Source organism: Crinia signifera, chromosome 1 (assembly GCF_055691185.1).
Source record: "Crinia signifera chromosome 1, ASM5569118v1, whole genome shotgun sequence".
Classification (NCBI taxonomy): Eukaryota; Metazoa; Chordata; class Amphibia; order Anura; family Myobatrachidae; genus Crinia; species Crinia signifera.
Genome location: NC_139217.1, coordinates 232460245 through 232532333, shown reverse-complemented (window position 1 = coordinate 232532333; position 72089 = coordinate 232460245). Strand labels below are relative to the sequence as shown.

The 72089-nt window shown below is 43.1% G+C and overlaps 1 protein-coding gene across 4 annotated transcripts; it reads left to right on the top strand.

Moving 5' to 3' along the window:
- The first annotated feature begins 15555 nt into the window (after positions 1-15555).
- Positions 15556-58858, top strand: CSNK1G2 (casein kinase 1 gamma 2). Of its 4 annotated transcripts, none has more exons than XR_014472983.1 (13): positions 15556-15788; positions 24246-24729; positions 34892-34932; positions 35021-35090; positions 37703-37851; positions 37963-38197; positions 38535-38620; positions 42202-42286; positions 43550-43698; positions 43807-43884; positions 43960-44066; positions 46705-46886; positions 55827-58858. XR_014472983.1 is itself a non-coding variant. In XM_083179425.1 (13 exons), the coding sequence occupies exons 3-13, from the start codon at positions 24549-24551 to the stop codon at positions 55876-55878; spliced, it is 1233 nt and encodes a 410-aa protein (XP_083035551.1). In that variant the 5' UTR covers positions 15556-15788; positions 22364-22409; positions 24246-24548; the 3' UTR covers positions 55879-58858. The 4 variants fall into 4 exon arrangements, 2 of the variants coding, with proteins under 2 accessions (XP_083035551.1, XP_083035550.1); XR_014472982.1 differs by lacking the exon at positions 55827-58858 and adding an exon at positions 48797-50781; XM_083179425.1 differs by lacking the exon at positions 46705-46886 and adding an exon at positions 22364-22409.
- Positions 58859-72089: the final 13231 nt, after the last annotated feature.

Genomic DNA, 72089 nt, shown 5'->3' with positions numbered 1-72089 from the left:
ATTCTTTGATAGATATATCTGTCACCAAAGTAGTGCGTACACACTGATCTATTTTCCCAAAAGAGCAAGAGATGTTCAGGAGGTGAAAGACTTTGCTGAAAATCTTTCATGTAAAAGGCTATTTACATAATGGGCTGGGTTTGATTTCCAAGGGTGGGAGAAGGGGCCATATTATTCTGTGCATTTCTGTTTTTGGGTCCTGTTTCAGAATTGATCGCTGGGTGGAGTATATTCGGAGAAATGCGATTTTGCATGCGATATCAAACGCAATTTAATACCTCTTTATTTCCCGACTATCCACTACGGCGTGGAGCTGAATTTATATAGTGTGGCGAGCGCAGCGAGCCACTGAGCCCGAAGCGTGGCGAGCGGACACGGAATATGGTACTTGTGTCGTTTGACGGCGACACCTGATATCGCATTCCGTGTCCCCTTGCGGCGCTCGCTACGCTCGCCACGCTTCGGGCTCGGTGTCTCGCTGGGCTTGCCACACTATATAAAATCAACTCCACGCCACAGCGGATAGTGGGGATATGAACAGGTATTAAATCGCATGCGATATCGCATGTGATATCGCATGCGATTTAGTGGCGCCGTGAAACTACACAAGTACCCGCCGGTCTATTGGATTATGTGTGTACGCAGCACGGGCTGAAAGATTAGCCACTTTCAGCCCGCGTGCCGCCCCGCCGCCTCCCCCTGCTCCCTCCCCCCTCCCCCAGCATGCACCTAAATTCCGGCTACAGTACCCCTCCGAATGGCCGCAATTTCGTCAGGGTGCTGGGCACCCCTCCGCCCGCAGGTCCTTCTGGCCACACGCCCACCTGACATGTCTGCCTGGCTGCCCCCGCACCCCCGCAGCAGCTTCCAGGGTCCCCAGCTGCCTCCTCATATGTTAAAAAAAAAAGCAGTTGTTAAAACTTTTATAAAATGAGACCACTGCCACCAATGTGAGATTGCCCACAAGTGTATTTATATTATATATATATATATATATATATAATATCTATATAGATATATATATATATATATAGATATATCTATATATAATATATCTATATATATATATTTATTATCTATAAATATAATATATATATTATATTTATAGATAATAAATATATATAGATATATAGATATATATATAGATATATATATATATATATATATATATACATATATAGATATATTATATATAGATATATATATATATATCTATATATATCTATATATATATATCTATAATATAAATACACTTGTGGGCAATCTCACATTGGGCAGCTGGGGACCTTGGAAGCTGCTGCGGGGGTGCGGGGGCAGCCAGGCAGACATGACCGTGGAAGAATGGGAGGAGCTGCCGGCGGAGGGGTGCCCAGCAGCTAGACGAAATTGCGGGCATTAGGAGGAGTACTGTAGCCGCCCGGAATACAGGTGCGTGCTGGGGGAGGAAGCAGGGGGAGGCGGCGGGGCGGTACGCAGGCTCAAAGTGGCTAATCTTTAGCCCGGCAGCCCGGCGTACACACACAGAGATGATGGCTGAATAAATCAGCCATCATCTCTGGCATGCTGGTAAAACCAGCAGATTAGAGACTTTGACAGCGATGATGCGGGAGCGCGCATCATCGCTAGTCTGCAATCTGGGAGGCATACACACTAGGCGATTTTCAGCGGAAAATCGCTCAAAACTGCTGTTTTGACCGATTTTCAGGTGAAAATCGTCAAGTGTGTATGGACCTTTAGCGATGATGGCTAAAAAAGCAGCCATCATCGCTAGATGTGCTGGTAAAACCAGCAGACTGCCCACCTCGGTAGCGATGATGCAGGAACGCGCATCATCGCTAGTCGGGGATCTCTGGCCCATACACACTAGGAGATTTTGAGCTGAAAGTCGGTCAAAACACCCGTTTTGAACGATTTTCAGCTCAAATTCGTCAAGTGTGTATGGGCCTTAAGAAGGAATTTGTCAGAAAGAGTGAACCAAAATAACCCCCTATTTATTAACAGTTTCTTATATAGCGCATACATATTCCGCAGCGCTTTACAGAGGATATTTGAACATTCACATTAGTCCCTGCCCCAGTGGAGCTTACAATCTATATTCCCTACCACATGTACACGGACACACAGACATTCTAGGGTTAATTTGTTGGGAGCCAATTAGCCTTCCAGTATATTTTTGGATTGTGGGAGGAAACCGGAGTACCCGGAGGAAACCCACGCAAGTACAGGGAGAATAAACTCTGCACAGTTAGAGCCATGGTAGGAATCGAACCCATGACCTCAGTACTGTGAGGCAGTAATGCTAACCATTACACCATCCGTACTGCCCTATGTGTGTGGGCATTATGGGCCAGATGTATCAAGCTTCAAAAAGTGATAAAATGTAGAATGATAAACAACCAGCCAGGACGAGATCTATGGCAGCTTGGAGGCTAGATATACCTACACTCCCGGGCTGTGGGGAGGTCTTGAAGCACTGCCAACAGTCTATGACATACCTTCATTCAGTGGCCCTCCAGGAGGTACACTGGAAGGTCTTAAACAGAGCATATGTAGCTCCGATACAAAGGGTGCACATGATTCCCGGGGAAGATGACTCCTGCATTAAATGTGGACAAAAAAGAGCCACCTTTTTTCATAACTTATGGCGGTGCGGCAAGATCGCCACATACTGGAACAAGCTGTTTGTATTTATAAACGATACCTTCCACCTGACACTAACAAAAAATCCCACGGCCTGTTTGCTACTAGAAATGGAGGGATGGGACTGGGGGGGAAAAAAGAAAACATTGCTGCCAGTAGTGACAACAATACTAGGCATAGCAAAGAAGTTAGTGATGAAGCACTGGATAAAAAAAACATCCCCGTCCATAGTGGAGACAAAAAATACTATATTAAACAACCTCTATATGGAAAGACAAGCCACAGTACCAGATATTGAATCGGGGGTGCTGAGATTTTACAAAAAATGGGGGCCATATATCGAAACCTTGCCTAGTGATTCTCAATCACAGATATTACGTCTATACGAAAACACCTCTTGGTTCCTGATCCGCCAACTGAGCTGATATTGCATGCCCCTTGGAAGAAGCTCTAGAATAACATAAATCTGATTTCACAAGACCACAAATCACAGCCGATACCATGCCTCTCAGGAAGTTCAGATACAGTGGCCCCATTACCTACCCTTCCCCATGCTTTCCCCTTGTCTCGTATAATATTTTATGTTTATGTATGTATTTAACTATTGTTTACTGTGATATTGAAAATGTTGAAAATATTGGTCACCCTGCGTGGTAAATTGTTGTCAAACAAGGAATGTGTTATCGCCTTGATATTAATATGTACTACTGTGACCTTTACAATAAAACGTGTTTAAAAAAAAAAAAAAAAAAAAAAACAACCAGCCAATCAGCTCCTACCTGCCATGTCACAGGCTGGGTTTGAAAAATGACAGGTAGCAGCTGATTGGCTGATTGTTTATCACTCTTCAATTTACCACTTTTGAAGCTTGATACATCTGGCCCTTAATGTGTAAGCATAGCTACTACTGTGGGCATTATGTGTATAAGGAGCGCTACTACTAATGTGCACATTTTGTGTATATGGGGTGCTACTACTGTGAGCATTATGTATGTACGGAGCACTTGTATTCTGGGCATTGTGTATAAGAGTAACTACTGTGACACATAAGCCCATACTTGCCTACCTGACCCTCCATGCGAGAGAAAATGCTCTGCTCCTGGGCTTCCCTGGTAATGTATGATTGCCATCACATACCACCCAACATTACCCTCTCCAGGAGGGACACATTGCTCTGCTCCTGCACTTCCCTCCTAATGTATGATTGCAATCACTTGTGTTGAAGCACCTTTCTTAGAAATTAACTAGCTCACCACAGGTGATGGCAATCCTACATTACCAAGGAAGTCCAGGAACAGAGCATTTTCTCCTGCATGGAGAGGGTCAGGTATGCAAGTATGCATAAGCCTTATTCAGATCTGATCGTAATACATATTTGGGTACTCTTTACCTAGCACGGCGGCCATCGCATGCACTAAAAAAACGGGTGCGACGCGATGCCCGCGATTTCCCATAGGGATCAATGTTAAAAGTGTCAATGGACGCGATTTTTGTGTTCAATGCCTCAATGCACGCGATTTTTCCATAGGAAACAATGTTAAATGGGCCACAGAGCCCTAATAGTCCCCCTGAAGTCTGAAATGTCCCCCACAATTCTTAACGCCACCCCACGATCAACGTGAACCCGAAGCGTGGCGAGCGCAGCGAGCCCGCGAGGGTCGGCGGTACGCGTCCTCCGACCTTTTCATACCCCCACTATCCACGTCGGCGTGGAGTTGAGAATAGAATAGTGTGGCGAGCGCAGCGAGCCACCGAGCCCGAAGCGTGGCGAGCACACGCGGATACCTTCACAGGTAAACGCGTCCCTTCGCGGGCTTCACAGGTATCCGCGTCCCCTCGCGGGGCGCGCTGCGCTCGCCACGCTTCGGGCTCAGTGGCTCGCTGCGCTCGCCACACTATTCTATTCTCAACTCCACGCCGACGTGGATAGTGGGGGTATGAAAAGGTCGGAGGACGCGTACCGCCGCCCCTCGCGGGCTCGCTGCGCTCGCCACGCTTCGGGTTCACGTTGATCGTGGGGTGGCATTAAGAATTGTGGGGGACATTTCAGACTTCAGGGGGACTATTAGGGCTCTGTGGCCCATTTAACATTGTTTCCTATGGAAAAATCGCGGGCATTGAGGCATTGAACACAAAAATCGCCACCATTGACACTTTTAACATTGATCCCTATGGGAAATCGCAGGCATCGCGTCGCACCCGTTTTTTTAGTGCATGCGATGGCCGCAATTTTTTACCCCCGATGACCGATCGCGGGCGCCGTGCTAGGTAAAGAGTACCCATATTTGTCCTCAAAATGGGCAAAACCATGTGCACTGCAGGTGGGGCAGATGTAACATGTGCAGATAAATAGGAGAACACTGTGGATTCGAAATCATTTAACTAATTATTAGCACATCAATAAATTGTAAATGATGTATATTATTTATCAAATAAAGCAATGTTGTACCATGCATAGTATTCCATTATAATAACTCTTAATTTGCTTTCTCATTTCCTTTGATTAAAATAAAATAGTCGCATAGAAACAGTATCGCGCTTCTTTCTATGTCGCTATATAAGTTTTTAATTATTGTAACTTTAAGTAGTAGTAGTTTTACTGTATAAAAAAATGACGCCAATTGGGAACAGTAGCTGTTCCTGGCGGATACTTAATGCCCATCCCGGGGGTGCACTGCGCATGTACAGCACAGCGGCGTAGCCAAAGGAACTCTCTCCACAGAAAGGAAAGAAGGATTCACGGACGGAGTTTACGTATAACACATGGCACCCGGACGCCGGATATAGGGAGGTTACGTAGAATGCGTAGTGAGCACTAAGGAGATTGAGCTGCTGGAAATGAGACGTGAGGCGGCATGAGGTTGCCGGAGAGTCCGGGGTTGCTCGGAGTTACAGGCCTGGTACCCGATTAGGTGAGAAGGGGCTGTTCTATTTCGTGACAGATACCGTGAAATGGAAAATATAGGGGACTTCTCACAATACATGGAGTGTGTACATCATTCCAGTGTTTATTAGGAGACACTTAAGCGTCTAGCCATAATGCATGGGGCTATAGTATACACAAGTTTGTAACGCAGTCTCTATGTCGCTACAAAAGATACACACAGAAATGCAAATTTTTACAGTCAGAAATAGTATATAACTTCCATAACCCCTCAGAGACTGTCAGACGCAAAACGCCAGAATAAGGAGATTATATAGCCTGTTACTCATTGCTGTGGTTTGTCACAGTGCGTTAATGGAGATACAATGCAGCCATAAACACTGTACACAACAACACTACATTAAGCTGTGCTACCCAGCTATGCTGCTACAGGGTATAAGACAATTATGAGTTGTTCCCTTTCTAGTCGTGAGTACAGACATGCATTGGATTTCTGCATTGCCAATAGTTGGGGTCTCTCTAGTTTAGAACTTAAGGGAAAAAGCAACAAATCATAAAACTTGTATTTATTATGGTTTCATATTTCATTGTATTTTAAATGTTTTAGCTATAAATAATACCCATTCCAGACCGCAAAATGCAGGGTCGCATCGGGACTTTGAAATGGTTCAGTCCCGGTGTGACCCTGCATTTTGGTCTGTTCAGACCTTCTCAGTAAACTGGCAGTATTGCTGGTTCGCTGATGTCATCTGGGGGCACGGCGGAGCATCATTGGGGGTGGGGGAGGAGGCAGCGCTTTCTCCAGGCACTGCCTCCTCCATTTATGTAAATGGGAAACGGGTCGCTCGACCCGATTATCCCGTTCACACATAGCAACGAACTGGTAAGAACCCCTTTTTTTACCAGTTCGTATTGCCATGTTACCGGTTTACGGGATCCGGTAGCCCCTTTCACATCGCATTATTTACCAAGCCGAACCGGTATGAACCCAGTAATTAGGTGCGATGTGAAAGGGGTATAAGATTCCACTTCCTGCCAGTGAATATGCTCTAGTGTTTAATAGGTAAAAGCCCAGTATTCTGGTAAAATGGGTGTTAGCAGGGTCATCTTTGCAAATTAAAATTGAACAATTTAGCAAACCTATTACAGTTCATTAATGAAATTTACATATTACTGTTTTACAAATCAGCTATATCAAGGTGTGACTAGATAATAGATTTCAGTATATTTTCCCTGATGTGTATCAATGTTTACAGGTACAGTGCTTTCGATAAGATGCTGTTTCTGTGAATTATTTCCCAGATTATTGGAGGAATCTTTAACATTTTCCTCACCTTTTGTTGCACAGTACTATAGCTTAGGGCCTACAGAACTTCAGACCTGGTCACTGCTGTGAGAATTGGCAGCGGCCAGTGATTAGATAGGTGGTCGCCCTACTAGAGTAATGGTGTGTACACACAGTCGACATGCTGCCGTGCGATGCGAGTCCCGATGCGATCTTATGGCAGTGTAAGACCTGACTTAAAGTCGACATGGGCCAAGGTCGACATTACTTAAGGTCGAATTTGCATAAAGGTCAACATGAGGAAGGTCGACTGGTCATAAGGTCGACATGGGTTTTTTCACTGTTTTTTGAGCCGACATGTGCCGACAGGCGGTATTTCATGCCCTACCATCCACTAGGGCGTGGTGGGAGAATAAAATAGTGTGCCGAGCGCAGCGAGGCACCGTGCCCGAAGCATTGCGAGCGATGCGAGGGTCCGATTCTCATTGCCAACTGTGTCCATGTCGACTGTGTCGACATTCGGATCAAAAAACAGTGAAAAACCCATGTCGACCTTATGACCAGTCGACCTTCCTCATGTCGACCTTTATGCAAATTCGACCTTAAATCATGTCGACCTTGGCCCATGTCGACCTTAAGTCAGGTCGACCTTCCTGCCAGTCGACCTAGTGGGGTCGACCTAATGACTGTAGACCTAAGTTCATTCTGACAGATGTACCGCTTCCGTAGGAGTGTGCAAACCAGGGGTGTCCTGGGGTCAGGGGCGAAGTGGGGATGTGCGTGTACACAGGTTCCAAAACAATGATTGTGAAAGTTGCAAATGTGTATTTTTATTATACTACAGTTTTGGAATGCATAATGTGTTCTTAACAATTTATGGAGCAGTAATTGCACAAAACCAGCATTTATTACATTAGTAAAGACGTTCCTTTACAGTAAAATGTGTCTGTGGTTATTCTCCATCGTAATGATTTGGGTAATTCAACTTAAATGGTGTAATCCACTATGGTACTGCGCAGTTAGGATGTTAAAATATATTGGTGTTTTAGGTCATTTTTTAAATTGCCATACGGTATTGTAAAAATGTACTTACCAGCATGTCATCACCAAGGGATACCTCAAGTTAAGCAGGTTCTTTCATTGGGCTCTGACTACTCCCCTAAATATTGGTGATAATGTATGGTAAATGGTTTATGGTATGTAAACACACTTACACCAAAGGTACATGGTATGATGGTTTAGAAATGCAATTACCTGAGAAATACTGTAGCGCATTATGATCTCGCTACGCATCAGATCCCCCCTCCGCGTACCCCTAACTACCGTAGGTTGGGTGGTTTCACCTTCCTGCATGACTGCTGCATTGCCATCCTCCACATAATGTGGTTGTAACATGCAGCAAGCCTGGACAATCAGCACTACTTTTGCTGGGTGGTAAAGCAGTATACCAGATGATCTGTCCAAACACCTGAAACGACTTTTCAGCACCCCGAAGGTGCGTTCCACAACATTGCAGGTGGCAACATGTGAGTTATAGAGGTGCAAGTGCAGGGCCTTCTGGGTATCACAGAGGTGTCATGAGCCAGGGGAGACACCCATATCCTGAGTCGCCTTTACAGAAAAAATGAGGTCAGTACAGTATATGGTAACATATGTCCATTTGTTTTAAATGACCAATGGCCAAAACACCGATATTTAAGTATGGTAAAAGAGAGGGACTGATTACACCTATATATTGGACAAATCAGAAGACACAACACACTAAAGTGCCACTTCAGAGTTAAAAAAAACCTGCACTATAGTAAAGGGTACACTTACTGTTGGTAATTAGTGGTTTTAAAAACAAGCATACCCATATTTTAGCCAGACTGACAGGGTCAGATACATTTCTGGGTAAACTTTACACACTATTCACACACTACACAGGAGTGCAATAAATGTTTAGTATGTAAATGAACACAGTAGCACTATACATAGTGGCCAATCATTTACAAAAATTAAAATGTACTTACCAAGTAGCCAGCCCTCCGGCATTTGGTGGTCCTGGAATCGGTCCCAGAGGGCCGAGTGACGCAGAATATAGGCACCATGGCAGTTCCCTGGGTAACCTGCAACCATACTGAGTATTTTGAGGTTGGTATCACATACCACCTGCACGTTAAGAGACATAGATGTGTCCCCTCACGTGCGATGCCTGAAGCCCAATGTGGCTGCAATCTATGGCCCCCCAGCACATTTGAGCATGCTGAGAGCCGATAGAAAGCCACCTTAAGGTCCTGCCACTCGGACTCACAACGTGGGAATCTGATTTACGTGCAACACAACTTCTTAAAGCAAGTAACACTTGAGTTAAATGCTTAGAGAAAGTGGCTTGTGAGACCCTCAACGACCATGAGGTCACAGTCTGAGTGGAGCCTGTGGCCAAGTAGAGGGCACACATTAATTTCTGCAGCCCAGACACTGCATAGTTTGCACCCCCATAAGGGTCCAAATCATCTCTCACCTGCTCATATAAGTTCAAAAGGTTAGTGAGGTTCAGCCTAAACATCCCCACAACCTGTTGATCAGAGAGGGAGTCCAGATCCGGCCTAGCATGATAACTACGTGAAGCACGCATTAGTCGGGGTACCTGGATCTGGCGCGCAGCAGCCTCCCTCCTCCTGCACAGCTCCTCCAAACAACCAAAGTCACAAACAGCCAGCTAGACAATACTCTGCACAATCTCCTTCTCTCAAACCCTCACAGGTTTTCTTTAATGATGTTTGGGTATATGTAGGTATATGTATTTTATGAATAAAATTGTGGACACCTGTGTGAAAATTAACCATTTCTGCATTTGTACAGAAATGCGAATTCCGTTAGCACATTCCATTCAATAAGTGATTTGTATACTTTTAAATGCAAATCTAGATGCGAAAAAAATGTGAATTGAAAGCGTCAAGTGAAAAAGTGTGATTTATTGCACAAAATGTGCGATTTACATGACTATTAAGTAAGCGGTTTTGCCAAAATGTGCAAAAACGCCATTTTATTGCCAAAATATCGCACAAATTCAACTAGCACATCCTATTAAATGTCACCCACATGTGTATAAGGAGCGCAACTACTGTGGGCATTGTGGGGGTTATTTTGGTTCACTTTTTCTGACAAATTCCTTCTTAGATGGACAAAACCATGTGCACTGCAGAGGGACAGATGTAAAATTTGCAGAGAGAATTAGATTTGGATGAGTTATTTTGTTTCTGTCCAGGGAAAATAGGCACTGCTTTATTTTTACACTGCATTATAGATCTCAATTTGAAGTAAAACCCCACCCAAATCTAACTCTCCCTGCACAAGTAACATCTGCCCCACCTGCAGTGCACAGGGTTTTGTCCATCTAGGCCCATACGCACTTGAAGATTTTCATTTCAAAAGACTTTGCCAAATTCTTTGATAGATATATCTGTCACCAAAGTAGTGCGTACACACTGATCTATTTTCCCAAAAGAGCAAGAGATGTTCAGGAGGTGAAAGACTTTGCTGAAAATCTTTCATGTAAAAGGCTATTTACATAATGGGCTGGGTTTGATTTCCAAGGGTGGGAGAAGGGGCCATATTATTCTGTGCATTTCTGTTTTTGGGTCCTGTTTCAGAATTGATCGCTGGGTGGAGTATATTCGGAGAAATGCGATTTTGCATGCGATATCAAACGCAATTTAATACCTCTTTATTTCCCGACTATCCACTACGGCGTGGAGCTGAATTTATATAGTGTGGCGAGCGCAGCGAGCCACTGAGCCCGAAGCGTGGCGAGCGGACACGGAATATGGTACTTGTGTCGTTTGACGGCGACACCTGATATCGCATTCCGTGTCCCCTTGCGGCGCTCGCTACGCTCGCCACGCTTCGGGCTCGGTGTCTCGCTGGGCTTGCCACACTATATAAAATCAACTCCACGCCACAGCGGATAGTGGGGATATGAACAGGTATTAAATCGCATGCGATATCGCATGTGATATCGCATGCGATTTAGTGGCGCCGTGAAACTACACAAGTACCCGCCGGTCTATTGGATTATGTGTGTACGCAGCACGGGCTGAAAGATTAGCCACTTTCAGCCCGCGTGCCGCCCCGCCGCCTCCCCCTGCTCCCTCCCCCCTCCCCCAGCATGCACCTAAATTCCGGCTACAGTACCCCTCCGAATGGCCGCAATTTCGTCAGGGTGCTGGGCACCCCTCCGCCCGCAGGTCCTTCTGGCCACACGCCCACCTGACATGTCTGCCTGGCTGCCCCCGCACCCCCGCAGCAGCTTCCAGGGTCCCCAGCTGCCTCCTCATATGTTAAAAAAAAAAGCAGTTGTTAAAACTTTTATAAAATGAGACCACTGCCACCAATGTGAGATTGCCCACAAGTGTATTTATATTATATATATATATATATATATATAATATCTATATAGATATATATATATATATATAGATATATCTATATATAATATATCTATATATATATATTTATTATCTATAAATATAATATATATATTATATTTATAGATAATAAATATATATAGATATATAGATATATATATAGATATATATATATATATATATATATATACATATATAGATATATTATATATAGATATATATATATATATCTATATATATCTATATATATATATCTATAATATAAATACACTTGTGGGCAATCTCACATTGGGCAGCTGGGGACCTTGGAAGCTGCTGCGGGGGTGCGGGGGCAGCCAGGCAGACATGACCGTGGAAGAATGGGAGGAGCTGCCGGCGGAGGGGTGCCCAGCAGCTAGACGAAATTGCGGGCATTAGGAGGAGTACTGTAGCCGCCCGGAATACAGGTGCGTGCTGGGGGAGGAAGCAGGGGGAGGCGGCGGGGCGGTACGCAGGCTCAAAGTGGCTAATCTTTAGCCCGGCAGCCCGGCGTACACACACAGAGATGATGGCTGAATAAATCAGCCATCATCTCTGGCATGCTGGTAAAACCAGCAGATTAGAGACTTTGACAGCGATGATGCGGGAGCGCGCATCATCGCTAGTCTGCAATCTGGGAGGCATACACACTAGGCGATTTTCAGCGGAAAATCGCTCAAAACTGCTGTTTTGACCGATTTTCAGGTGAAAATCGTCAAGTGTGTATGGACCTTTAGCGATGATGGCTAAAAAAGCAGCCATCATCGCTAGATGTGCTGGTAAAACCAGCAGACTGCCCACCTCGGTAGCGATGATGCAGGAACGCGCATCATCGCTAGTCGGGGATCTCTGGCCCATACACACTAGGAGATTTTGAGCTGAAAGTCGGTCAAAACACCCGTTTTGAACGATTTTCAGCTCAAATTCGTCAAGTGTGTATGGGCCTTAAGAAGGAATTTGTCAGAAAGAGTGAACCAAAATAACCCCCTATTTATTAACAGTTTCTTATATAGCGCATACATATTCCGCAGCGCTTTACAGAGGATATTTGAACATTCACATTAGTCCCTGCCCCAGTGGAGCTTACAATCTATATTCCCTACCACATGTACACGGACACACAGACATTCTAGGGTTAATTTGTTGGGAGCCAATTAGCCTTCCAGTATATTTTTGGATTGTGGGAGGAAACCGGAGTACCCGGAGGAAACCCACGCAAGTACAGGGAGAATAAACTCTGCACAGTTAGAGCCATGGTAGGAATCGAACCCATGACCTCAGTACTGTGAGGCAGTAATGCTAACCATTACACCATCCGTACTGCCCTATGTGTGTGGGCATTATGGGCCAGATGTATCAAGCTTCAAAAAGTGATAAAATGTAGAATGATAAACAACCAGCCAGGACGAGATCTATGGCAGCTTGGAGGCTAGATATACCTACACTCCCGGGCTGTGGGGAGGTCTTGAAGCACTGCCAACAGTCTATGACATACCTTCATTCAGTGGCCCTCCAGGAGGTACACTGGAAGGTCTTAAACAGAGCATATGTAGCTCCGATACAAAGGGTGCACATGATTCCCGGGGAAGATGACTCCTGCATTAAATGTGGACAAAAAAGAGCCACCTTTTTTCATAACTTATGGCGGTGCGGCAAGATCGCCACATACTGGAACAAGCTGTTTGTATTTATAAACGATACCTTCCACCTGACACTAACAAAAAATCCCACGGCCTGTTTGCTACTAGAAATGGAGGGATGGGACTGGGGGGGAAAAAAGAAAACATTGCTGCCAGTAGTGACAACAATACTAGGCATAGCAAAGAAGTTAGTGATGAAGCACTGGATAAAAAAAACATCCCCGTCCATAGTGGAGACAAAAAATACTATATTAAACAACCTCTATATGGAAAGACAAGCCACAGTACCAGATATTGAATCGGGGGTGCTGAGATTTTACAAAAAATGGGGGCCATATATCGAAACCTTGCCTAGTGATTCTCAATCACAGATATTACGTCTATACGAAAACACCTCTTGGTTCCTGATCCGCCAACTGAGCTGATATTGCATGCCCCTTGGAAGAAGCTCTAGAATAACATAAATCTGATTTCACAAGACCACAAATCACAGCCGATACCATGCCTCTCAGGAAGTTCAGATACAGTGGCCCCATTACCTACCCTTCCCCATGCTTTCCCCTTGTCTCGTATAATATTTTATGTTTATGTATGTATTTAACTATTGTTTACTGTGATATTGAAAATGTTGAAAATATTGGTCACCCTGCGTGGTAAATTGTTGTCAAACAAGGAATGTGTTATCGCCTTGATATTAATATGTACTACTGTGACCTTTACAATAAAACGTGTTTAAAAAAAAAAAAAAAAAAAAAAACAACCAGCCAATCAGCTCCTACCTGCCATGTCACAGGCTGGGTTTGAAAAATGACAGGTAGCAGCTGATTGGCTGATTGTTTATCACTCTTCAATTTACCACTTTTGAAGCTTGATACATCTGGCCCTTAATGTGTAAGCATAGCTACTACTGTGGGCATTATGTGTATAAGGAGCGCTACTACTAATGTGCACATTTTGTGTATATGGGGTGCTACTACTGTGAGCATTATGTATGTACGGAGCACTTGTATTCTGGGCATTGTGTATAAGAGTAACTACTGTGACACATAAGCCCATACTTGCCTACCTGACCCTCCATGCGAGAGAAAATGCTCTGCTCCTGGGCTTCCCTGGTAATGTATGATTGCCATCACATACCACCCAACATTACCCTCTCCAGGAGGGACACATTGCTCTGCTCCTGCACTTCCCTCCTAATGTATGATTGCAATCACTTGTGTTGAAGCACCTTTCTTAGAAATTAACTAGCTCACCACAGGTGATGGCAATCCTACATTACCAAGGAAGTCCAGGAACAGAGCATTTTCTCCTGCATGGAGAGGGTCAGGTATGCAAGTATGCATAAGCCTTATTCAGATCTGATCGTAATACATATTTGGGTACTCTTTACCTAGCACGGCGGCCATCGCATGCACTAAAAAAACGGGTGCGACGCGATGCCCGCGATTTCCCATAGGGATCAATGTTAAAAGTGTCAATGGACGCGATTTTTGTGTTCAATGCCTCAATGCACGCGATTTTTCCATAGGAAACAATGTTAAATGGGCCACAGAGCCCTAATAGTCCCCCTGAAGTCTGAAATGTCCCCCACAATTCTTAACGCCACCCCACGATCAACGTGAACCCGAAGCGTGGCGAGCGCAGCGAGCCCGCGAGGGTCGGCGGTACGCGTCCTCCGACCTTTTCATACCCCCACTATCCACGTCGGCGTGGAGTTGAGAATAGAATAGTGTGGCGAGCGCAGCGAGCCACCGAGCCCGAAGCGTGGCGAGCACACGCGGATACCTTCACAGGTAAACGCGTCCCTTCGCGGGCTTCACAGGTATCCGCGTCCCCTCGCGGGGCGCGCTGCGCTCGCCATGCTTCGGGCTCAGTGGCTCGCTGCGCTCGCCACACTATTCTATTCTCAACTCCACGCCGACGTGGATAGTGGGGGTATGAAAAGGTCGGAGGACGCGTACCGCCGCCCCTCGCGGGCTCGCTGCGCTCGCCACGCTTCGGGTTCACGTTGATCGTGGGGTGGCATTAAGAATTGTGGGGGACATTTCAGACTTCAGGGGGACTATTAGGGCTCTGTGGCCCATTTAACATTGTTTCCTATGGAAAAATCGCGGGCATTGAGGCATTGAACACAAAAATCGCCACCATTGACACTTTTAACATTGATCCCTATGGGAAATCGCAGGCATCGCGTCGCACCCGTTTTTTTAGTGCATGCGATGGCCGCAATTTTTTACCCCCGATGACCGATCGCGGGCGCCGTGCTAGGTAAAGAGTACCCATATTTGTCCTCAAAATGGGCAAAACCATGTGCACTGCAGGTGGGGCAGATGTAACATGTGCAGATAAATAGGAGAACACTGTGGATTCGAAATCATTTAACTAATTATTAGCACATCAATAAATTGTAAATGATGTATATTATTTATCAAATAAAGCAATGTTGTACCATGCATAGTATTCCATTATAATAACTCTTAATTTGCTTTCTCATTTCCTTTGATTAAAATAAAATAGTCGCATAGAAACAGTATCGCGCTTCTTTCTATGTCGCTATATAAGTTTTTAATTATTGTAACTTTAAGTAGTAGTAGTTTTACTGTATAAAAAAATGACGCCAATTGGGAACAGTAGCTGTTCCTGGCGGATACTTAATGCCCATCCCGGGGGTGCACTGCGCATGTACAGCACAGCGGCGTAGCCAAAGGAACTCTCTCCACAGAAAGGAAAGAAGGATTCACGGACGGAGTTTACGTATAACACATGGCACCCGGACGCCGGATATAGGGAGGTTACGTAGAATGCGTAGTGAGCACTAAGGAGATTGAGCTGCTGGAAATGAGACGTGAGGCGGCATGAGGTTGCCGGAGAGTCCGGGGTTGCTCGGAGTTACAGGCCTGGTACCCGATTAGGTGAGAAGGGGCTGTTCTATTTCGTGACAGATACCGTGAAATGGAAAATATAGGGGACTTCTCACAATACATGGAGTGTGTACATCATTCCAGTGTTTATTAGGAGACACTTAAGCGTCTAGCCATAATGCATGGGGCTATAGTATACACAAGTTTGTAACGCAGTCTCTATGTCGCTACAAAAGATACACACAGAAATGCAAATTTTTACAGTCAGAAATAGTATATAACTTCCATAACCCCTCAGAGACTGTCAGACGCAAAACGCCAGAATAAGGAGATTATATAGCCTGTTACTCATTGCTGTGGTTTGTCACAGTGCGTTAATGGAGATACAATGCAGCCATAAACACTGTACACAACAACACTACATTAAGCTGTGCTACCCAGCTATGCTGCTACAGGGTATAAGACAATTATGAGTTGTTCCCTTTCTAGTCGTGAGTACAGACATGCATTGGATTTCTGCATTGCCAATAGTTGGGGTCTCTCTAGTTTAGAACTTAAGGGAAAAAGCAACAAATCATAAAACTTGTATTTATTATGGTTTCATATTTCATTGTATTTTAAATGTTTTAGCTATAAATAATACCCATTCCAGACCGCAAAATGCAGGGTCGCATCGGGACTTTGAAATGGTTCAGTCCCGGTGTGACCCTGCATTTTGGTCTGTTCAGACCTTCTCAGTAAACTGGCAGTATTGCTGGTTCGCTGATGTCATCTGGGGGCACGGCGGAGCATCATTGGGGGTGGGGGAGGAGGCAGCGCTTTCTCCAGGCACTGCCTCCTCCATTTATGTAAATGGGAAACGGGTCGCTCGACCCGATTATCCCGTTCACACATAGCAACGAACTGGTAAGAACCCCTTTTTTTACCAGTTCGTATTGCCATGTTACCGGTTTACGGGATCCGGTAGCCCCTTTCACATCGCATTATTTACCAAGCCGAACCGGTATGAACCCAGTAATTAGGTGCGATGTGAAAGGGGTATAAGATTCCACTTCCTGCCAGTGAATATGCTCTAGTGTTTAATAGGTAAAAGCCCAGTATTCTGGTAAAATGGGTGTTAGCAGGGTCATCTTTGCAAATTAAAATTGAACAATTTAGCAAACCTATTACAGTTCATTAATGAAATTTACATATTACTGTTTTACAAATCAGCTATATCAAGGTGTGACTAGATAATAGATTTCAGTATATTTTCCCTGATGTGTATCAATGTTTACAGGTACAGTGCTTTCGATAAGATGCTGTTTCTGTGAATTATTTCCCAGATTATTGGAGGAATCTTTAACATTTTCCTCACCTTTTGTTGCACAGTACTATAGCTTAGGGCCTACAGAACTTCAGACCTGGTCACTGCTGTGAGAATTGGCAGCGGCCAGTGATTAGATAGGTGGTCGCCCTACTAGAGTAATGGTGTGTACACACAGTCGACATGCTGCCGTGCGATGCGAGTCCCGATGCGATCTTATGGCAGTGTAAGAACATGAAGGAGAGCAGAGGACAGTACCCGTCACCAGGATGTCAGCGTGCTGCGACACCCGGGGCCGCGGCACATCAAACAGCTCCCTCCCCCCCGCCGTGCAGACATCAGGCCACACCCCCCGCCCTCCTCTTTAGGCGGACTTCTTCTGGGTCATCAGCCCTGCAGCGCAGCCCCAGGAGAAGCCCCTCTCCCTCTGGCCGCCGGAGCTATAGTGAGTATTCAGGCACAAAGACTATATAGTGCAGATCTGCACTATATAGTCTTGCCTGCCCTCACTATGTCGCTGCCGATTTGCGCTCACTCGGGAGCGCGCATCGGCAGCGCATCGGGCTCGCAAGCCCTGAAAAGTACACAATTGGTATACGATATGGCTTCCGATGTGCACTATATCGTCAACATCGGAAGCCATATCGCACCCGTGTGTACACACCTTAAGATGTAGCCTTGCAAATTAATATGCTCGCTGTGTGCCTAGATGTGTAAGACTAGCAATTCATTCACAGCTGAGTGACTATGTCCAAAACCATTCGTAAGGCGTTCCACATCAATTTATATTTTTTTCTCACTGATCACCATAGATCGCAAGCGTTGCGTAGCTCTAGACTTGGCGGCTGCGATGAATACAGGCTTATCATGGCCGGAGCTGAGGTCACACACCCTACCTGAAAATGCTTGGGCATGCCTGCGTTTTCCTGGGCACGCTTATCATTTTTTTATAGCAACGGCTGGTTAACACCCCCAGATGCCTGCTTCCTGTCAATCATCTTGCGAATAGATTGTGAAGGAAAAACATAGCAGGATTTCATCATTGGCTAGCATCTCGCAGGGGCATTGTGGCCCAGATGTTTGCACAGTTCGTCGATAATCGGCCACTGTGGGAATTTGCCCAGCAGTGATCAGGTCTGAATTCGGCCATTTGTACAAATGCCGGAGGCCATGGGAGCTCGATTGCAAGAGATCCCTTTCCTTTTGAAAATGACTCCAGAGATATAAAGTGGCTACCTTTTTAAAATGAGTCTTCAGGACCATGCTTGGAAAATGTACACACAATGGAAGCTTTGTAGGATTTGGGTATTATTACATAACCTCAACACTTAATATCATGTGGAAATAATGCTGCAATCTGCCCTGTTTATTCTGCATGGTTCTCTCTAAAATAAGATTATTATTTTTTTTATATTAATCCTGTAACTGCCGAGATATTGCAGATCTGGGATACGGTTATTAGGTCAAACCTATTAAGGTCGACATGCATTGGGTGGACCACTGAAGGTCAACAGGCCTTAGGATGATGCCTGAAATAGGTCAGAATGGTTAAGGTCTACAGGGTTGGAAGATTGACACAAGCATTAGTTCGACAATGGCAAGGTCGACAGTCAAACGATTGACATGAGTGTTTCACTGTTTTTTTTTTTTGAGCTGACAGGCGTATTCATGCCCTATCATCCACTAGGACGTGAAGGGAGAATAGAATACTGTGCCAGGCGCACAACGCACAGTGCATGAAGCATGGAGAGTGCAGAGAGTCATGCGAGCGGACGCAGCACACTTTGATGGTGTCTATGTCAATATTCCGGATGAAAACACGTGAAAAACTCATGTCGACCTTTGACTGTTAACCTTACCATTATTGGCTTCATGTTCTGTTGATTGTAGCCATGTCAACCCAATGACTCATACCCACAGATCTTGCCTTCAATAACCGCAGAACCGAAGCACAATCATGTCCCCATTTTATATATATATATATATAATCTCTATCCAGGGGTGAGAATCACACTCGCCTCCATAATGCAGCAACTGCCGGGGTGTCAGCTCAGGAGTCCCAGACAAAGTCCAGTCCACCAGTAACAGCCAAAAGAAGATGAGGACACTCACCCGCCTTCTTGAACATAAAGATTTTTTATTCCATCTCACCACATCAAATAAAGTGCATGACAGTTGGCCAAGGGCCAAAGTTTCGGTCTGCCCCCAGACCTTTTTCAATGCTCCCACTATCTCCTTTTCTAAAGTGCATCACTGTGTGTAAGTGTGTGTGTGTGTGTATATATATGTATATATATATATATATATATATATATATATATATATATATATATATATATATATATATATATATATAATCCCCAATACTTCTCTCGCGCTTATATGCACAATACAAATTGGAACAACTTTAAATGACTTTAAATTCCAATTGCGGCTGCTTAACCACCAGGTTTCCTGAGGGCTAGGAAACAATACCCACAATATACTTCCCAGATGGTGGTATAGCGCCTAGATCAAATGTCCATGTGTCACATCAGTGTTCATAAAACCATAATAGTTGGATTTCCAAGAGGTTCTTTATTCAACTCTTATAAAGTTCAAACAATGTCCCAACGCGTTTCGTCTAACATAGACTTCATCAGGGGAAATAGTTCAAATTCTTCTTATGAATAACCAGACGTGTTGTGTCTCGTCCTTAGAAGGTTAAGATAGATTACCTGGAATTGGATCTGCTAACCGCCCTAATTCACTAAGGAGATCCCGAAGTAGCTCTCCTCAGTGGGGATTAGAGTTATAGTGTGTTAACCCAATTTTCTGAAAAAATATATATGTATCTCCTATGATTTCAGTGCAGGACCAATTTTTATAAGTGAAGACTTATACTGTATTATCATCCAATATAGATAGCACCAGATGAGTCCTCCTAAATGAGCTCCTTCTCCTACAGGAAAATCCACCAATGTGGTGGATTTTCCTGTAGGAGAAGGAGCTCATTTAGGAGGACTCATCTGGTGCTATCTATATTGGATGATAATACAGTATAAGTCTTCACTTATAAAAATTGGTCCTGCACTGAAATCATAGGAGATACATATATATTTTTTCAGAAAATTGGGTTAACACACTATAACTCTAATCCCCACTGAGGAGAGCTACTTCGGGATCTCCTTAGTGAATTAGGGCGGTTAGCAGATCCAATTCCAGGTAATCTATCTTAACCTTCTAAGGACGAGACACAACACGTCTGGTTATTCATAAGAAGAATTTGAACTATTTCCCCTGATGAAGTCTATGTTAGACGAAACGCGTTGGGACATTGTTTGAACTTTATAAGAGTTGAATAAAGAACCTCTTGGAAATCCAACTATTATGGTTTTATGAACACTGATGTGACACATGGACATTTGATCTAGGCGCTATACCACCATCTGGGAAGTATATATATATATATATATATATATATATATATATATATATATATTACAACAAAATTGTGGGTACTTGTGTACTAGCACGGCGCCCATCGCATCGCAAACCATATCGCATGCGATGCGATATCAGCCGATGTTCTACAATGTCATACAATTTTAAAATTGTATGGCATGCAATGCCATACAATGCAATGGGATGCGATTATAAACTGTACAAGCACCCTAACGGGTGCTTACAATGCTTAAATGCACCCCCACGCCACCCCCCAAGTATAAACTTGAACCCAAAGCGTGGCGAGCGCAGCGAGCCCGCGTCCTACTACCTTTTCATACCCCCAATATCCACGTCGGCGTGGAGTTGATTTTATAAAGTGTGGTGAGCGCAGCAAGCCACCGATCCCAAAGCGTGGCGAGCGCACGCGGATACCTTCACAGGTATACGCGTCCCCTCGCGGGCTTCACAGGTATCCGCGTCCCCACGCGGGGCTCGCCACGCTTTGGGCTCGGTGGCTAGTAGACTAGCTTTCAAAGCTTTTTTTTCGAGCAGGCTTACTAGTACAATATATTTGGTGTTGTAACGCAATGAGATCAATTAAATTGGAGAGGTTTGCAAGTGATGCTCTTGAAAGAGAATTGTAACAACGTTGGAATGCTGTCAACTGTACCCTAAATCAAACTGATTCCCCTTGTTAAATCCTAATATTTCCCGAACCGATGGACAATAAGCAAGTTTTGCAGTTTATGTAATTTGTCCGTTAAATATTACCCTTTATTCCTAACTACGGGCGTACTAATGCATATCACCATGTAGTGTACTTTATCAGTGTGTCTCACGCTACACCGATACCCTCATGGTGGTATCCTTATCAGTACAAAGTACCCATACACACTCTAAATGTACCAGGTATTGTTCCTATAAACACTTCCGCTTATTGCAAATAAATTACACGAGATATGGCATAAATTCGGAGTAAGCGTACAAAGTCCTTTACCGTATGTATTTAGTCCCTAATGGACAAAAAGGGGTAACAGAATATAAAGAGATCACACAGTATACAAATCCTATTACAATTCTTAACAATAATAAACGAGAAGGGGAAAAAACAAATGTAAGCTCAATCAGCTAAAATGCAATTACAACAATACAAAATGTACAGTTACCGTCTCTCACTCGCAGGCACCACCCGGACCAGGGATTTGTATTCAAAGTTCTGAGCACAGTCAAGTAGACTGTCCCTATTCCGTTAACCGCAATATAAAGGGTCCAGACAATGGGGTACAATAAAGTTCTTCATTGGTCAAGAGGTCAGGTTTCGCCTCTCCTTATTGGTACAGTAAGGATGCACAGCTGGGTCTTTGTTCAAGGCTTCGTCATCATGTCTCAACTGGTTATCTTCAATTAGCCCTTCCTCATGGCAATGTATAGATTATTATTTGTAATGCCCATAACTTATGAATGGTATATAATGTGCTTTTCAAACAAACACCAGAAAACTGTGAGTGGGAGACTGATTACACAGATACTAAACATGTCCAGGGGAAATTGTGTAATATGCTTAATTCTATGTGTTGCGATATAAAACCATATAACTATATTTTATTATTTGTGATTGTGGAGTATGACTGCCCTTTGCATTCACACAATACTCCTACTTGCTCTTGTACGCTCTTTACGTAAATATGTGGACGTAAATGGCGGCCATAGTAGGCTAGTGCGGTGAGGATGCAATACGACTTTGACACCCGTGAGTTCATCCTTCATCTCAGCTTTTTAGTTGGCAGCCTGATGGAGGTGCATATTTAGTGCTTACCATAATTGTAGCTTATGAGTACAGTACATTGCTTAAATCGCTCCTACTTCAAATTAACCCCAAAGTATTCCCTTTTAGGATATTCAAGTAAATAGAGCAGGCATTCCCAACCATGGTCCTCAAGGTAAGCCAACAGTGCTGGGTACACACCTAAAGATTTATCTGTCCAATCTTTTAGAACTATAGAACTTTTTTTTAGAACAATACTAGAGTAAGGGTTTTTATCCGTGTAAACCAGAGGTTCCCAAATGCTGTCATCAAGGCACTCTTAAGCTGGGTACACACTAATAGATATATCTGCAAATAAATGTATCTGAAGATATATCTACACTGCCTGATCTGTCGGAGCTGACAACGCTAATGGGTAGGCCCATGCGACCACCCACTGAGCTGTCAATCACCAGCGGCTCCCAGCGCCTCTGTACGAGTGGTCAGAGGATCACCTGTACACGATGCCAGTCTTTTCTACTTGCTTTATTTCTATATCTATGCATTGTTTATGAAGTCCTCCGCACCTCAAAATAACTAAGGACATTCTCATAGTGCAATAGTATACTACATATTGCAGCTGAGGAACCTGTGCCTGATAATAGTCAATGTTTTGATGGGGTCTTACTGTAACAACACTATCTGACTATTATAATATGCAATCCACCCAAAATAGAGGACCATATTGGAAAATATATTGCTGTCGGGGATTCCTTTTACAGGATAAAGTACTGCGCATTACCCTAAAAAATTCTGAAATTGGGAATTGGTACCGACTAGATTAAAATGACAAAATAGTTGTACCCTGCCTGAGCAGAAAGACAGTGACTGGAAAATGTAAGCCCACCCCATTTTTTTTTTGTATGTGTGGATATTTATATCATTTCTGCCGTACGCCATGCTTCCTCTGACACATTGATTAGGGTACAATAATGAGTCAATTAGACTAGTGGTTCTCAACCTCGGTCCTCAAGGATCCCCAACATAGTGTTCACTCTAGGATTTTGTGCGGACAGGGCGCCGCTGCAAGGGGGGCGGACCAGGCCCGCCAAAGTCACAGTTGTGGGCGGTCCCGGGCCACCGGCGTAACAAAAGGGGGTGGGCCCGGCCTCGCCGAAGTTGCTGTTCTGCCTGGGAATCACCGCCTACGGCGGCGCTGGGCTTCCCCGTGCACACCATGGGGGCAGGCACCAGGCTCTTTTAACGGGGCGCTGCGCCCCGCTAAAACAGCCTAGAGGGAACACTATAACAGTGCACGTTTTCCAGGTCACCACGCAGAATCACAGGTGAAATAATCAGCCACACCTGTGATCTTTTAAAATGTTTCAGTGAATAACGAGTGCACCTGCCAGGAGACCTGGAAAACGTGCACTGTTGTGGGTCCTTTAGGACCGAGGTTAAGAACCACTGAACTAGACTACTACCACTTTGGCCTCTGAAGTACTGTTCCAATATATAGTTCTTTGTTTGGAAGAGTGCATTAAATTTATCATTATTTTGTACATAATTATTTTGTCTAACAAATTATGTACCCACCATTCAAAGAGTTTTGCCTCTTAAGCATGCATTTAAGATAATTTGGCACAGATTGTCTAAATAGCATCCATAGTACCTGAAATCCCTTAATTTGGTAACAGGGTTCAAGAGAGCCGGGGGGGGGGGGGGGGGATAAAACATCTATAGCAAACGCTCAATTAATTGTTTTCATTGGTTTATCTTGCACTGAACTGATAGTATTGATGATGAGTTTGTTTGTGCTACTCCACATTTCAACATTTGTGTTCTCTGATACGTGTGGAAATATTAATACGATTATTAGTTACTATCCCCTTAAAATGACATAACTTAACAGTAATGTCAGCGCTGGTGACTGTTCACGCTATATTTCTCACGCCATAGAGGTGAGGAGCAGCATTAGATATTTTTATTGTATGGGATATTCATGTTCAACTAATATTGATCTGTTTTCCAGGTGCTGGCGATCCAAGACTACAAGACTATCCGCACAACAAATCGCCATGAGTTCTCTTATAAAGCCCACAACAATTCAAGAAGACTGTTCACAGGGCAACATTTCTGAGGCAGTGTCTGGCCAAGTCAACTGAAAGTACCTAGCAGGGAGGGAGCATATTTTCCCTTCCGCTGGGTCAATATGTTCTTCTATTGCTGATGTGCATGGGTGGGAGTGGGCTGGAGGAGGAAAGTATATTTCCATGTTGGTTCCTAACCTCTGGTAGCCACCGTAACCGTGGAGAGGCCTGGCTACCACAAACTGATGGACTTTGACCATAGGGAGGGAAAGGGGGAATCTGAAGAAGGAGGAAGAAAGATGTCTAAAACTGGAGGTGCAAGGGGCAGCCGCAGCACAGGAGCCAATGCTGGGGTATTAATGGTAGGACCCAACTTCCGAGTAGGAAAGAAGATTGGCTGTGGCAATTTTGGGGAGCTGCGTCTTGGTAAGTCGCATGTCAATTAAAGGCTTATGGGTTTATTCTTTCTGGGGGAAGGGTTGCGGTCATTAGGTCGACATGGTTTAAAGGTCAACATGAGTTTTTCAGGATTTTTTTTTTAAACTGACATGTTCATACTTTACCTTCTCAGTGTGCATTCCCAATGCATTGCGGGCGCAGCAGTCCACTTATACGGTATCCATTACCACCTATGTTGACATAAACACCAAAAAAAACCTGAAAAACTCATGTCAACCTTTCCTTATGCACCTTTTGACCATGCTGACCTTTATAATGTGTTGACATTTTGACTGTTGACCAATTGTGGACAAGCTTTTGGCTGTCGACCTAATGACCCATACCCGGGGGAGGAGTTCTGTACCTTTGAATGCACTCCATCTACCTTCAAACTGTACATGAATTCCTTTGTCTTATCAGATAGTTAATATTTTCAACAGCAATCTTCTCTACTGAATGAGACTTTTTTTTCTGTCTTCTAATCCAAAACAAATCAATAATTATATTCAGTTCACTTTGATTTACATGGGTTCTAATCTGTATTTACCAATGCTGCTTTCTGACAAGAAGAATAAACCATGTATGAGTTGGAAGGTTCGTTGTTCTGCAAATTTGCGAGACTGCAGATTATTAACAACTGCGTATGCGCATGGCTCGTGGCGTGTATTTAGGAGTCCAAACAGCGACAAATATTAGCAAGTACTTTTTTCGCAGTCCCATTGCAACCTGACTGAAAGGAAGCTGCCATTTGTGGGTGTCACTTGCCCGTTTTCTGGGAGTTTCAATAAAAACACAGGCAGGCCCAAGCGGTTTTTACGGAGGGTGTGTGACGTCAGCTCTGGCCTCAATAAGCCGGTCTTGCACAGACTAGAAAAATCCTTAGATGGCGAGTGAGTTGCGTATTATTTACAGCTGATCATGATACAAGTCATTTTGATGATTTGTGCCCCACAATCTTCAGCGAAGGTAGACACACACCCACTGTTGAATGGAGAAATAGGGAAACGAAGGGCTGGGTGTAGCTGCTCAACCCAGCGTCTGATAGTCACACAGCACACACAAAAGAGGATGGAACGCACATCTCCAACGTCATGCAGTCCAAACCACACCACACAAACCAAACCACACAAGCTGGCAAGGACACCCAGATGTACCGCTAGATGCTAAAGTTGGACAGAACATGATCTTACCTGAAGGATATTGGCATTACCGCTGGGCATGTTATTTTCCTGCCTGATTTGAAACTGATGAAATGTACTCTGCTCTTTTACATGCACCCTGGTACCCCACTGATCTTCTGCATGACTGCGGTACACCACTTCCCTCTGAACTTGGCTCCTTCGATCCCGCTCCAACGGAAATGTTTCCCCTCTGCCTGTCTTGCCCGCTTTTGCATTGCATTTGCTTGTAGAAAAGCCAGACTTGCTTGCTGTTGCCTCCCAGGCTAAAATAATCCTGCCAACTGCTGATCTAGGTTTACTTTTGTCTCTCTCCAAGACTTAGTAAATAGACCCCTTAGTCCAGTGGTTCTCAACCTTGCATGTTTTCCAGGTATCCAAACAGAATCACAGGTGAAATAATTAACTCCTCTTCTGATCTTTTAAAATGTGCCAGTGAATAATGAGTGCACCTGCCGGGTGATCTGTTGGGGGGGTCCTGAGGACCAAGGTTGAGAACCACTGGCTTAGTCACACACATATACTCAAAGTGTATGTATGTATGTACATTATATTATATTATGTACAATATGTCACATATCAAATTACTCATCAGTTTCCTGGTGCATCCAAGTCACATGACATTGTGGCTAAGATGCATTTTCATCAGAATAGATGCAAAAAGGTCACTCAACGTTAGCAATTTCACATGATAGGGCAGGGTTGCTGACTTTTGTTATCTCCTCTGCAGGAGAAGCCCAGAGAGGAGACTTTCAGCAAGAGTTCGAGGGGTGGGGCTTGAGCATAACCTCATTAAGCCCCACTCCCATGCTGAAAAATTACCCCGTTTGCCTATCTCCGTGGAGGGCTAAATGACACGATTATGACACTTAGCCCCACTCCTACGGAGATCGGCAAATCAGGTTAGCTGAACACTGCGGTCAGGGGGGGAGGAAGCCACAAACGGGGCGGCGGCGAGCAGGGGTCCCCCCCATTCTGAGAGGGTAGGCAACTTTGTGATAGGGTGTGCCAAGAAGTGCTGTTTGGCTCGACTGCTGCAAAGATGTATGAGTACATGCCTGTGGGTGTGGTATGGGACTCCGACAGTCATTATCCCGACTGCCCGGAGTCAGACAGCATGGCGAGCGCAAAAAAGCCCCTTGCGGGCACTGTGGATCGCTACGCGAGCACCCATTCTATTCTCCCTCTATGGGGGTCGTGGACCCCCACGAGGTAAAATAGCAGGTGACTGTTGGGCACCCGGCTGTCAGCGTTTTGACAGTCGGGATACCGACGTCGGGTAAACTACTGTCGGGAATCAGTCCGGCACCCCATGCCTGTACTGTATGTGTAATTGATACTGGGAACAACTAATGCATGGAGAGGATGCAAGTACCAGTTTTGTGGCTTGCTTTACTACCAATTTTTTTGCTGCACAGCATTGTGTCTTATGCAGATCTTTTGCAGGAAAAGATGATCATATACAGGTAAAGGGTAGTCTCAATAAGTATATTAAAAGGGTTGTGTGCTTTGTCCAAAAAATGCCTGCTCATAGTTAATAAAGTTCAGAAAAAGTCAGGCGGTTAATCCTCAATAGGTATGTGTTTTTTTTGTATACAGAACATTTTCATGTTAATTTATCTAACATACTGTACAATTCTCCAGATCCTGAAAGAAAATATTGTAGAACTAATGTAATCGTCACATGAGATTGCAACAGGGTTCGAAAAAAACAAAACTAAACCACTTGTTTTTTCCTTGGTTTAAACTTTTTGGGTGCTTTAAATCCATTGTTTTTTTTTTTTGTTTTTGTTTTTTTAATTCATGAAAAAAGTACTGCTTTCAATATTAATGATATGATGATGTGAGGCATTTCTATTTATTGGAAACCTTGCTCAACCGTGTTTTAATGCTTTCTAACATGAACAATTTAAAGTTATTAGTCTTTGATATAATTTCTTCATCTTTCATTAAAACCAATTTTTTTTACTGCTCATTATCTGTGTGAAATATCTGGTAGGCACCATTGATTCTTAACCACACACCCTCTTTGATGTAAAGCTGGGCCTACGGACATCTGGGCCTTCAGTTGTAGCATAACTAATTATACTTCTTGGAATCAGTCTGATGACTCCAGTGCGGGAAGAATCTAGCTACAGGTGCTATTTAGTGAGGTGCACAGACCCAACAGGTACCTGGCTCTGGCATAAAGCGGCATCAGGAAACCGGGGTAGATGTATGAAGCAGTGATGAGGGAGGAGAAGTGATTAATGGTGCTTTCAGACCGCAAAACTGGCTTTGACCAGGTATTTTAAAACGGTTCTAAAAACTGGTCTGCCAGCTAAAACCCCTTTCACACTGCATGTCTTTAAACGATATTTCAATGCAGTTTTTGTTCCTTCACAACACTGAATCCGTTTTAACCCATAGAAAACAGTGGATGAAAAAAAAACGATTCTGAAACGGGTAGGACCCTGCTTTATTACTGTTTAGAAATACCAGTTCAATAGAATTACATTTTAAAACAATAAAAAAACGGCAATATAACGGGTAAAAAGTGTGGTCTGAAAGAGGCATAAGTGCTACTTTATCATTGGCCAATCAGTTCCTACCTGTACCTTTTTTAATCCCAGCCTGTAACTTAACAGTCAGGATCTGATTGGCCGGTGATAAAGTACCAGGCACTTTATTTTCTCTTCCCTTATCACTGCTTCATACATCTGCCCATCAGATACTAAAGAAAATAAAAAGGTAATTCCAGGAAACCTTAGCTGCACATATCAAGATGAAGGCTCATGCATGTAACAGGTGGGAAGCATTAGTGTGTCAGTAAATAAAGAACAAATGTGATAACCATAGGCGTGCACATCACATTGTAATAGGGTGTGCACTGCTGGGGGTCATGTCTAAAGGCCCCCATACACTATGCTATTTGGGCACGATTTTGCCATAAAATCGGCCCAAATCGCATATGGAGACATGACCTCCGACCCGATGCGCGGCCCCGTGCGCATCGGAGTCGGCAGGTCGGACGGGCTGCACATAAGATTTTCTAAATCTTATGTGCTGCCCGGAGCCATGCGGGGACTGCAGCTGCCGGGGGGACCTACCAGAGCCGGGCGGAGGGATCAGGGGAGCGGCGCAGGGAACCCGGCAGAGGAGGAGAAGACGCTGCCATCAGCGGGAGCAGGAGGGGCGGCGCAGAGTACCAGAGAGCCAGGCAGGAGAAGACGCTGCCAGGCAGCGCGAGTGGCGCCGGGAGCAGAACACTTTAAAAAAAAAAAGCCCATACAAACGCATAGGAAGCCATTGATTGGCTGAGACCAGTGTTCCCTCTAAGCTGTGCGCACGTGTGCGCGCACACAACTCGATGAGCATGCGCACAGACATTACAACATAGCGCACAAAGCAGCAGTGGTCCCTTTTTGCAGTTGTGGACTCAATTAATGTGTGTTTCACCCATTGACTACATTGTCTGCTGTGTTTTGAATGTTTAAATGTTTAATATGATTTTGAAGTAAAGTTAACACGGTACTTGTTTCCTAGAACGGCCACAACGATTTAGATCGTTGTGGTCGTAAGATAAAAAATCGGATCGATCGCATCGCATGCGATTTGGTCGCATACGATGCGACCGATCCGATCTGCCGATTTTTCACCCGATTTTTTTTTTTTTTACACCAGATTTGTTTAAATTGCCCCCCCAAATGTTAATAAGTGTGCTAGACCCCACGATAGACGTGAACCCGAAGCGTGGCGAGCGCAGCGAGCCCGCGAGGGGCGGCGGTGCGCGTCCTCCGACCTTTTCATTCCCCTACTATCCACTAGGGCGTGGAGTGAGAATATAATAGTGTGGCGAGCGCAGCGAGCCACCGAGCCCGAAGCGTGGCGAGCGCAGCGAGCCCCGCGAGGGGACGCGTCTAACTTCACAGGTATACGCGTCCCCTCGCGGGGCTCGCTGCGCTCGCCACGCTTCGGGCTCGGTGGCTCGCTGCGCTCGCCACACTATTATATTCTCACTCCACGCCCTAGTGGATAGTAGGGGAATGAAAAGGTCGGAGGACGCGCACCGCCGCCCCTCGCGGGCTCGCTGCGCTCGCCACGCTTCGGGTTCACGTCTATCGTGGGGTCATGGCGGGCACATAAAAAATGTGAAATGGGTCATATTGGCCCATTTCACCTTTTTTATCATTTTTCCCTATGTGAGATGGACTTAATCAAGTCCATCTCATCTTGTGCCATTATAATGGCACAAGACCGACCGATTTCAATGTTAAAAGATTTTTTAACATTGAAGTCTATGGAAAAATCGGGTCAATCGGTCGGTCGCATCGCGGCCGATTTTAATTGGTCGCGACCGACCGATTGACCCGATTTCTGTCAATCAAAGTGAAAAAATTGTAAAAAATCGGCCACATCGTGAGGATCGTGTCCCTTAATTAAGAGCCACGATCACTCACGATTGTGGCCGTTCTAGGAAACAAGTACCGTTAACACAAATGCTAATATATATATGTGACGCACAAAAATTTAAATTTCCTTCCAAAGTTGCACATCCAAAATCATTTGCCGCACTCAGCCTTCGTAAAATTAGAGGGAACATTGGCTGAGACCTCTCTCAGCCAATCGCTAATTGGCTGAGAGAGGTCTCAGCCAATCAATGGCTTCCTATGCGTTTGTATGGGCTTTTTTTTTTTTTTTTTTTAAGTTTTCTGCTGCTCCCGAGTTCCGCCGCTGCCAGGCAGTGTCTTCCCTTGCCCGGCTCTCTGGTACTCTGCGCCGCCCCCTGCTCCTCACCGCCCGCAGCTCCCCGTTACATGTGGTAAATCGCAAGCGATTTATCACATGTAAATTTGGCACATCAAGTGACAAATTGTATGTTAGCCTCCCGGGGAGCTGCTGGGCGCGTCACAGGAGAATTGGGTCCGACTTGTCCTAAGGACAAGTCGGTCTAATGTATGGGGGCCTTAAGACTGATAATTAGTGTATGTATACGTTATCCCAGGCAGAGCCCCCTTATACATACATGACACCAGGCAGTGCCCCTGTCGGGAGCTTAACCCCAGGCAGAGCCCCATCATACACATTACACCAGGCAAAGTCTCTATCCCACATGTTACGCCAGGTCGGGGTCCTTGTTACACATTTTTCACCAGGCAGAGCCTTCTCCAATCATCTTATGCCAGGCGGAGTCCCCATCATAGGCAGAAAAGGAGAGGAGGGGGCAGATGGGGGGGGGGGGGGTAATAACTTGCCAAGGGGCGCAGGCTCTAATGGGGGCTGGCAATAGGCTATGTCCCTTAAATACTACAAATTGTGGCACTCAGAGCCACCCCTTCTCTGCTATATCCTAGTGCAGTGGTTCTAAAACTCGGTCCTCAGGATACCCAAAGTGCCTATGTTTTGTAAGTTTTTGCATTACTGAGGTGAATAAGACGCGATGCAGTCAAAATCTATCAAAAACTATTGACCGACAGTCAAAATCTTGACATTTAAAATCCCGACAAGGTCAAAATACCGACATATAGAGTGTAGACAGGTGAAAAAGTCAACATGACTTTCGATCGACAGGTAGGTCGACATGGGTTTTTTGACCCGACATGTGCCGACAGGCGGTATTTCATGCCCTACCATCCATAGGGCGTGGTGGGAGAATAAAATAGTGTGCCGAGTGATGCGACGGGCTGCAGTTGACTTCAAACTGTGTCTGTGTCTGTGTCGACTGTGTTGACATTCGGGTCAAAACTGTGAAAACACCATGTCGACCACGCGACCTGTTGACTGAAAGTAATGTTGACTTTTTAACCTTTCTACATTCTATATGTCGGTATTTTGACCTTGTCGGGATTTTGACCGTCGGTCAATAGCTGTCGGGATGAAGGAGTGTTTGGCAAGATGAAGACTGCAGCTTATTTGTACTGAGGGGCAGATTTATTAAGCTCGGTGAAGTAAAAAACTGTCTGGTGTTTATCACCGGCCAATCAGCTCCTACCTGTCATTTTTCAAACCAAGCCTGTAACTTTACAGGTAGGATCTGATTGGCTGGTGATAAAAAACCAGACAGTTTATCACTTCACCGAGCTTAATAAATCTACCCCTGAGTCCTTTAAGCACCAAATGGGGCTATTTGGCATTATTTGAGGATACATTTATTTGGACACATCAGCCCCAACTTAAGAGGGCAGTACACTTACTTTTTTTTTATTTTTATGGAAGTTGTACACCGACAGTAAAATATACATTTTATTACCCGCTTTGGTGGTATGCTCGGATATTTCTGGGCATGCCACAATATATTGTCCTGCCCCAGAAAAACCCACCACGCAAGGGTTTAATATAGATTAGGACTGTGAAATCTAAAACAATAAAGTGAAATAGAGAAAATAAATAGTGTAGTTAATATGACGTTATGCATGGACCCCATCCATGTTTAATATATGTTGGGACGTGGAATATATTTAATCTGGTGGTGCTCCCTTAAGGTTTGTACGCATGCATTGATTTACTTTCAATTCTATTTTGATTTGATTTGCTTTCGATTTCCCCAATTCCACCCCTTTCGATTTGGCCTTTGCTTTCCATACGATTTCACATTCGATCTGCACTTTGGCATTCAATATCGAATTTGATTTTTATTCAAGGCACAATGTACACATTCCATTTATGTGATCAAATTCAATATTTCCTTGCCTGAACGGTCTATTTTTCTTTTCGGTATAGAGAAAATGGGAGAAAATGTGGATCAGAAGCATCTTTAAAACCTTTTGATTTCATTTTGCTTCTATAAGCAAAATCAAATCGAAATCCTGTTAAAATCACAGCATGTTTACACACCTTAAGAGTTTAGGCTATGAACAGCGAAAGAGGGAAAAAACTAACTCTTTGTCTAGGCACTTCTTAATAACAAAATTAATATTAAAATCATTTATTATTGCTTATTAAAATTGACAAACATATAACATATAAAAACAGTGCACACCTTTTGTACTACCATTTTCATTAATGTGATGCCTTTGTTAATCAAAAAAATAAATTTGGTATCTAATTTGGCCTTTGTAGCCTTCTTGGATGAATATCTGGTGAGGGATTGTGTCGCCATAAGTTCATTGCGTATTACCCTGCGTATTGTTTGTAGTATATTGAAAATAAAAGAAAAATACTCTTCAAAAAAGAAGCTACAAGTGTTTTTTCATTCTATTTCATTTTAGTTTTATTGGAAGACATTACATACTTATACCCCTTTCACACTGCAGCTCTTAACCGGTATATTGCCGAAATGGTTAGAGCTGCAGTGTGAAAGCACCAGTCTGCAAAAAAAGTCCTACACTGTTCAAAGCCATTCACACTGCATGAAAAACGGCTCTGAACAGCTATATAGGACTCAGGCAGTAGCTACAAGAGCGCAGTGCATATGTAATGAGCCGCTCATTACATATGCACTAGGCTCTTGTAGCTACTGCCTATGTGCATATGAGCTCATTACATATGCACTGTGCTCTCATAGCTACTGTCTGACCTGCTTGAGAGCCGGTATTTATGTGCGGTGTGAAAGGGGTTTAAAACGGTAATATACCGTTTGAAATACCGTTTCAAAATACCGGGTCTCACATTCTACTGCAATACTGTTGCTTGATAATCTGTTAAAATGTAAAATTAATTAAAATACATAGGGGGGTATTCAATTCCGGGTGCTATTTCGGACAGTGGAAATGGCGCCAGGCTGCCTATTCAATCCTGCCATTTCCAACAGCATTTAAGGTGGATCTCGACAAAACAGATCTGACTTTCAAACCTATCGGATATGTTTTGTTATAAACAGCCGTGGATTGTTGAATTCACAGCTGTATCTCTACAATGCACACTCATTTTTGCTGGCACACCCCCTTTTCACCACTCGACAGACGTAACATTGAATTCCGCCTGTCGAGAAACTGTCAAGCCAAGCGAAAATGGGCTAGGAATCCAGTATTAAATACCCCCCCCCCCCCCATAGTCACTCTGCATTAGAAACTCCAATACTTTTTGAATTATAAAGCACCTAGTACTAATTATTATTAATAATATGAAGTATAGGTACTTTATAGTGATTATTATTAATAAATAACCTGGATATAATAGGATACAAATTGGTGCGTATTAGAGAATAAGACGTTGGAGGATACTCAATCCTTATATAAATAAATACCTATTGTTGTAAAGTGCACGGTTAGCCTGCCACCTTATTTTTACTACACTTTATTTTCTCTATATTATTATACTATTATCTATATTAAAAAAAAATGTTCTATTTTAAAATACTAGGTGCACCATCTACATGATAGCCTTTCCTTTTTATGTTTTTGTTTGATATCCTTGTGTAATGGATGATTATATGGATAATCATATTAAAAGGACAGGTGAAGAGACTGCTCTGATTATGATAGCTCCAGGAGCTCCCTCCCAGCTCTATTCACAGCACACTATTTTGAATCAACCCTATTACGTCAAATCTTAGTATTTTAAGTCTGGAGTATATGATCTATATGGAGGCCTTCAGAGTTTGGCTGAAACGCCCAGACAAACAAGGAGTTAAATACTGTGCACATTGGGGGAAATTTACTAAGATGGGAGTTCTGTTTCAAATGGGATGTAGCTATGGGAAACTAATCAGAATCTACTTATTTATATAGCACCTTCTAGAACAGGGCTGGGCAACACCGGCCCTCCAGATGTTGATGAACTACACATCCCAGCATGCCTTGCATCAGTTTCAGCATGGCCACATAGCAAAACCTAAGGCAAAGCATCCTGGGATGTGTAGTTCACTAACATCTGGAGGGCCGGTGTTGCCCAGCCCTGTTCTAGAAGATACTAGATAGTATCTAATTAGTTGCCCATAGCAACATCCCATGTGAACTAGAATTTCAATCTTAGTAAATTTCCCCCAATGTGTGCAAAAAGCACTAATATTTTATTTATTTTATATTGAAATAATAATTTTTCTCTTTTTCCAGGAAAAAACTTGTACACCAATGAATATGTAGCTATTAAACTGGTGAGTTGAGTGATGTTCTCTATAATATACATGTACCTGTGTAGTACAGTAGCTTATTGCCATTTACAATACTTTTTATTTCCCATAGGAGCCTATTAAGTCCAGAGCTCCCCAATTACATTTAGAATACCGCTTCTATAAACAGCTTGGTAACTCAGGTGAGATCCAGTTCTAGGTTTTGGTGTACATGTAAGTTACAATTGTTACCTTTCCTACTGTAATATTTAGATCTCTTTTCAGAAAGGGAGTATTTTTATGCGTAATCACAAATCAAACCTATTTTTCCTAGTAGGCTTCCAAACCATCATATAAGCTTTACAAAGCTACAGTATTTGATCACTTACAAAGTGAAAAAAAAATTCTCCACAAAAAGGTGTGGTAAATGAATACTGTATATATTATTAATGGCTGAAACAGAGACTTGAGGTCCCATAGTAGTTGGCTTATTTTTTAATTTGTCTCACCTATTTTCTAAAATTAGAATTGCTGTTTATTGTCTTTATATGATGGTATTTTTAACAAACAAGGAATCTGTCTACTTCACCATCTTCCCTTTTTTGTCCTGTCCCCAAAATGATGCACTTAATGTACAGGGTCATATTTATCTCTTGCAATGTTACCACCATACCATTTTACCATAGTAGCTGTCCCGCACTTAAAGTATCTTCACTGTGTACATACAGTAGCTGTATCCATATATTTATGTTCTAACATGGACTAATGTCAGTAATATCCAAGCCTATTGTATTGCATGTTTATATACAATTTAGCAATCAGCAATCAAAATATATTTCCCAACATTTCTAAATGCTAAATGAAGACCCTTGGTTTGCATAAACCATACAAATATGCCTTTAAGATATCTTCAATGTTTTTAGATCTGTGTATGTGCAGATCTGAGGCTCCAGTGTTGCATTTGGAGGTGGTGACAGTGCAGCATTCCATAAAAGGTTGTTCCCTTTTTCTCATTATGCTTAGTGGCTCTAAGAAGCATGAGTTATAGGGTCATCCTGAATAACCTCAAGATTTCACACATGTCCAATGCTCATTCAGGTGATCGGATTCTACTGTACGTCCTCAAACAAAGCAGCGGATTGCAGAAGACAGCATACAGTGTCTTTTGTATATTTTAGCACAGCCACTGGGTTCAAAGACTCAAAAGCTGTGCTAGCTGTGTCCATCTCTGAATAAGGCCCTATGTCCTCATAAGTTCCAACCCCGATGTTTGTTAATTGGTCTGACCAGTTGAAAAGTATGATCAAATGTTGACCGCATGATATAGCAGGAGATTAGCAACACTGTTGTAGTGTAAGCACTGTAATTGTGTTGGAATGAGAACTTCCTGTATTTTATTACATTAGGCACTATTTCTAGTGTTGAGTTTAAATCCTAATTGGCTAAAGGACCTTTTCCAAATCTAATCCTAAGCCTCCTCCCAGTCACTATTAACCCTTTCATACTGCACCTTGGACCCAGGTAATTGCCGGATGTGTCGACCCGGTTCAAGGTGCGGTATTAAAGCATCGGATCATATAACACTGATCAATCAACCGGATTGATCAACCCGGCAATTTGAACAGGGTTATAAGAAGGGTTAAACCTGGTTCACCCTCGAGATTCCAGGTCCAACCCTGCTTAGCAATGTGAAAGGGGTATAACCTTCCCTCCAGCAGCCTACCAAACATCCCCCCTTACTATAGCTTACCCACCTAGCCCACAGCATAATCTCCTCCCAATTCCCAACCATAACCTCCACAGGGTGCTTTATCCCACTCCTGCAGCCTAAGTCTAACCTCTCCCTATCCCTACTGTATGTGCCAAACCCAAATCTTCATCTGGTCCATTGGATCCTCCAAAGCACTGAATCCTCCCCCTAATGAGGAGGGTCATGTGCTTGGATCTAGCATCTACCTTATTACTACCTGTATTTTGCTTTCTTTTGTTTGATCCTTGACTGCTCTTTTTTTTTTTTTGTGCTTATTTGTTTGAATGATTTCTAGAACAAGGGGAGATGAAATTGGAGCCAGAAAGTGCAAAAAGTAACATAAGAAAGATGTTTAATTACAGAAAATTATGGAATAATAAGTGGTTGTGGTGGTTACTCAATTAGCAATATCAAAAACTGTCTTACCTTTGTCTTACCTTTGTCTTTAAAATGTATATATTAAGAATAAAACATCCTCTACTTCCCACAAGAACTGAATTTAAAGGAAGAAAAGAACAGACATGTTTTATTTGTTACTTATGTAAAATATGTACATTAATCTGTTCGGTATCTGGGTCGACAATGACTAGGTCACACACTAATGGTCGACACCTAAGAATGGTAGACAAACCATAGGTCGACAATGACAGGATGTTGACACAAGCTACAGGTTGACATGAAGATGGCCAACACAGGTTTTTTTTTGGGGGGGGGGGGGGGGGCGACTTGGTTCATACTTTACCATCCAAGTGAGTTAGCTTATAATAGTGTGCAAAGCACAGCCTCACAGCAAGGCTCCATGCCAGAAGCATGGTGCGCTCACACGGCACACTTATACGGTGTCCATGTCGACACCAAAAAACTTGTAACAACCTTTTCAATGTCGATCACGTTCATGTGGACCTTTTAGCTAGTGTCGACCTTGTGTTACTTTTGACCTAGACATTATCTATCATCTATACCAAAAAAATCTGTTCTTAATTTGCACACATTTGTTATACTTTTCCCCTCTTGTCTTTGCTGTTTCTTCTGCTTATCTGACTCCTGATTTCTTTTTGATTTCAGAGGGTCTTCCTCAGGTGTATTATTTTGGCCCTTGTGGAAAATATAATGCTATGGTTCTAGAACTGCTTGGTCCCAGTCTGGAAGACTTGTTTGACCTGTGTGATAGAACATTCACCCTCAAAACAGTACTGATGATTGCAGTCCAGCTAGTGAGTTGTTGAGGTTCAATTTTATTTTTATGCCACATTTGCCCTATATATGTTGATTTTGTCAATTGTTTCACATATTCATTAGTATTACATAATTTTGTTCTACTTCAGATCTCACGTATTGAGTATGTACACACAAAAAGCCTCATCTACCGAGATGTAAAGCCGGAGAACTTCTTGTTAGGTCGACCTGGAAGTAGGAGGCAGAAAACCATCCACATAATTGACTTTGGCTTGGCCAAAGAGTACTGGGACCCAGAGACCAAAAAACATATTCCCTACCGAGAACACAAGAGTTTGACAGGAACTGCAAGATACATGAGTATCAACACACATTTGGGAAAGGGTAAGAAGGACTTAAGCAGTGTGAGAAATGTGTTCAGACATAAATAAGAGATTGAGAGAGAACCTATATGAGAGGTGGTTGTTCTTCAATAGACAGGGTGTCTGACATAAACTACCCCGATTCCCCTACCCCCATTTTTCTCTCTCCAGTTTCAACCCTAATCCCACAAGCACCTGTCCCCCTTTCCCAGACACCTGTTGTAGATGACTTTTTACAACTAGTTCAGTGTACTGTGTGTGTGACTATTTAATTTTGTTGAAGGCATATGTTTATGTTTTGTTACATGTTGTTTATATTGCAAATAAATTTTTTTTTTCCCTTTTGTTGGTGTATTTAGAACAGAGCCGCAGAGATGATCTTGAAGCGTTGGGCCATATGTTCATGTATTTCCTCCGAGGAAGTCTGCCCTGGCAGGGTCTAAAGGTGCGAATGGATGGCAAAGCCTTTCTAGAGGATCATTTATTTTACTTATGTGCCCTATTTTCTCAAATTACGCAGAAGTACTGTGTATATACAGTATAGAACATAGGTGTCAAATAGGTGTGAGTTGGCCTGTGCAAGCTATTTTCAGGACAAATTCACACTGCAAATTGACGTAAATTCCTGTTTTTTTTTTTTTTTTTTTGGGACGCACCCTCGAGTGTATGAAAAAGTACAACAATCTTATCTTATGGTAAAAAATTTGGGAGTTGCTTAAGAACTCCTTGCCACTCCAGCCCTCATCTCAACAACTATTTAGGCATTTGTACAGTTTACTTTGACCCAATATAATTTTGAGGTTAAAAAAAGCTAAATGGTCTCCATTTACCCCATAATCAACTTATTTTGTGAAATTATGCACAATGCTACGTCAATTCTCTTGTAATTAAACAAAATATTTTTAAATGCACAAATAAGACATTTAACACATAAGAGTATCTAGTACATTGGTCCCCAACCTTTTTTTCTCTCCCGTACCCCTTGATTAGGATTTTCACATATGCGTACCCCCTCCTCTCAATTTTAAATATCCACAGTACTTATGAGTGGAGTGGAAGTAAGCGGTATGCGTATCCTTATGGGTTTCCTTATATTAAGGAGGAACAGTGTGTGGTCAGGAATTGGGTCCCTCTGTGTCTGGCCGCTGGCTGTGTACTGTCTCCAAAGTTCCCGGTAGGATTAATGCCAATGCTTCCTCCACCCATATCAGTGTGGGGCAGATGATTGCTGATGTGAGGGCATTACAGGTAGCTCCCAGTAGATTGTTGGTCGGGCAAAAGCATGAGGTGACGACGCAGACGGAACCGGATGTCCTGCAACGGTTGATGGCAATGAGAGACTTCTTCCACCATCGGGAGACTTCTTCTGCCATTATCGATATTATATTCAAGTACCCCAGTGATGGCTAACATTGACACTCCAGCTGTTGTTGAACTACACATCCTAGCATGCCCTGCATCAGTTTTAGTATGGCCAAATAGTAAAACTGTAGCAGGGAATGCTGGGATGTGTAGTTCAACAGCAGCTGGAGTGTCAAGGTTAGCCATCACTGAAGTACCCCCAACTGGTCTTTCAGGGTACCCAAGGTTGGGAACCACTGATCTATTTAGTATATTGTTTATGCCCACTTACAGTCTATATGATTCTGCTAACGAGGTGCCACTTATCAGGGAACGTCTCCCCAATTTTTCATTCACTTTTCCCACCAGATTGCATTTATTATAGGTCTTTCATGGTCTTTTTTTTCTTTGTGTGTCTATGACGACATAGGTCGCCATGGACTCCGTATAAATGTGCTGCATCTCCTCACATGGCTCACTGTGCTCGCAATACTTCTGGCACAGTGCCTCATAGTGCTCAGCTCACTGATATATTCTCCCTCTATGCATACTGGGATGGAAAACAAGTGGGGTTTAAAAAAAAATCATGAAAAACTCACGTCAGCCTTTTGACTATTTCAACCTAATACATGTCAACCTTTTTCATGTGTTGACCATTTGACCAATAGTGGTCGACCTTTTGACTGTCGATCTAGACACTGTCAACCTAATGGCCGAATACCCTTGAGTCCTGTTGGAGAAAGAGCACTATAAAAATAAACTCTACCCTATTTTCAGATCTGTATGAGTGAGTATAGCTGCAGGAGTTTTATACATTGTTGATTCTTGATCTTTATATTAATGTGGACACCATTTTCCTCTATTTGCTTTGTGTGAAACATGTTCAATATTTTTTTATGTGGTGCACAAGGAACATGAGTAGCTGGTACTGACAGTTGTTTTCTTAATTGGTAAAAGAAAAGCTAAAACTACAAAAACATTTAACGAAGTAAAAAAATGTTTGCGTGATGATGAAATTGTATTTTCTTCCTGGGGATTCATGGGTTAACCTCAGGAGGGTAGAGTTGTAGGTGGATCCAGAGGACCGGGTACAAACCAGCAAAGCTTTTAGGTATCCCAGAATGTGAGGCTCCTCTCCCCTATAACCCTGCCTCCATGCTCAGAGAATCAGTTTTATTGTTGGTGCCAGCAGGAAGCTGGAGCACTAGCACTGCTTTCAAGTGGGACTGCCCTGATGCAATCCCAAGATTTTCTTTATTAATTTTGTTTTTTCTAATTTACACTTTTGAGCATGCTGCGCTGTCTTTTTGACTTTCAGCGGTGCAGCTCCAACACCCCGCCGGCGCCAAAAGTCCCCCACATCCTCTGCTAAGAGTGGAACTTTCGGCGGAGGTGGTGCCCTGCATCTAGCACTGGCTGTACTGCAAGAATATTTGCTTTTCTGCAAATACGCTTGGATTTGGATTTGACAATGACCCTCCCCGCTTCAAGGTCCATATCTCAGCACTTTTGGTGTGTTCCCAAATGAAAACAGCACATCTACCAGACATACTGTACCATCCTTTCTTCAGGAAGCATTGCATATTCAACCTCCATGTGTTCCTCCAATGGCCCATGGGATTTATCCATGGTTCTTGAGGCTCTAGATGGCCCTCCATTTGAACCCCTACAAAAGGTCGGTCTCAAAGGGCTTACTGCAAAGGTGTTTTCTTGCTTGCAATATCATCAGCAAGAAGGGTATCAGATTTGGGTGCACTTCTGTGTCTCTCTTCTTTTTTGATATTTCATAATGACAGGGCTGTCCATACACGGCCTACACACTTATCTAAAGTGGTATCAAAATTCCATATAAATCAGAAATTTAATCTGCCTTTAATTCACCGGATTTGTTCTCTTAATAGTACGAGCTCTTTGTATTTGTGGCAGTACCAGTTCTATGTGACTCTCTCACTCATTCTTTGTTCTGTATGGATTCCATAAACAAGGTTGGCCAGCCAACAATCAAACACTGGCATACTGGACCCGAATGGTAATTGCACAGGCTGATCTACAATTACGGCATCAATCTCTGCATACTCTGCTAGGTCTGTTAGACCTACATGGATGGCATGTTGTGGTTCATCCGCTGAACATTTTGTGTGAGGCAGCAATGTGGTCCTCTGTCCACACATTTCTATGGTTTTATGCTTTCAACACATTTGCCTCCTAGGATGCCTCATTTGGTTGACAGATATCTCTGGTCCTCAGGCACGTTTCCTACAATTATTGGAATGCTTTGGGACATCCCCAAAGTTAACCCTGTGGAACCCATGAAGTCTGAAGAAGAAAATGATTATGGTAAAAATTACCTTTGTTAACTCTTTCTTTAAGGTTTATGGGATCCACAGGGCGCCCACCCAAACATGCCTGGCCAATTTGAGACATTACGATGTTGGTCACGGATTCCTTCCTTCTGTCTATGAGTTGAGTGTACTGTTGTGTCCATAACCTTTCTTCTTCCCTTTCCACTTCCTGCTTTGCCCTGGTTGACAAAAATGATTCTCTGAGCATGAAGGCGGGGAGAGTAGCCGGGCATCCTGGGATACCTTCTTGAGAAGGCTATGGAGTGAGGAAGGAAGCTGTGCATGGAGATTAGGAGGGCTGAAAGCATTAGAGACTGTGTCAAACATGTCCTCTTTCATTTAGGCTGACACACTAAAGGAAAGATATCAGAAGATTGGGGACACCAAAAGATCCACTCCTGTAGAAGTCTTGTGTGATAATTTTCCTGGTGAGTATTCATACAGATATGGCTATTATAGTGGTTCCCCAACTTTTTTGAATTACAACACTGTAGTGTAGGCGTAGGCAACCTGTGGCTCTCTAGCTCTTGTCAAACTACAAGTCCCAGCATGCCTTGCCACAGTTTTGCTATCAGAGTGTGCTAAAACTGTGGCATGGCATGCTAGGACTTGTAGTTTCACAACCGCTGGAGAGCTATAGGTTGCCTACGCCTGCCCTAGTGTATCAGGATAAATGCAATAAATTCCAAATGCTTTTTGACTTTGTGTGAATCCATCCCTAAGCATATAAGTATGTTTACAGTGTTTAATTAAATAGCTATTATTTATGTGCTGTATTCCATACCATTATAGCAGTATCCAATACATTATGGAACCCAGATTTTCTAATTGAACCAACTAAAGAAAGATTACTAGCATAAATTCTTACCCTAAGTCACTCATTATCAGCAGAAGCAGCAGCAGGCTATGGGTCAGTGCACACCAAGACTGTGTTATCATGTTCTGTGTCTCTCTTCTGTCAGGGGTTTTCTCAAGAGGGGAAAATGAGATAGCCAGCAAGAAATGAGCAGCAACAGCAAATCGCTGTCCATGTAAAGAAACTCCTCAGTTGCACCCCTTGCAGAATCTGGAAGATTAGGAGTGTAGTGCAGGACAACATGAGATTTATGATTAAAATGGGAGCCACATGCAGGAAGTTAGATCACTATGAATTAATGAGTTAATTGTGTTTATATGTCATCCTATGGTTCAGTAATGTGGTAAGGGACTAGTCACTTATGTTTGTACAGATATTTATTTTTGGAAGTCACCAATGGTAGTTTTTCCTATTACAATAATCGTAAAAAAATGTGAATTGGTCCTGGGCCACCACCAACCCAGGACACCCCTACAAGTTCCCTGAGGCACCCCAGGGTGCACGGAGCGCAGTCTATTCACTAAATGTTAGAAAGATCTTAAGTAGTACATGGTGTTGGGTAAGTAGAGTAATCTGTGAATCAGCAGCATGCACTTGTAACTGACATACTGTATATTATTAAGTGACAGATGGAATTTATAGTGGAGTTTGTGTGTGTCTCTTTCTGTGTCCATCTCTTTTGCTGCCACTCTTGTGTATCTTTTTATATGTGTTTCTGTCTGTTTTTCTCCCTTTTTCTTTTTTTTCTTCCCTTATGTGGACCACTGTGTTTGCATTCAGCACACTGAACATTGTGAGTGATAGTCCAAGTAACACTTTTCCCTATCCCTCGCAGAGGAGATGGCTACCTACCTTCGTTATGTTCGCCGTCTCGACTTTTTTGAAAAGCCAGATTATGATTATCTTCGACGACTATTTACGGACCTTTTAGATCAGCGAGGACTCATCTTTGATTACGAATATGATTGGGTGGGAAAAACATTGGTGAGTTTTGACAGAAATGATTTACTATACCAACTCGCTTGTGAATTAGTGGCATTTTCTATAAATGTCACTTTCAGTGATTTAATATAGTTTCATTTTTGTTCTCAGCCTACTCCTATAGGCTCTGTAACGGGTGATGCTCCCACACCATCACAGAACAAAAATCAACCACATTTAAAGCACCAGGTACTTAGAAATAGAGCACATTGGATTAGGGTGAAATTTGACACCTCTTAAACACTTCACTTATTCTGTTTATAGGGATTGAATTCCACCAATGGAGATCTGAACATAGATGATCCAACAGCTGGTCATTCCAATGCTCCCATAACAGCGCACACAGGAGTGGATGTGACAGATGACACCAAGTAAGTAATTGGTTGGTGGCTTGTGGGTTTGAAAGTGCTGATGTTCTAGTATTGATGTTGTATTTTATATAGTATTACATTCAAAGTAAAAGTGTATACCTATGAGGATGCAGGTTTTATAATGAATGGTAGGGCCATCTTTCTTGTCTGTTGTATGTGATTTGTGGGACTGATTCTTAGTTGCAAGCAATAATATGTACACATAAATATCATTTTTTTTTTGGTGTGTAACTGCGTGTGCTTCTAAATTTCTAAAAGGGTTGCATGGTGCTTGCAACTAACTGTGTTTACGTACAGAGTTACAGGAGCAATTAAGCCATTTTGACTTTGGGATGTATTAGGCAATGACTGAGGGTGGCTAAACAGACACACAACGATATTCTGTTTAATGGGTGTGTTATGGAAGTATGGCAGATGTGTTGCAAGCTCGTACACTGGAGGCCATACCATGATGAACATTGTGCCCCTATGTTGGGAATGGTGTGAGTTCTGATTTTTGTGACTGCAAGCACACAAATTGGGCATGCATGCTCTTGTGCATTTAGACGCACACTTGTATAACAGGTGAAGGATTTTTATTTGCATTATAATAAAGTCGCAGACATGACTAAAGCAAAATACACTGACTCATTTGAATCAGCCCCTGAATGCCATTTGTTTATTTTAAAATATAGAATATAGTGCATCTGGAAAGTATTCACGGCGCTTCACTTTTTCAACATTTTGTTATGTTACAGACTTATTCCAAAATGGAATACATTTATTTTTTCCTTCAAAATTCTACACACAGTACCTCATAGTGACAACATGAAAAAAAGGTTTTGGGAGATTTTTGCAAATTTATTAAAATTAAAAAATAAAAATGAGATATCACATGTACATGAAGTATTCACTGCCTCTGCCATGAAGCTCAAAATTTTGCTCAGGTGCAAATTATCCTTGAGATGTTCCTACAGCTTAACTGGAGTCCATCTGTGGTAAATTTAGTTGATTGGACAAGATTTGGAAAGGCACACACCTGTCTATATAAGGTCCCACACTTGACAGTGCATGTCAGAGCACAAACCAAGCATTAAGTTGAAGGTCCCAATGAGAATAGTGGCCTCCATCATCTGTAAATCGAAGAAGAAGTAGAGAACCACCAGGACTCTTACTAGAGTTGGCCGGCCATCTAAACTGAGCTATCAGGGGAGAAGGGCTCTAGTTAGCAAGGTGACCAAGAACGAAATGGTAACTCAGTCAGAGCTACAGCATTACTCTGTGGTGAGAGGAGAACTTTCCAGAAAGCCAACTATCTCTGCAACAATCCACCAATCAGGCCTGTATGTTAGAGTGAGTGGCCAGACGGAAGCCACTCCTTAGTAAAAATCACATGGCAGCCCGCCTGGAGTTTGCCAAAATGCACCTGAAGGACTCTTAGACCATGAGAAACAAAATTCTCTGGTCTGATGAGACAAAAATGTTACTCTTTGGCATGAATGTCAGGCGTCCTATTTGGTGGAAACCAGGCACCGCTAATCACCAGGCCAATACCATCCCTACAGTGAAGCATGGTGGTGGCAACAACGTGCTGTGTGGATATTTTCAGTGGCAGGAACTGGAAGTCTAGTCAGGATAGAGGGAAAGATTAATGCAGAATTGTACAGACATTCTGGATGAAAACCTGCTCTGGAATGCTCTTGACCTCAGACTAGGGTGACGGTTCATCTATCAGCAGGACAACTAGCCTAAGAGCACAGCCAGTATATCAAAGGAGTGGCTTCAGTACAACTCTGAATGTCCTTGAGTGGCCCAGCCAGAGCCCAGACTTGAATCCGATTGAACATTGTTGGAGAGATCAGAAAATGGCTGTACACCAAAGCTTCCCATCCAACCTGAAGGAGCCAAAAGTGCATCAACAAAGTATTGAGCAAAGGCTCTGAATACTTATGTACATGTGATTTCTTAGTTTATTATTTTTAATAAATTAGCAAAAATCTCCCAAAAACTTTTTGCAGGTTGTCATTATGGTCTGTGACATAACCAAATGTGGAAAAAATTGAAGCACTGTGAATACTTTCCAGATGCACTGTAACGACTTTATATAAAGTAAAAAATAAATATAAATTCCACTTGAGCATTAAAATGCAAAATGGTAATTTTCTTTCTATACCCCTTCATTTGTGTGATGTGATAGACATTTTAGTGTGAATATATGTATTATTATTGTTGTTGTTTATTTATATGGCTCCACAAGGGTTCCGCAGCACCTGACCATACATAGATAAGCCAAAAAAATTAAATAACAAATTAAAGTACAAGGCAAATTATGACATGTACATAGTAAATAAAGACTTGCATCAGGGGACAGAACACATGGAATTATCTGGGTGGCAGATATTTAAACTAAGAAAAGCACATGAGGAGAGAAGGCCCTGCTCATGAGAGCTTACATTCTTGTGACAATACCGTATAACCTGTGGTTAGACATATGTAGGCTTCACATGGATGTTATCTAGTGCTTATTCTCAAAATGTTTTGAATAAAAACTTTTAACAGTTATAATGCAAAAACTAATGCATGTGAATGTACCAGTACATGCACACACACATTTTGACAACAATTCACTTCATTCTGAAATGAGTGATGATACTTCTAGTGGGAATTCCAATTTTGTTCCTGCATGGACGTGTTTGACAAAATAGCTTCCTGGTCACTGCCATCAAGCGAAGATTAAGGAGTGGTCATAAAGTATACCATGGAGCATACGGAAGCATATGACCTAACCTTTCCTGGTCCTGATTGCTAAAAGAAGTGGAGTACAGGGTGACCGGATGTAAGGTAATTATACATTTATTTATTAATATTCATTCACTGTTATTAGAAAAGTACCGTATATACTCGAGTATAAGTCGACCCGAATATAAGCCGAGTCATCTAATTGTACAACAAAAAACTGGGAAAACTCATTGACTCAAGTGGGACCCTCACTCGAGTATAAGCCGAGGGGGGCTTTTTCAGCATAAAAAATGTTCTGAAAAAGTAGGCTTATACTCAAGTATATATGTTATATACTGCCGGGACTCAGGGTTTGGATAAGATGCAATTGGACTATTTCTTATTCATTAAAGTTCATTGGGTACTCTTTACCTAGAACGGCGCCCACGATGTCCATCGCGGTCATCGGGGGTAAAAAATCGCGGGCATCGCATGCACTAAAAAAACGGGTGCGACGCGATGCCCGCGATTTTCCCATAGGGATCAATGTTAAAAGTGTGATTGGACGCGATTTTAGTGTTAAATGCCTCAATGCCCGCGATTTTTCCATAGGAAACAATGTAAAATGGGCCACAGAGCCCTAATAGTCCCCCTGAAGTCTTAAATGGCCCCCACAATTCTTAACGCCACCCCACGATCAACGTGAACCCGAAGCGTGGCGAGCGCAGCGAGCCCGCGTGGGGCGGCGGTACGCGTCCTCCGACCTTTTCATACCCCCACTATCCACGTCGGCGTGGAGTTGAGAATAGAATAGTGTGGCGAGCGCAGCGAGCCACTGAGCCCGAAGCGTGGCGAGGGGACGCGGATACCTGTGAAGCCCGCGAAGGGACGCGTTTACCTGTGAAGGTATCCGTGTCCCCTCGCGGGGCTCGCCACGCTTCGGGCTCGGTGGCTCGCTGCGCTCGCCACACTATTTTATTCTCAACTCCACGCCGACGTGGATAGTGGGGGTATGAAAAGGTCGGATGACGCGTACCGCCGCCCCTCGCGGGCTCGCTTCGCTCGCCACGCTTCGCTCGCCACGCTTCGGGTTGACGTTGATCGTGGGGTGGCGTTAACAATTGTGGGGGCCATTTCTGACTTTAGGGTGACTATTTGGGCTCTGTGGCCCATTTAACATTGTTTCCTATGGAAAAATCGCGGCCATTGAGCCATTGAACACTAAAATCGCGTCCAATCACACTTTTAACATTGATCCCTATGGGAAATCGCGGGCATCGCATCGCACCCGTTTTTTAGTGCATGCGATGGTCGCGATGGGCGCCGTTCTAGGTAAAGAGTACCGTTCATTGCAACATCAGTAACTATTGCTATTGTCACACAAAATTCCAGTGATGTCTTTTGGGAGTTTCTCTACGGTAGGAGGCCTTCAACTTGTGTACTGTGGTTATTCGAAAGAAACATGATTAACACCATAGCCATATCTAATGACTCCTAACGTCTCTCTCCTGGCTAATAAAGGGGTTGTTATGTGTTGATATAATATAAAACCTTCCTTATGAAAAAATACTCTGTACTATTTTCCTTTTCACGATAAATTTCCAGTATCAGGATCAGAGCACAAATCCCTGTTATCATAGTTACATAAATAAAAGCTAATTACCTTTCATTCAAAATAATCTGTCTGGTTTTTCAAATGTTGATATAAATTGTGGAAATTATTCACAGAAAAAAATAGTTGCAAGTGTTAACCCTATTTTATTAGACTTTTTATAATTGTGAGCAACGCTGGCATTTTTAGCTATTATTTTGTGCACAGAGACATTGGCACTCAAAGAGTTAATCACTTCCTTTCCACTTCGTGAGGGCCCTTTACATATGCAGATCTCAATAACATACAGATTTCACATTTGAAAAAAAACACCAGTTGTGCAGACAACCTTAATAAGGCTTAAAGCCTTTTAATATAGAATGCATTCACAGAACCGATAAAAAATCAAGCATGTAACACATCCATCCGTTTTGTGCATTAGGACATCTCATACTCATCGGTGACACTTCTGAGGAATAGCCCTTTTGAGTTTGAAACACTTTAAGCAGTTGGGCGAGTAACAATGTATGGCTGCTGCAGGGACTGACATTCTTGGACCTGAGGATGCTGAGTGTCTGGGACTCTGCTGGAAAGCTCCTGAATGAGATGTCCCAACATCAACTAAAAGAGCTACAACAGATGAAGTTGGAGATTTCTGCAAGTGCATCAGCATCACTTCTGCCTCATGAATGACTATTTAGTGAGAAATTCTCCAGACAAAATTTTATTGGTTGACCCCACATTATCCTTCAACACTTTTATATTTAAATCTGTTGCTAGCGTACTTTGTGTCCACCACACACAAACACACACATTTTTATTTGAAGCTCATATTCTATTTTATATATCATTTTCTTTGTTCTGGTTTCGGCAGTTTTATTTTGTTTTTAGTTACAACCAACACCTTTTTTTCTTTGTTTTGATAACTTCTGCATGTAATAATTTGTTTCCAAAATATTTTAAATAAAATAATATGCTATAAACAATGTTTTCAAGGCTTATTTTTGTTTTTATTATGACAGTTGACTATATTATATTTGACTATGGGGGGGTATGCAATGCTCTACCACTATTCCCAACAGTGGAAATGGCGGCGGGTCCCTATTAAATGCTGTCTTTATTGACAGCATTGAAGAAGGATCATGGCAGAACAAGCCTGACTTCAGAAGCTGTCTGGCCTGTTTTACAAATAACAGCCGTGGATTTTACGATCCCGGGCCCCAGAACGACAATCCACGTCTGTTTTCGCGGACACGCCCACTTTTCGCTGATCGGCAGGTGGACATTGAATCCCGTCTGCCGATTTGCTGTCGGGCAAAACGTAAACGGGCCTGGATCACAGCTGTTGGGAGGGATTGACAGCCGTTATTCAGGATTGCATACCCCCCTAATACATTTTATTATTCCATGGCAGGTAAAATAAAATTTAGGCAGATGTATCTTGAAAGGTGCATACACACTAGTTGTTTTTACCCAGCGTGTATCTGAAACGATGATGGGAAAAGTGTACACACACCGAGCAATTTTCGCCCGTCCAAGCAATTTTAATCAGGGTGGATGGCTTTCCATAGCAGAACGCTATGAAAAGCTGACCACCTCATCTGCTGGTAATACCAGCAGATGAATGGCGGTGGCTCACAATGATGTGGGAGCATGCATCAGCGCTCATCGCGGGGGCCATACACACTGGGCGGCTTTTGAGCTGAAAGCTGCTTTCAGCTCAAAATCGCCCAGTGTGTATGGGCCTTTATTGTGAGTGCATGCTACTGATTCCTAACAGATGCTATGTCTACATTTTGTGTAAAAGCACTCCTGAAAATTGTAGCCATCTCTGCTGCTCAGAGTTCTGCAGGACAAATTTCTACCCAGTACGCAAGCTGCGAATTAATGTTTATGCAAAACATCCATTTGCATGTGTGCAGGGAAAATCGGCGTGCGGGCGGCGTTTAGTTGACTCGCAAAGCTGTGAATTTCGCAGCATTGCGAGTCAACCAGAACGAAGTCCTTTGTGCCTATTATGCCTACAACCACATGGGAGAACATTCCTTCACACTGACACTCCCACGTATTAGAATGTGCATTCTGTTAAACTGTATGCATGTCTTCATCCTCAAGTGGTTTGGGCTTGCCCTCCATTATGTGTAAATCCGTGAAGTTTTAAAGATTCATCTTAATTACCAACAGCTCCTACATCAGTGGCAATGATATTGTAAGATCAACAGCTAAAACAGCCCTGTACAGTTCGAGAGTCCCCCACTCTAGAATCCTTCAAAAACAGTCTGAAGACTTTCCTGTTTACTCGAGCATTTCCGTAATTCCTTTAAGTATAGTTTAGAAAACTTGTTTCCTAGCACGGCCACAACGATTTAGATCGTTGTGGTCGTAAGATAAAAAATCGGATCGATCGCATCGCATGCGATTTGGTCGCATACGATGCGACCGATCCGACCGACCGATTTTTCACCCGATTTTTTTTTTTTTTTCACCAGATTTGTTTCAATTGCCCCCCCAAATGTTACTAAGTGGGCTAGACCCCACGATAGACGTCAACCCGAAGCGTGGCGAGCGCAGCGAGCCCGCGAGGGGCGGCGGTGCGCGTCCTCCGACCTTTTCATTCCCCTACTATCCACTAGGGCGTGGAGTGAGAATAGAATAGTGTGGCGAGCGCAGCGAGCCACCGAGCCCGAAGCGTGGCGAGCGCAGCGAGCCCCGCGAGGGGACGCGTCTAACTTCACAGGTATACGCGTCCCCTCGCGGGGCTCGCTGCGCTCGCCACGCTTCGGGCTCGGTGGCTCGCTGCGCTCGCCACACTATTCTATTCTCACTCCACGCCCTAGTGGATAGTAGGGGAATGAAAAGGTCGGAGGACGCGCACCGCCGCCCCTCGCGGGCTCGCTGCGCTCGCCACGCTTCGGGTTGACGTCTATCGTGGGGTCATGGCGGGCACATAAAAAATGTGAAATGGGTCATATTGGGCCATTTCACCTTTTTTATCATTTTACCCTATGTGAGATGGACTTAATCAAGTCCATCTCATCTTGTGCCATTATAATGGCACAAGACCGACGCGATCCTCCCGATTTCAATGTTAAAAGATTTTTTAACATTGAAGTCTATGGAAAAATCGGGTCAATCGGTCGGTCGCATCGCGGCCGATTTTAATTGGTCGCGACCGACCGATTGACCCGATTTCTGTCATTCAAAGTGAAAAAATTGTAAAAAATCAGCCACATCGTGAGGATCGTGTCCCTTAATTAAGAGCCACGATCACTCACGATTGTGGCCGTTCTAGGAAACAAGTACCCGCTTTTCTGTACTTCTTTGTTCCTGTACTGTATTAAGGAGCATACACACTGTACAATTTTTTTTGACCAATTTTGTTCATTTCGGCCATTCTAAACGAAGTTGATCAAAATAGCTGTCAGTGCGTTTGCGACGAAAGACGAATGATAATGCGCGTACCTGCCAGTTGTTCATCAAGATTATTTGTGAACTGTACATGCAGCTCAATTTGGATATCTTTCAAAAAGAGCCTACAAAAGTGTAGCTAGATCTTTCATCTTTCGTTTGTCGTCAATATCTTTCATCAACATCTTTCGTCCAGGATACTGGGTTCAAGGGAAATGTCTTTCAACGAAATTGAAAATAAAAAAAATTGTACAGTGTGTATGCACCTTTACATTTTTTTTGTATGTGGGAAGCGTCTTAAGTCCTATTGGAGAAAGAGCGCTATATAAATAAAATTATTATTATTACAATTAAATATAAGTAATATATACAGTATGTATAAATCTAATTCTAAAACTTTTAGAACACTTCTAGTTGGCATCTGTATTTCCTGAAGAAGCCTATACAATTAGCACGGAAGTGTCTGTGGATTAACTGCAGATGGCGGATACTGATTGCCTGCTATGGAGCTGTAAACAGAATCTGCCTCCTGTAATGCACAGAAACATGTGCATTAGGATCTGCAGATAGCAGCTCGTCACTAATTGACTCTGCCCCTATGTGCTTGTGAAAGCAATTTGGGAAGGACAGGTCAATATTGTGCAAAATCACTTCTAAATGAGTATAATACATCATTTGAAGTTAACAGTCATACTATTGGCATTCTGTAAGTGATAGAGGAGATATTTTGTTGACCTGTATTGCATTATAAATGGAATCTATACACCTAAAGGAATAATGACGTTAGTGAGCAGCACAGAGATCATTTGGCATGAAGACGGTTATTCGGGTTCACTCCTTCTGGCATATTCCTTCTTAGATGGACAAAACCATGTGCACTGCAGGGGGCAGATGTAAAATGTTCAGAGAGAATTAGATTTGGGTGAGATGTTTTGTTTCTGTGCAGGGAAAATACTGACTGCTTTATTTTTACACTGCAATATAGATCTCACTGTATCCAAATCGTCCAAAAAAGGCCCGCAGTAGGTTTCTTTCAGTGGAGTGATACTCTACAACTTGTGTGGAACCTCGTCTGGGTTGGAGCGTAGGGCTGCCCTGGAAAATGGGACCAATTGGTGACCACTGGGTGAGGAGGTTGGTGAGGCTGGTCCGGGCCCAAATGAATGGGATAATGTCAGGGTGGATGAGACTGGATGTGGTTTGCCCTCTGAACCACCAACGCATTTCGCCAGTAATAAAGCCAGGTTACTGGCGAAACGTGTTTGTAGATCAGAGGGCAAACCACATCCAGTCTCATCCACCCTGATATTATCCCATTAATTTGGGTTCGGACCAGCCTCACCCAGTGAGTTTCTTGACCAGCGGTCACCAATTGGTCCCATTCTCCAGGGCAGCCCTACGCCCCAACCTGGACGGAGGTTCCACACAAGTTGTAGGAGTATCACTCCAAATCACTCCACTGAAAGAAACCTACTGCGGGCCTTTTTTGGATGATATGGATACAAATAACATCAACATTCACTATTGGACTGTACTTAGCCGACTCTGGCTTCCTTACAATAAAGAGGCACTATAGGAACGGACCAAGTGAACAGTGGATTCTAAAAATACGGTACCGTATTGACTGGACTTAATTCCTTATTACCTCTGCCTTAGTGCTAATTTGCGCTAATTTATTTTAATTATGGTATGTCATGCTGAAATGTTATATATGTTTTAATCAATGTTATTGCATTTTATTTCCAATTGGCACCTCACTCTTTTTAATTAATGAATTAATTGATCTATTGATTGGTCTTTTTATTGTATAGCGCAGTGTACCCCCTTGTTCTTTTTGTACCCAGAAGGGGCTGACTACCCCTTATTCACACTGCAGCTTGACAAAGCTCATCGTATTCCTCTACACCCCCTGCACTTGTTGATAACTAGTTATCAACTACCCTCTATTTCAAATATAACTCTCTCTGCACAAGTAACATCTATCCCACCTGCAGTGCACATGGTTTTGTCCATCTAAGAAGGTGAATTTGCCAGAAGTGAGTGAACCAAAATAACCCCCTAAGAGCCTGAGGCAGAGGTTTTGCACTGCCTATGTCTTTTAAAAGGGCAATTATTTACAAAGTATAGTTTTGAATTGTAAATGATTACCCCTTTAAAAAAGGCTGAACTCTGACTTTATTACATCTCACCCTATACAGGTATGTGGAAATGTTCTACTCACTTTGAATACATTCATATACTGCATGTAAAATAAAATATTCCCATTTTAGCATAATAAATTATGTGTGCCTTGGGAAACCAAAACGTTACACTTTGCGAGTCAACCAGAATGACCTACTAAGCTGGGAATTTTGCAGTTTTCCAAGCCAACTAAATGCCGTCCGCATGAATGCCTCCTCCCTCGCACGGCGAATATCCCTGCACGCATGCGAATGGATGTTTTGCATAAACATCTGTTTGCAGCCTTGCGCACCGGGCCAAAATCATTCGATGGTTGCAGACCAGCAAATGATTTCGAAAGCATTTGCAAATCTAAGTCACGCTGGTGACTCAGATTTGCAGCACTCTTGTAAGCGAAAAGGGTGGGCAGCTGTCATCCGGTGATGGCAGCTGCTCACCCTCAGCACCCACATCATGGTCAAACAACCATTGGAGCAGACAGCATTTTCATGGGGACACCCATGAAATGCTAAGGGTACTTGTTTCCTAGCACGGCCACATATCTTATGGATCGTGTACCTTTAGTTAAGGTACACGATCCATAAGATGGACCCGATTTCCTTTGAAATCAGGTCCATTTGGCCGGCTAGGACAAAATATCGGGGGCATCGCGTCGGTCGGGACCATTAACATAGGTCCCGACGCGATGCCCCCGATTTTTACATAGGCTTCAATGTTAAAAGATTTTTTAACATTGAAATCCTGAAAAAATGTGAAAAATGTGAAATGGGCCAATATGACCCATTTCACATTTTAGATGTCCCCGTCGTCACCCCACGATAGACGCCAACCCGAAGCGTGGCGAGCGCAGCGAGCCCGCGAGGGGCGGCGGTGCGCGTCCTCCAACCTTTTCATTCCCCTACTATCCACGTCGGCGTGGAGTTGAGAATAGAATAGTGTGGCGAGCGCAGCGAGCCACCGAGCCCTAAGCGTGGCGAGGGGACGCGGATACCTTCACAGTTTTACGCGTCCCCTCGCGGGCTTCACAGGTGTCCGTGGCGACGCGGACACCTGTGAAGTCCGCGAAGGGACGCGTTTACCTGTGAAGGTATCCGTGTCCCCTCGCGGGGCTCGCTGCGCTCGCCACGCTTCGGGCTCGGTGGCTCGCTGCGCTCGCCACACTATTCTATTCTCAACTCCACGCCGACATGGATAGTAGGGGAATGAAAAGGTCGGAGGACGCGCACCGCCGCCCCTCGCGGGCTCGCTGCGCTCGCCACGCTTCGGGTTGGCGTCTATCGTGGGGTGGGGTGTACGCCGTGACATTTGGGGGGGTTGGGAATATTTTACATTGAATCCAATGTAAAATCGGGTCCCAGGGACCCGATTTACATTTAATAAAAAAAAAAAAATCGGGTCCAAAATCGGTCGGTCGCGACGATCGCATCGCATGCGACCAAATCGCATGCGATGCGATCGACCCGATTTTTCCGACACGACCACCCCGATGTAAATCGGTGTGGCCGTGCTAGGAAACAAGTACCATGCTAAGAATTCCCATGGACACGACACGTGTCACCCGCCCCACGCCCGCACTGCTCTGTGCAAATGGGCTGGCGACTATACAAGTCATTGCGTCCATTTGCAAACAGAGCCTGCGCATGTGCAGTAGCAAAACATAGCTCCTCCATGCAAAGGCGCAAGACCAGAATGACCTCATTAATGCAAAACCATAAAAATGGGCCCAGTCATAAAAAGGTTTACAGAACAGATTAACATTTAAAAAATGACCTTGCTTGTGTGTGATGTGTGACTGACATACAGTAGGACTTAAACCTTCCTTTTTTAGTCCGCTGCTCCTGTGTCTTGTCTGTGCTTGTAAATGATTTATTCTTCCTTCTCAGATGCTGCTGCTTCTTCAAAAGAAGGAAGAGGAAAAATATTCAGCAAAAATGACCTCTGCTTTTTTCAAGTGTTCACAAAGAGCAGGTGTACTCTTTCCAGACAACAGAGTCCCTTCTCCAAGCAACAGCATAGGTCACGCGGAACAGTGAGTGGATTTGTCTTCTCCATATTATCTACTTGTTCTTGGACTTGAAAGAAAATGAAAGAAGTATCCAATCCGCAATTTGCAGACCATTGCTAGCAAGTGGAAAAGTGGAAGTTGTTGCTCCTAAGAAGAAATATACTGGAAGTAAACTTTAAAAATGCAAGTGAACACCTGACATTAATGTAAACCAAAGTGGAGTACTGTGCATGGAGGCACAGAGAAACAGTGCATTAAATCTCCTCCCTCTTTCATCCAGGACTCAGTCTGAGCTTGAGAGTATGTAATACACCGATGTAAAGTTCGCTATAAACATTTGCATTTTATATTCTACTATGTTATATCTGGCTTTGCTAAGCCATAAGGTTATGGAAATCTGCTCAATTCTACAAAATGAAATAATCCCTCATATTGTATGTTACTTTGCTATTTAAAGGTTCAGTCACTTATAATATAAAGTAAGATATTCGATAAACAAATGATACATTTTTGTACACCTTTCCAAACTCTTTGTTTTGCTATGGATAATGTAATTGCAGGCCAGATTTATGAGGGGTATCCAATGGAAACGTATAGAGGGAATTTGGCAAGGGGCATGCATAAGGAGAAGATGGACACTGGGTTCATGGGGAAGTCCTACACAGGGCACTTAAAGCAGGGGACTACATTTCTTAAAATGCAATTTTCAGTGAAGTATTCCATACAGTTCAAACTCTATTTCCATTATTATCCATCAACATGTACCATGTTGCCGTAAACTAACATTTTGTAATTCAGTAGTGCATGCAAGCAACTATAGCTGCAACCAATGCTAATTATTTTACAGTGTACGTTAACATAATGCATTTCATTATGAGACTAAAATGAAGTACAATATATCAAATATTAAAGGCAGAGATGTGAAATACGTGGGATCAAAAAACGTATTTCATTAACATAAAAGGTAGCATGAAACACCAGTATTTAAAACATCCTACAGGAAATGCACACCTCTGCAAAGATTAATAATGTGTACACTAAATAGCCAAAACACCAGAAATACAGCCTAAGTAAGCATGTACATAAATAAGCACTGCAAACCAAGTGATTACTGCAATAATAACCCATATTCTATAATGATGTATGATGAATGTCATCATAACACAATGGCATATAATAAATTGGAAACCGTTGTAATTTCATCTAGATAACTTTTTATTATTGTTCATTTATCTAGCCCCACAATTATATGCAGTGCAGTGTGTCACACACACCATTCCCTAACCTATTGCAGTTTATAGTGTACATTCTCTACACTTAAACACACTAGGGCCCGTTTTGTTAAAAAACTATTTACCTGTATGTTTCTGGAATGTGTGATGGAAACACACAACAGGGTCACGCGCACCAGGCGCTGGAGGGGCGCTAGTGTGCGGTCCTGGGACTCCTGGCAGCGGGGACGGGCAGCAAGGTCCCGGGGATGGGCAGCGGGGGTCCGGGGACTGGTGGGTTAACTCCGGCTCCTAGCGCTGCCGGGCGGGAAGCAGATTTTGAAAAGACTCGCCGGACGCTGATTGGCTGAATTTAGCCAATCAGCGTCCGGCAAGTCTTTTCAAAGTCATCAGCGCTTCCCGCCGCCAGGCACAGACAGATAGCGCTAGGAGACTGAGTGAGTGAAGGCAGCCGCTACACCAGTCCCTGGACGCTGCCTACCCCCGCTGGCTGCACACAGGTATGTTGGCAGCGGGGGTCCAGGGACTGGTGTAGCGTCAGCTTTCACTCACTCGTCACTCCATCTCCTAGCGCTATTTACCTGGCGGTGGGAAGCACTGATGATTTTGAAAAGACAGCCAATCAGCGTCCGGCAAGTCTTTTGAAAATCTGTTACCCGCCCACCGCCCGGCAGAGCTAGGAGCCGTAGTTAACCTACTCCAGTCCCCGGACCCCCGCTACCTGTACCCAAGCCAGGGCAGTCATTTGGTGTGTCCCACGGGGGCGACCAAATGACTGTCGCCCCAGGCGCAGAAACACCTAGTTTCGGCCCTGCACACAAACACGAATAGACCATACAAACTCCACACATACAGAATAGGTATATTTTCTTGCGTCAAGTGTCTCACATAGTCCAAATGTCCAAAATCAGTGTTTCAAAACATTCCTTTTGTCTGTTTTTTGGTGTTGTCAAATTCTCAAGTTGGATATACATCGAAAAATGTCAATAAAACATATGATTAGACTCCATATTTAACTTTCTGTCTGAAAATAGGCAGAATTTCCAATGAGGCCCACACTCTTATGCTGTGTAAACACTGTGTATATGCAGTGTATATACTTTTCTGGAAGCGCCGGATTTTTGGTTACACTATTTCTTTGTTTTCACACATACAGGACCCTAATTAGCAAAAGTACAGGAGTCACATGCTAAATGTGTAGCATGAGTATAACATTTTAGGACCTTTTGTGAGGAGAAAGGGCTGTGTGTCCTCTTTCCTGGATTGTATAACACTTCTGAAAATGCACCACCTCCACTGAAATCTTATAGAAATGCTGTCATCCTGCAAAACAAAATTCTATATTTGCATATGGGTTCACTGATTCTGTACGTTGTTAGGAATCCTCTATCCGCCCAACACATTTCACAAGTTGGGCAACATGATCCAAAGAGAGACTGAACCTTTAAATATATTATTGTTTTTTTGTTGATTGATCCTTTGGGTCTGACCCCTAAATTATTTCACCTTGATACCTTACTCCTATTACAAATTGTATTTCTTAAGTCACTCTTGTCACTTTACTTGTAGCAGGGACTGACCATTTATTTGTCATTGCTACATTCTCATTTCTTTTTGGACTACAGATTTGCATTCATTTAGACCATTTTGAACCCTTTTAATAAAATATGTGAACAATTTTTTTTTTTACCATACTTAATTGCGTCTTTACAAATAATTTCAGGGAGTGTTTGGGAGCATAAAATGGCTTTATAATGGAAAAAAAATAATTGCATATAACTAAATAACAGGGGTTTTCTTAATGCCTGAAATCTTAGTAGACATACTGGGGGAAATTTACTAAGATGGTAGTTCTTTTTCAGATAGGATGTTGCTATGGGCAACCAATCAGATACTCTATTATTTTGTAGAAGGTGCAAAATAAATAAGAAGTAGATTCTGATTGATTGCCCATAGCAATTGAACTCCCACATTAGTACATTTCCCCCACTGTATCTAAAGGTCCATACACACTGGGCAATTTTGCGCAGCGTGAATGGACAGCGATGATTGCTATCATCGCTGGGTGGAAAACCGCTCAGCGCAGTGCTATGCAAAGCCGTCCTCAAAGCTGTTCATCTGCTGGTAATACCAGCAGATGAACGGCTTTCCCGGCGATAATGCGGGAGTGCGCAGCAGCGCTCATCGCCGCGGCATACACACTGGGCGGCTTTGAGCTGAAAGCCGCTCACACTTGCTGTTTTGAGCGACTCTCAGCTCTGTCGCCCAGTGTGTATGGGCCTTAAACAGTGCTGCACAGACATTTGCAAAAGCTCACTATAACCCATGGCAGCCAATCAGGTGTCTAGTATTACTAAAATAGAACCTTAAAAGCTGGACTCTTGCTGGTTACTATTGGTTACAGTATATGTTTGGAGTTACCTGTGCACTATATATCCGAATTATGGACCCTTATGTTTTTTACATTACAACATGTATTTATGATTTTGCAGAAAATTCCTTGCATTAATGAATATACTTGTAATTTATTTTGAATGTACACTTAAAATGGGATGCGGTCATTTTGTCCACAGCATTATGGTAGACAGTCATTAGCTCGACGTGGGTCTAGGTCGAGATAGGAAAAGGTCAACATGGTTCTAGGTCGACGGGTCGTTAGTTCGACTGGTCATTAGGTCGACAGTGAAAAGGTCGACATGGGGTTTTTCACTGTTTCTTGAACCGACAGGTGGTATTTCATGCCCTACCATCCACTAGGGCGTGGTGGGAGAATAAAATAGTGTGCCGAGCGATGCGGTGCACTTTAACCTGTGTCCATGTCGACGGTGTTGACATTCAGGTAAAAAAAAAAACTGTGAAAAACCCCATGTCGATCTTTTTACTGTCGACCTAGACATTGTGGAACTAACGACCTTTCGACCTAGAACCATGTCAACCTAGACCTATGTTGAGCTTTTCCCATGTCGACCTAATGGTGTCGGCCTAATGACTGTCGAACATCATGCTGTAGACCAAGTGATCCCAAGGCTTAAAACATTATGTTGCTAAAGCAGGAAACCACAATACTAAAGGAGGATGTATAAAGTGATTCAAGAAGTGTTCTTATTTTTATAGTCTTCTATGGTAAAGTGACTTGCTATTGTGAGATTAATGTGTATCAGTATAAATCTTTTAGTCATTTTTATATATCTAGATCCGGAAACGATTTTAGGTGGGTCTGATTTGAACAGAAAAATTGTGTTTCAAGACAGTTTAGTCTTAAAATAATGACAGTGATCTATCTATGACTGCGACACTTTGTGAAACTGTCTATAGAACTGTGTCTTTTTCCTACTGTATTTCATATTAACTATGTTTTCACACCTGTCCTTTACTGACCTGTAGCAGTGTAGGTTATCTTTGTATGAGTTTATTTTGTTCTGTCATGTTGAAACTGGATCCACCTGAAGGACAAACTGTCCCACTATCTGGTTTCTCTTGTGCAAGGTATACACTTGTCTGATCGTTTTCATAGCAAAAAGCAATGGGTAAAGGAGGTTGAAACAAACAACAATCTCTGCAGACCACATATCATTTATTAGAAACAAACAACAATGCATAATAACGTATACATCTGGCATTAAATCACCAATGTTTATTTATACATTAATGTTCTTTAATAAAAAGGTACCATAGTCTAAAAGTTAGTTTTCCCTTGGAATGCTGTGAAATGTTAGAAAAAAAGTTATGGTGTAGCAAAATGCGAAATGCAGATGGTTCCTCCAACAGTCCCATTACTGCCCTCCTCTTTCTTCCTACCATTTCAAACTGCAATCGGTACCATCTACAATTCATATGAAATGGGCCCAGACAGCCACCCATCCTATCAGAAAGAAGACGGTATTAGTAAGAGAGAGGAATGCGGCAGTGGACAGCTGGAGGGACCTTGCACCATAGGTAAATATTTTATTGTATCTTACTGATTACCTTCCAAAACAGTTTTAGGGGTATATTCAATGCCGGGGGCGAGCTGTGACAGCGAGCAGGGCTGCCTGCTCTTTGTCACAGATCGCCCTGTCAGTATTCAACTGACCCCCTGCATATGCTGACTCCCTACTTTTTGGAGTGAGGGTGAATCGCCGTATGCAGGTTTTTTTTTTAACCCCCTCGCTGGCCGCATTGAATACGGGCCTTTGTATGGAGTCATGCTTTTGTTTTGTAATGTATTGGTGGCAACAAGCCTCTAACTAGAACTAATATGGGTAAATTGTAAAAGCCACATCTTTTTGGAAAATGCCTTAATGAAGTCCATATACATTGTTAGATGAGTGTCCATTATATTGTTTGCAAATCTTGAAATTAGTCACAAATTATTGGCAAGTAGACTTGCCACCTACAACATTGTAAAGTAAGTATATCAGAGGAGTAGCTGTGGAGACTACACAAAAACATATGGAGCGGGGGGGGGGGGGTCAAAAACACTGCCCCATGGCAACTACATGCAACCTGTAGAACACAGGTATTCAACCTGTGGCCCTCCAGCTGTGGGGGTATTACACATCTCAAAATGTCCTAAATGAAAAATAAAAGCTTCCATGAGATGCACCACGTAATCCTTTGGATGCTGTAGAATAGTGACGGGTAACCTTTGGCCCTCCAGCTGTTGTTGAACTACACATCCCAGCAATCCCCTGGTGAAATTTTACTTTTTGGCCATTTGGGGGGGGGGGTGGAAATTAACCCTGGGCCCTGCTCATAGACAATATTTAAGGTTAACAATTTAAAATATATTCTGAAATTGCAAAAGACAGTTTTTTACATAACACTAACTTTTGAGCTCACAAATTTGTGCAGTTCTCTTTGGTGCCATGTATACTGTGGTTAGGTTTTCCAAGGAATATGCAAGTTGCATGTTGTGGTCCTCCATAAACAAATGATTCACGCCTCATCTTGTAGTTTTCTATTGTCTCTCATTTACAAGTTGTAATGATGATTCATCTCCCTGTCCATATGCACGGCTGGTCAGTTTTTTGATTTTTTTTTTTTTTTTTAAGGCACTATCCTCCATATATGGCACTACATTATAATTTACCCATTTTGCTCTTTGTTTACAGTTTGTTACCTATATGATTACTGTGTAGGTTCTGGATGTAAAGATTGCCCAATCATATTGTATTTAGCATTTACTGTATATCATGTGTAATTGATTATCATCTATTGTGGACAGTTAGGTTTCAGTTAGCCCTTTGTTAATGATCATTGATGACTGTATGGCACATTGCATGCGTTATACATTTTGCACTTCATTTATATTGGTTATGCTTTTCTAATAAATTATTTGTGGGAAATAGCAAGTTCTGCTTTGTTTTTCATCTTTTTTTCTCATTCCATGTTCACACATTCATAAACTACCAGATTTTTGTTACCACCAGATAGATAGATTGGATAGATAAATCTGTAGGTGTGTATCCAGCTTAACCCTTTAAGGTCCAATGTCTAGTCAGACTCAACAGCCCTAGCGCTAGTAGCAGATCTGATGGTGAGCCACTTTAAAATAAGAATATCAACATTGTTCAACATTCAATGTAGGTCATTTTTGAACATTTAAACCAGACTATTTGAATTGCAAAAATTTGGACTGCAAAGGGTAAAAGGTGGGTACACACCTACAGATTTATCTGTCTGTCTAATCTATCTGGCGGTAACAAATATCTGGTAAAGTATGGGAGTATAGGCCAATCAATCATTCGCTCCAGAATGCTCCCAAAATAGACAAAATCATTTGTTTGTATAAATTGGTTAAATCAAATTGATTTAACCAATTTGTCTGAATGACCACTGTCTGTTTTCCAGAGTTTAGGAGCAGGTTTTTGATTGTCATTTGCTCCTGTAGATTTTCAGATTTTTTTTCTCACCATACAGATTGGACAGATATATCTTTAGGTGTGAACCCAGCTTTAGCATGACTGTCCAACTTCATGTGAAGAACTAATACACTTCTTTGTGTATACACTTGTGTTTGGTATAAACAGTCTTTATGAAAAAAAAAAAAACTATTGAAGTGAATGTAAATAACAAAACATAGATAAAGGTAACATTTTACATATGACAGTATATAAGGACCACATGAACTAAACCTTGAACAGTGGCTGGAACTTTATCACTCTCCATCAGTCAGCTCCTAATTGCCATGCTGCGGTGTTTGAAAAATGACAGGAGCTGGTTGGTGGTTTTATCACTCTCCACTTTCACTTTTTCAAGGCTTTAGTACATCTGGCCCTAATGTCCACAAATATTTTAAAACTGCTAATGTTCACCAGCATAAATAATTAGTTAATGTATTAAGCTCCCCCAGAGTGTACTCCAAATGGAAGTTAAATCTGAGTGATGTCATGATAGGTCCCAATTAAAAATTGTACCTGCTGAGTCAGTTATAGGGGGTTAGTAGTCCTCCAAACATGTTACATGGTCCTCTTTTATAATGCAGGCTTATCTTGTTCAAAGAAACTGACTTGCAGTGCTGTGGATTGCTGGTGCCTTCCACATGGGAAGCATTGGTTAGTACTGCTGCTGGAAGCTATGGCAGGTGTGCGGGACTAAATACCAGTTGACCCAAATTTTATACCTTGGTTTACTGTAGATTCTGTGCACATTGTGAACTTAGCAGAAAGGGTAATGCTCTGAGATAAATAAATAGTCTAACCATCCGACAGTAGGGATTCCAGCGGTCATTTCTCCGACATCGGAATCCCGACGGTCAGGAACGCATTAAAACCCCTTGCGGGCTCGCCACCTATTCTTTTCTCCCTCTATGGGGGCTGTGGATCCCCACGAGGGAAAATAGCCCGCGTAACTCGGTAATGACTTAATTACTTAATGTAAGTAATGACTGTCCGGCTCCTGACCGTCGGGATTCTGATGTCAGAGAAACGACCATCGGAACCCGACTGTCAGTGAGTCATCCGACACCCTCTCCAGACAGAATGGTTCCAACAGCTGAAAAAGTGAGGTGATGGATTACATTTCCCCTTCACCCCTCACCAGATTGAAATGGGAGAAATGGTCTCTATATAAAAACACTGACCCATCATTGGTCTCCCAAACTCATATTCTTTCAATTGATAGTTTGCGCTCTCCTACATCCTCCCCTTAGATCAGTAAAAAGGGTAAACGGGTGATTGGCAGTCCAGATCCAGCCCATCTTGAAAGGGCACATGTTCCTACACATGTTACATGGAAATCTATATGGCTCAAAACTACACCATGCTAGAACCTATGAGACCCCTATTTGTTTACTTCCTACTGTACATCCCACCCAGTAATCCTATCCCCCTTTCCTTCCCCTTTATTTTTTCCCTCCATTTAATTTGCATTGACTAGGTGATTGTACTGATTGTTGATATGCTTTGTGTTGAGATGCCTTGTCAAAACTTTCTGATATTTTCATAAAATCCAATAAAAAAGATTGGATTTTACCAAGCCGTGCGGACATCTTAAGATCACTGTCTATAATATCTGTCTGTGTAATACTAGTCCTTTTAGGGACTCTAATGTTTTTTGTAATAATTACCTATAAGCTGCAATCACCCGACCGATAGCCGGCATCTAGCGTGCTAACGAGTACACGCTAGACTGCCTCGCGGCTGACGCTCTCCTGAACAGGAGACGCAGCAGATGGCAGCTGCCTGTTCAGTACCTATGATAATAGCGGAGACCTTTACCGCAGTGTATCTTGCCACAACTGTATATTAGTTGGGACTATTATAGCCCTGACAGTGTAGGCAATAATATCAAATTATCTACTTGCTATTGTCAGGTGAATTTTCTCTTAGCCAATTATCAACACTGATATCTATGCCTGTCTGCACACAGCAAAACCTCTTTGACCTACATATGGGTACGTATGGTATTGTAATAACCCACAATATATAGGACCATTAGAGTGTGATATATGTGCTGTTGAATGAACCATATGTGTAACCTCACATACACGTCTGTATAAATAGCAGACCACCGGCTTTATTCTTAAACAAACCAACATCCAGCAGCAAATAGCGCAACCAAGACACAGACCACAGATACTAGCTGGTGACACTTTTCCTAAATTTACCAAAAATTTTAATATTGAACAAGGAATAACTTAGTGTCCCACAAACATTGCCATAGGCACACACCAGTACTGTGACAGTGGATCTAAGACTCCGCACGTGCATCTTTTAATGCACTTGTATTCACTTGTTTCATGTTTTATGTTGTTTGTCATATTTCGCAGTCCTTTTTTTTTACTTTAATAATAAAAGGTATATTTTATGATTTCTTTCTTGCTAATTGGTGCACCACTAAAGACAAACCTTTCCTCTCCTCAATACCCTAACCTTTTCTCTCCACACTGTGGAGCTGAAGGAGAATTTACACTGCAGATCAGAGTGAAAGTTTCTCCTGGGCAGCACTTTCCCTAGTGTCCGCTAAGGGACCATTGCAGCAGCGCAGATAAGTACATGGTTACATTATTCTGTGCAAATGCCTGACATTGTGCACTGTGTGTGTTATCATGACTGAAAGGTGTAGTGCTGCTGCTCTTGGGTAGGAAGCACCTGCCATGTTAAGTAACTGCAGGGTTTGCAGTGTTAAATTAACAATTGAACAGGTGGATCAGGGGGATTTGTGCCCTTCATGTGAGTCTGTGCCCAGTGGGGCTCAAGCCCAGAGGTCTGAGCAATCTGAATCTGCGTTGGCGGCTGCCTTTGGGAGATCTATGAATACCTTGGTACAGGCTTTAAATAGGCAGAGAGATGTGCTTGTAATATCTCCTAGGCCTTTTTCGTCCCCTCCACCTTCTGTGTGCTCTATTACACCATCTCAGAGGGACCCTGCTTTACTGCAGGTGATGCAGGACACAGCTCAGAGTGTCCATAAAATAAATACATTAATAGAGCAGCTTACCAAGGCCCCTGAAGTGACTTCCCCCAGGATAAGTCCTCAGCATGACGGGGCGGAGACTCCCCGTTCTGGAATCAGAGTGGGGGCTCGACTCCTGCAGTTTCGGGATATGTAGAAATCGCTCCACCCCGGACCCTTGGGTTCTTTCCATCATTTCTCAGGGTTACAGGATCAATCTCCGGGGTGTTCCTCCAAAGAGATTTCTTCCTACACCCCTACCACGGGAAACTCACTTGCGAAAAGCCCTCTTGGGGGCAGCAACGTCACTTCTCGTGAAGGGAGTGGGGATCCCGATGCCTCAGGAGGAAAGAAAGAAGGGATTCTATTCCATTCTTTTCTTAGTCCCCAAACCGGACTTCAGACCCATTCTAAACCTGAAGTCTTTAAACCTACATCTGTGGGTGGACCACTTCAGGGTGGAATCTCTGAGGTCAGTGCTTTTAAGCATATAACCTGGAGAATTTCTAGCATCAGTGGACATCCAGGATGCTTATTTACATGTGCCTATAAACAAAGAACATCATTCTTTACTGCATTTCGCAATAGGAGAAACTCCTCTGCAGTTTCAGGCCCTACCTTTCGAGCTAGCCACAGCTACGAGAGTTTTCACAAAAGTGATGGCTGTCATGGCAGCAGATCTCAGACTGAAAGGGATTGTAATTATTCCATACTTGGACAACCTCTTGTTCAAGGCCGAATCGGCAGAAAATTTGCAGGAACATCTGACGATGGCAACGCAGTTTCTCAGAGACCACAGGTGGATGTTGAATCTCCAGAAATCTAACACCCACTCAGAAACTTCAGTTTTTGGGTGTGATCTTGGATACACATCTACAGTTGGATCTCGGATACACAGCTACATTCGCCGGTTGGTGCTGTTGATTCTCACAATCACTGAATCCAACAGTTTTGCAGGGTTTGAAACTGTTGGGCAAGATGGTGGCAACTTTCGAGACTCTTCAGTATGCAAGGTTTTACTCAAGGCCTTTTCAGTGGAACGTTCTCGCCTGTTGGTCAGGAATTGTAGGCGGATGCACTCCTGTCTAGGAAATTGGGAATCTGTTTTGTTTATATAAACAATTTACTTAAAAAATGGGAACTCCAATTATCTTTATTTGTCTGTTCCTGATAAGGAGATACCCATCAATGTGCGAAATTGAAGAGGTTAAAACCATTCTTGGACAAACATTCCTGGCCAGTTTGAGAAAGCTCAGATGCGAAACACGTGTCACGAACCCGTGTTAGGTACATTGTAGGGTGTGTTGATGCTAGCTAATACTGTATGTCATAATGTGTTTGATTCACCATTTGTACTAGAAAGGGTCACTGTCTTCATAACTGCCTCACCACCTGAATAATAGGGGTGGGAGGATTGGCAATCGATACAGGACAGTAGAACTACCTGTTGGCATTGAGGGTACACAGTGTAATGTCTGTGGGTGACTCATTAACTCCACACTAAACTGCCATTCATGCTATAAAGCCTACAGTGTACCACCAATCACCAGCAGAGGTCCTCATAAGCCTACACAATAGAGAACTCTATCAGTCTATCTGAATACCAGATGATCTCATACGAAATATATAAACACTGTTGCAATTCCAAAATTCTGGGCTTGGAGCCAGCAAATCAGTGTATCGCTACAAAGTGTATCAAAACATGTACAAAATACATTAAGTGACATACCCACAAAGTAAATTGATATAAAGGCAATTGCCAACATTGTTAAGCCTATTAAGGCCAATTGTAAATATATCAGTTTCATAAATAGTACTGCAGTGTGATCCACACATACAACAATAGAAATTATAAGGGAAATTATCCCCACAAATAAAAGCTGCATCCCCCCAACAAATCTGCCAACACGTTTTAATCTTTCAACACAATCTTTATTTCCAGCACATATATGTTACTGTTTGTCCAAGAATGGTTTTAACCTCTTCAATTTCGCACATTGATGGGTATCTCCTTATCAGGAACAGACAAATAAAGATAATTGGAGTTCCCATTTTTTAAGTAAATTGTTTATATAAACAAAACAGATTCCCAATTTCCTAGACAGGAGTGCATCCGCCTACAACTACTTTCTTATTTTGTTCTTTTTTTAATATGGACTCCCAGTTGAATAGGATAGCACCCCTGCTACACAAGTATTAGAAAATAGCGGTACAAGGCTCATCAAACAAAGGGCACAAATTGATCCTTTGTGTGCAGAATCCAAAACCCCTGTCCCTACTGTTGGTCAGGGAACCCGAAAACCATGAAACGGGAAACACTGTTGCTGTCTCAGGAGACAAGGAGTCCTCCCCCTTTGAAAAAGCTATTTTTTAGCGAAACACGTCAGGGACACAGCAGCAGCAGCAGCACCCATAATTCAAGTGGACACTATCCTGACCAGCCTGGACGGACTGAACTCTCCTTTTGGTCCCACAGCCTTTGGGCACAGCAAGTAACCCCCCTCTTTTGCATGCCATCTCCTTTATCCCCAGTGATCGGATTACAAATAAAGTACTCTGGTAACCTCCCTCATCGCCGAAGGACTTTGGTAATTCAGGGACGAAATCTACATGTGCCAGTGACTATACAGGACATTTCAAGCCCTAACTTGAGAGGTGGATGGTAACTATATTACATCTTGAGCCAGCCCCTATAAACTACCCCAGGTATATATAGGAAAGAATCAGAATCATCTTTATTGGCCAGGTATACTTGCGTATGCTTGGAATTTTTTGTGGTAACAGTGCAGCATCAATCAGGGAACACAAGGGGGGTGGGAAGAGAGGCATAAACATACATCACATACATTTCACATATATCTAGAACAGTTCGAATTAGTATTTAGAATTTGGTACGTTCAATACGGTTTAGTTGGTGGACAGCTATTGGGAAGAAGCCTTTTGTAGTTCTTGTCGTCTTTGCTGGGATGGACCTTTGAAAGGATGTGCCCGTCAGTGCTGCCCATGCTAAACAGTTTTCTTTTTAAATAATTTAGTGTGGTGATTCTTTTACATATCGAATGTTTTTTATACATGCTGTCTAGTGATTAAAATTGTATTATTTATGGTTTATACATAAAATTTATGTAAAGTCAATCCAATCGTTTATTTAATTTTTTCTGACTTTTAGGCGCTGCATCTTTTCTTTTATCCTCTCATCTCAGAACACCCACTCAGAAACTTCAGTTTTTGGGTGTGATCTTGGATACACATCTACACTGTGTTGGATCTTGGATACACATCTACATTCGCCGGTTGGTGCTGTCGATTCTCAGAATCACTGAATCCAACAATTTTGCAGGGTTTGAAACTGTTGGGCAAGATGGTGGCTCTCCAGTATGCAAGGTTTCACTCGAGGCCTTTTCAGTGGAACGTTCTGGCCTGTTGGTCAGGGAACCCGAAAACCATGAAACATGAAACACTGTTGCTGTCTCAGGAGACAAGGAACTCATTGATCTGGTGGACGGATCTGGAGTCTCTGCAAATGGGGTGTTCCCTTCGCTCGTGGGATTGGCTGGTCGCCACGACCGATGCCAGTCTTAGGGGCTGGGGGGCGGTGGTCCTGTACCTCAGATTGCAAGGCCTCTGTCCAAACTGACGATCAACATTCTAAAGCTCTGGGCAGTTTGGAAGATGCACTACAGGCAGAGGATCTCCTGAAGGGGTCACCCGTATGCATACAGTCAGACAATGCCATGGCTGTGGCTTACTTAAACTATCAGGGCGGTACTCGCAGCAGGATGGCTATGCAGGATGTCTCTCGGATATTTCAGTGGGCAAAAGTGAACATTCCAACTCTGTTAGCTGTGTCCATTCCGGGGATCCGGAATGTGGAAGCGGACTTCCTCAGTAGGGCAGATCTGCTGGAAGGAGAGTGGGTGTTGCATCAAGAAGTCTTTCAGGTAATAGTAGCTCATTGGGGGCTCCCAGAGGTAGACTTGATGGCGTCCAGATACAATTGTAAGGTCCCCAGGTTCTGCTCTCAGACCAGGGATCCGACTGCGTGGGCAGTGGATGCCATGACAGTTCCATGGTGTTTCACCCTCTCCTATGTGTTCCCTCCGTTTCCTATGATAGCTCGGGTCCTCAAGAGAGTGAGGACATAAGAGGTGCAAGTCATACTGATTGCTCCGGAGTGGCCCAGGAGGTCGTGGTATTTAGACATACTGAGGTTGTCGACAGACTCCTGGCATCTTCCTCTTCGGCCAGACTTACTCAAACAAGGACCATTTCTACACCTGGACCTAGCTTGTCTCAATTTAACGGCCTGGCTTTTGAAACCTCCTTATTAAGGAAGAAAGGTTTCTCTGATGCTGTTATCCAAACCATGCTTAGGGCTCACAAGCCCATGTTGGCAGCTAATTAACATCGAGTTTGGAAATGTTATATCAGGTGGTGTGAATGTCAGAAGGTACACTCCTCTAGGTTCAAGGTCACTAGACTTTTGGAGTTCCTCCAGGATGGCTTTTCAGTAAAGCCTAGCCTGCAGTCTTTAAAGGTACAGCTATCTGCCTTATCCATATTCTTTCAGAAAAGAGTGGCTCTGTTGCCAGAAGTACAGACTTTTTTACAGGGAGTCATGAGACTTAACCCCCCATATCGGCAGCCGGTGGTGCCTTGGGACCTGTCTCTGGTATTGTCGGTTCTACAAAAACCTCTGTTTGAGCCTTTAAAGTTGGCTGATCTTAAATATCTTTATTGGAAACTTACTTTTTTGTTAGCCATAGCCTCAGATAGGCGAGTTTCAGAATTAGGGGCCATGTATTGTAAGTCTCCGTTTCTTGTTTTTCATGATGACAGGGTTGTGCTTAGAACAGTGCCTAAGTTTCTACCTAAGGTAGTGTCGACGTAGTTTGCGCTCTGCGCATCTATGTAGATAGAGTAAAGGATTTTCGCAAAACTTATTGGCTTTTGGTACTCGCTGCCATCCTTGGCCGGTGCTCGGCAGATCCCTTTCACTGGAAAGCGCCGGCAATAGAGACTGGGACGCACGTGCGTCCCAGTAAAGCAGCGGCTGTGCAGCGTCTCCCTACTGGTCTCCGCTTCAGGGAGATGCTGCCCAGTTTGGGGTGGGGGGGGTCGGGGCGGCGAGGGGGGCTGGTGGCGACGGTGGGGGAGGCAGCGGGGACCCCCGCCAAGCTCCGTTGCCACGGGGCGCGCAAGCATCTTGAACACGCGTGCCCCTGGTGGTAGCCGTCCGCCGTCGGAGGATGGCAATAGACTCGCCATCCCCTGAAAAGTATTGGCCGGCTACATCTGTATATGACATACATAAGAGAGGGTGGCCTGCTTCTAAGCAGACCATTGCTAGATGGTTAAGGTCAATAATTGTCTTTGCTTACACTAAGGTAGGCAGACCGATTCCTTCCAGGATTAATGCCCATACCACCAGGTCGGTTGCTTCCTCTTGGGCTGTGCGTCATGGGCTACAGCAGAGCAGTTATGCAGGGCTGCCACCTGGTCCTTTGTTCATACCTTTATCAAATTCTACAGGTTCCATGAGTTTGCGTCGGATGACGCTTCATTTGGGCGAGCAGTGATGAAACTGCAAACCTGAGCATACCCTCCCAAAGGACCAGCTCTTGATGTCCCATGGTTAGCTGTGTCACCAGGATGGACGACAGAGAAAAGGGGATTTTTGTAATTACTTACCGTTCGAATCCCTTTGTCTGAGTCCATCCTGTGACACAGCGATCCCTCCCTTATGCTCAGTAAGTTTATACCGTTAATGTATAGTCATGTTATTTGTTATTTTTTGAATTGTGCATATTAATATGTTCAGGCGTTGTACTGAGTAATGTATCCTAGTGTGCTTTAGAAGTTGAGCTGAGGAATGCTGGGATGAAGGGTGGAGCCTGCCTCTCAAACAAGTGAGCATAGATGCCTTGCTCCTGCGGACCCTCCTACATCCCATGGTTAGCTGTGTCACCAGTATGGATTTGAACGATAAGATTATTTTACGACTAGGCATCTACATACAGTACCAGAGGTGC

Bases quoted from the DNA above. Each gene is read 5' to 3' on its own strand.
- CSNK1G2 (XM_083179424.1), top strand. From the start codon at position 24,549: ATGGACTTTGACCATAGGGAGGGAAAGGGGGAATCTGAAGAAGGAGGA. The intron at 24,730-34,891 runs GTAAGTCGCATG...CTCTTTTTCCAG, and splicing joins TTTTGGGGAGCTGCGTCTTG to GAAAAAACTTGTACACCAAT. The intron at 43,699-43,806 runs GTGAGTTTTGAC...TTTTGTTCTCAG, and splicing joins ATTGGGTGGGAAAAACATTG to CCTACTCCTATAGGCTCTGT.